Source organism: Charadrius vociferus, unplaced genomic scaffold, assembly GCF_000708025.1.
Source record: "Charadrius vociferus isolate BGI_N301 unplaced genomic scaffold, ASM70802v2 scaffold228, whole genome shotgun sequence".
NCBI classification, from domain to species: Eukaryota; Metazoa; Chordata; class Aves; order Charadriiformes; family Charadriidae; genus Charadrius; species Charadrius vociferus.
In genome coordinates this window covers 2,395,284-2,467,372 of record NW_009649864.1, presented here as the reverse complement: position 1 = coordinate 2,467,372, position 72,089 = coordinate 2,395,284, and positions in this window count along the sequence as shown.

Genomic DNA, 72,089 nt, shown 5'->3' with positions numbered 1-72,089 from the left:
TTTTTTTTTCCTGCAAAGTTAACATCCTGTATGTGGAATTGCTGCTTCTCATCAACAAAAAATCTGTACTTTTTCTGAAACCAGGCCTCTATTTTTTTCCCCTCCATGCAGCAGCACTAAAGCTCTCACAGGACATATCTGTTCTTGTTCAAGGGCTTTCACGTGCACCAGTGTATCGTCTAGGTACAATCCAAATGCCAACAGAGACTTGCAGAAAGTACCCTTTCCATTAACCTTTTAAACGTGACAGTCACATTGTGCAAATTGAGATCCATCACTAAATTGCCGCAGGATTGTTTCTAACTGAGACAAAAGTCTCTTCTCTATTCTTTGGCTCCACTTCTGACAATGTGCCCTTTAAGATCCCCTCTGGAAACCAGCTATATTTACAACTACCTTGACCTTATTCCTTCCTCTTATTTTCTGTAGTTTACACCAAAGCTGGTGCTGCTATTATTCTCAGCTCACACTTAGGTCATCTCCAATCTTATATATGACTTATGGAGTTTTTATCCATGGCCCTTTCCTCTCCACTCCTGCTAACAGGGGAGATGGCGTCGAAGGGGTAGGTTCCTCATGCTGTTAAATTTGGTACACCAGTATGATGCAAACAGCATTGTGGATAAGTGGGCAATAAAATTTTCTATTTTCTACCCCATTTCTAATCTGAAGAGGTCCAAGGAAGAGAGAATGGTTTGTCTCAGATAATCTATTACCTCTGAAAATAATATTTTATTGGGTTTACATGATTCAATTCAATAGCATAATTTTACTGATTGGCAGGGATGACAACGTCAAACGTGAGTTTGTTACTGCTATCTTAGGTGGTCAAGACAATAATGCTGCAGAATCTAACTCAGTAATTAAATCAGAAATGATACAGAACTGACTGATGCTGGATAAGGACCAAAATAACATGGTTTGGAGCCTGTCATCATTGTGTTTTGGCTAGCTAAAAGCTGGAAGGTGGAAAAAAAAAAGTGGCTACACAAGCTGGCAGAGGACCTCTGAAGATTTGTACATTGCTGAGAACTTCAGGATGGAAGTGGCCAATGAGACAGTTTATAGGTTCTTTGTTTGACCTGAGCTTGTAGATATGGATGTATTGATGGAAGTCAAAGACAGTCAAATTTCTGTGGAAGAGGCTGAAGAAACTGAGACTTGCAATTGCATGTCAGTCCTGAAGTACACACAGATGGAGGGCTTGGGGAAATGCGTGACATTCCTGAGTGGCACTACTCAGGTCAGAAAAGGAATTGGGAATGGCAGAAAGGATTGGCAGGATAAACACAAGCTCTCCAGAAATAGAAGACTCTATGGAAATCCTGACCACATCAGAACGTGTAAGAACAAGCCGTAACTGAACCGCTAAAATGAGTCACAGCTCTACTTCCACACAAAAGTAGCACCTTTGCTGCGGTGGGACATGGAGTCTCTTTTCCTGTGCAGAATGTCCCCAGTGAGCTCTGGCAGAACAGAATGACCCAGAGGACCAGGAAAAAGCTGCTCTTATAGCAGGAGAAGGCCTCTGGCAAGCTGAAGAACTGCTTTCCAGTTGATACAATGCACTACTGAGTTTCTACAAAGGCTGGCCGAGTCTTGTGTACCAGTCAGATGGCTCGATGTCTCCAGAGAAGACCCAAGTACATGGTGAAGCCTTTCAACAAGAATTCAGTTTTATAGGCAGCCCTCATAATAAGTTCACAATCCTCGCCCAAATAAATGTGATTTTTTTTTTCTTTTTTCCAGAAGAAAGACAATTTTACCTTGAGGACGTGACCTGGGATGGAGAGAACAGCTGATGACCCCCATGCAGTCTCCCTTTCCTCAAATGAAGTTGAGCCAGAAGAACTGGCTACAAAAAACCAGTGGTGAGGTCTTGACTCTCTTGTGGAATAACTAATTTTGAAACCACTGTCACCGGTTGCGTAAGCAGCGCAAAAATCCTCACAGCCTTTCTGGAGTACACAATAACTGAATCCTTTCAGGGCTGAGAAGAAGCCTGAAGTACCGCTTCTGAATTTCTTCCCTTTCACATTAAGAACCAGGGCCAATGCTTTGTGGTTTGGAAGCAATGGAAAGCCTGAGGGTGGTGATAGCTTGTGACAGCAACAGCTTCGGTTCTTCAGAAAAAAAAAAAAACAATAAAAATTCTCTGCCCAAAAGGAAGTGTTACATCGCTATACTTTGAAACAGGCAGTGATTAACCCTCTGAAACTTGTTTGCTGGTTTTTGTATGAGAGCAGGGTGCTTTTGGGTGGTGATGCGTAAAGTCCTTTAACACAGATGCTATCTGTATAGCTGCTTAGCTGAGCTTCACCAGTTGTATTTGTTATGCTATTTTATTTGGGATGTGTTGTTCAGAGTGTTACTATTTTAATCTCTATCAGGATATTGAGCGGTACTGTGGTACAGTCAGTTGAGTAATTCTTCTTGACACGGGTGGGTGGGTACTGCTACTTCTGAGGTTGGCAAAGATATGAAACAGTTAAAAATTAACAGTGAATTATCTGTAGAATCTGAACACTACTTTGTTTTCCTAAGGGGTATGTGCAAGAAATTAAACAAGGAACACCCAAAGAGAGATGAAAAGCAAGTTGTCAAGGGAAGAGCAAGGAACACAGTCCTTAGAAAAGCCTTGTACAAATGGTGGGGCAGGCGAGGGACACTTTCCTATATGAACCCTCCTCTGCTTAGGAAAAAGGTATACATAAACATAATTGAACTGAAGATGACCAGCAAACCATATATGGATTCATTATAATTGCAAGCAAGTTAATTTCTCTTTGATGGGTAAATAATTCCAGTTGCTAGTGACATAAAGCACAGATTCATGTGATACTGAGTTGCACTACACAGTCCTTATGTATAAGTAACCAAAACCATCACAACCCTGGCAAGCACAAGTCGACTTTACCCATTAGATTAATGTGTGAGGTCTCAAGAACTGAGTATGGACAGAGAAACTCAAGTTGTTTTCATATCCTTGCTATTCACAAGAGGGCACATCCTGCAATGACAGGCACCACCTCCCGGCATCTGGGGGTATGTCTGAAAAGACTCAAACTCAGCAAATGGTCCCAGGTGAACGAAATATTTAAGATCAACTTTAAACATGTTCCTTAAGCACTTTTCTAAGTGTGGGTAGACTTAACATTGGTGCTAGGTATTTTTCTGAATCCAGCTAAGGTGTCTGACTCTTTTATGTCTATGAGCCTACTTGATCCTGGGAGCTCTGGGTATTTCAGCTTTCTCTGAATGCAATGAGGAAAGTGGCTCCACATGTCTAACTGATTATTACCAAGAGAGCAATTCAAAAATTGGATCTTACACTATAATACTTACTCTTTTTCGTACTGTAGCAGAATTAATGTACTGCATGTGCAAAATTGAACTGCCACCCCAGTTAGCATTTTCAATCTCTGATCCTGTTCCACATTCATGATTTAGCCCTGTGCAGGGAGCAAAATTCTTGTTTCAAGGAGAGCCTGAAGATTTCTGAAATCTATTTTGAGGCAGAAATCAAAGTCCGCATTCCAAAATTCTCTGAAGAAGACATGACTGAAGGTACTTTTGTTTTGAGTTGATCTGAAATGTTTCAGTTAAGTTGTGCTTTTAATTTTATTTTTAACATTGTAAAATCACATCTTAAAAAGCAGCAATACTGAACACAATAAAAGGAAAAATAAACATTTTAACATTTTTTTCTTGCACTCTTCAAAATACCTTTTTTTATTTACCTGAACTACGCCCTGAGATTGCTTTGGGTTTTGTTTTGTTTATTTTTTTTCAAAACAATATCTAATTGAATGTGATACACTAAGCAGATTTGGATAGAAACATTTATTAGCCAGCTCTGTTTCTGTGAATAATCACAGAAACTTATGACAGGATTAAAAATAAGGATATTAAATGACTTCAAATCTGTAACAATAGAATAAATGCCAGAACAGTCTTTCATTTAATCTAATAATATCAAATCTACCTCATTTGTATTTTAGGTCAGACAGCAGGAGCTGTTTTAAAGAATTTCTTTTAGAAACTGTGTTCCTATGTAGTGGGTGACCCTTTGTTTCACAGGCATCGCTCAGTTGTCATAAGTGACAGAGACGCTCCCATGCAATGAGATCACTGGGATGGCAATTTTCCAAGCGTTGTTCTCACCAGGTGAGGGCAGTCATATTCCTTAATGAAAAGCAAGCAGCTGTCACCTTGGGAGAAAACCAGATTGGCCGCCCACACATATAGCTAGAGGGATCCTGCTTGGCCTGAGCATTGTGTATAGCTGAGGAAAAGAAAAATCAGAAACAAGGAAAGGGAAGAGAATATTTCATGAGCATAATTTATTTGTGGTTTTTGTCTTGTATAGCCTGTCCTATTTGAACATCAATTGCTATCGTTGTGGCGGAAGCGGGGGCACTGGGATAATATACATATTTATGTGCAAAACAGACATAGAAACGCAGTCATTTTTGTCCCGATGCAGTGAAAGACTGTAACATCTGCATATCAATAGCCACAAATTTGATGCAGTTCTCAGTCCTGGCATTTCAGAGAAACTCAAGGCGGGCTGGGGGGGGGGGGGGAGTTCTTAAGGTTTTTTCCTGTGGCAAGGGCTTGCTTTTTTCCTATGTGCAATCAAAGGGCCAAATTCAGCAGAGCAGATGAGGATGGTGCAGAGCATACCCACCTGGACCAGTAAACCTCATAGTGCTCTGAATGAGGGAGCAGAAACTCACCTCTGCCTCTGCTCCTCTGCTGGAGGAGACAATGACCTGTCATCGTACCTCCATGGAAATTTAAGGGCAGCTGCTGCAGTCTGGTAGCTAAGCTAGCTTCTCTGGAGACAGCACTGAGCCCCTGTGAATCCCTGGCGAACGGGAGGAATGAGATCAATGAGTGCAATAGCTGCTTGCTGCAACCTGTGCATGGCGACCCATGAGATCTCCTCCAGCTCTGCAATCCCTGCAATTGCTTGGGCTGCTGAAGAAAACGGGCAACTGTTGAATAACCCTGTCCTCACCTTCATCAGAATGAATTTGGCATTAATTTTGAAAGAAACCCAGTATTCAATAGTTATATATTTTGCACTTCTCTAAACACTAGCTACTGGTAACCATCAGAGACATAGAAGAGGGCCCAACGGACGATGGTAGCTCTTTCTTCCGTCAGGTTTCTTCAGGAAACCTGCAAAGGGAAAGCGTGCCAGGAAACTGGTACCAAGATGACAAAGGCACTGTGGCCTTGCGTGATATAATAAAACATCTGTTTCCAGGGCTGCTAGTAAAATACCTACTATGAACGCACAGGAAAGAAAACAAGTACCACAGGTGCTGCAATGCTCAAAAGCATTAAAAATAGTTTTATTGGGTGGGAAATGGGTCAACAGAACTGACAGGTTTTGTCATCACTCTCACGCTTCCCTTGTAGGAATACTTTTAAAAGTCTACTGAGCCAAAAATTAAGCTTCTACAAAAATATCAGGCCCATTTACTCAGTCAGATGTTCAAAGGATTTTCTCCCCCAGTCTTATTAATATTTCCTTCAGTCCTCAAATTACAGGAAATTATCTGATACGAGCCCAGTGCATGCATGAGAATGAGAAATTCATCCTGCAATAGAGAGGAGGTTACTGTTAGTCATTTATAATAGAATTAACAACTATTTATCATTGCAAGTAACTATGTTTCACCTAATAGGATAAGTTCAAAATTCAATATACCTTCCACAGAATAACGATTACTCACGTTGATGAAACAAACAACAACAAAATAGTTGGAAAAGGGAGTTCCAGACAAGTCAACAACATAATCCTTTCACAGCTTTGTGTTTCAGTCTAAAATAAAGAACTAACTACATAAACCCCTTTTGAAAGATGAGTCAAACAAATGGCATGAGCCGCTTTTAAATGGGGGAAAAAAAAGTTAAGAGGAGTTGTTCTGAGCTGCTTTGCTTGCACAATTTGTTTCTCAGTGGGATAACTGAAAAGACATCTCCTCTTCCTGTGTATGTGTCTGCATTCCTCAGGATATTGCATAGTACAGTCACGTGTGATTCTTGTTTGTGTGGTTTTGGGTTTTTTTAGGTCTTATAATAAGCAGATTCCTATGAAATAGCCACAGGCATGATGCACCTATATCAAGGGCAAGCAAACATTATCCTCAATATATTTCATTTCCAACTCCTTTAAATAGGATTGTGTGATGACATTTTAACTGTTCAGATAAATCAGACATGTTTTTTTCAACTTCCCTTTTATTTGACAGGAAACATATAACAGACTTATTACTTGATTTTTAAAGTTCTGCATTGCGTGGCGGCTGCACATTACAAATCTTATTGAGCGGTAGCATCTAAAAATATTTGCATTTAAGAGACAATTTTTCTTGTTCTTATAAAGAATGTATTCTCTTTTGCTTGATTTTATTGCTGAATAGGGGAGTTCTGGTGAAACTTTTTCTATGTTTGAGCTTTAAAAGAATGAGATCCACAAAGTTAACTGTTGTGTTCCCATTCCCACATGCTCTAAATTGTTTTGGAAGCTGTTACAGCTTTAATTTTTATCTTCTACAATGTTTGCCCCATCTCAGAGGGCAGAGGGAACCTGCCCGTTTGCGTTCATTTCAAAGCAGATCAGAGCAGCAAAAAGACAGACACAAATCCCTTGTTATCTTGCACAAAGACTCCTCGCTTTCTCATGTCGATCTAGAGGTAAAATGTCTTTGACTGAAATACACATCTTCCCCTTCCATATGATGTGATACCCTATGGTCTGTGTTGTAACAGGTAGATGTGTTTATAAGAATAGCCAAAGATCTTTTATGAAGGGCAGAGCTTGAGCTCCAGCTGCCAGAAATGCTACATCTCAGGGAGGAATTTGAGGGAGATGTGACCTGCTATGGGTGCTTATTCTTCTCCCGGTGACATAACATGCCATCTGTAGCCATACGATCACCTTTACAGTAACCAAATGCTGCAAAAAGAGGACTCAGTTTGGGTGAGGAATAAACAACGTGAACAAGCCACTTCTGAGCAATAAAACTCATAGTATCTTGCAAGTGTGCCTAGTGATAAAGAATAAGGAAGCAACTTCAGTTTTTATAGCAGGTTTTAACAGAAAGTCTTTTCAGACTTTTCCATAAGATGTTGGAAGGTCTTTAATAACCACTGTTGAACTTCTTTTTGAAATAATTTGTACACATTAGAAACAGTGCTATTGTAGTAGACGTCTTGAAAGATCATCCTCTATAGAACAGTGGAGGGTATGAGTAACCTTATATTTTCCTGCGGAGGCTGTCTCAATTGCTACAATTTCAATTGCTACAATTTCAATTGTGATTGTACATCAGGAGGTACTGTGACTCAGAGGCATTCCTTACTGCCCAGTTCCTACTTTCCTTTCTTGCACCTGAATTGTTAGCAGTAAGTCAGGACAGTCAGGTGCTAGCTTCACTATACTGGCTTGGAGGGAAGAAAGCAGAAGGGGTACAAGAGCTAACTCGCTACTGTTAGAGGTCTGAAATCCATCAATGCTTTGCTTTACATCTCTGGGAAGAGAAAGGACATGTGCAGATGCTGCTGCTAACACAAGTATGGAGTGGGAAGCCTGAAAGAGAAGGCTTCTTTGCTATTGCTACTTTGCATTAGTATCTACTTCATGATATGACCAAGCACCTTTAGTCATGATCATATCTTCTGAGTAGCAGATGCGAGCAGAACCTCAGTAACTCCAGACACCGCAGTCCCCTTCCCTCAGGTTGAGAAAACTGTTTTTCCATGTTCTTACTCTGTGCTTCAGGGAGATTCTGCAATTTCACTGCCTGGAGCCAAAGTCCTACTGCACAGCTGAGAAGCTTTCAGCACCTTGTTACTCATTCCAGAGAAACAGGCTGGATTTGCTGATGGTTTCATCACATCATGGTAAATATTTCATTACCACTTTTCCTGTCCCTTTCAGCCTGATCACCTTCAGGCCTCATTTGACTAGACCAAGGTACTAGTTTTTGCAGTGCCAGCTGCAATATAACCTCATTGCTACATGGCTTGTAATGAAATGCACCTCTTTTTGCCCAACATAGCCTGGTACCCCCATAGAAACCAAATTAGACCCCCTACCTCCTGTCAACTCCTGCAGCGTTAACCTTCTCTCTCCCTCTCTGACTGGATTTTCTTCAGATGTTTTCAGGTGTCTAAAATTCAATTAATGGCCAGGGAAATGCAAAGACTTGGTGAAAAGGGGTGGGAGCTGTGGTTTCCAAACAGGACTGGAAGGCATCAATCTTTACCAGAGCATAACTATACCTTTTCTACCGTGGGTTCACACTTCAGTTCCCTCTACATTTAAGTCACAAAAAGTGATTACATCCCTCATCAGACTAGTTGCTGAGTACACGTAGGGGCGACACTTGTCACTGTGGAGTTAATCAGGTGTACAGGGGAGTCCCGCTCAGCATCTGGATGAAGAAAGTATCATCTGGCATTTTCTCTCCGTAAGATCTGAGCAACTCATGCACCAGTTGTTTATATAATCCCTGCTCTTTCTAACTTCATCTCTATACTTAGCCACTACACCTCCAAATTACGGCTTCACTGCAGTAATGCATTTCATGATGACAGAAGGAATTCTGGCCTTGATGCTAAAAAGCAGAAACTCTCTTTGACCAGACCTGCAGACAGAGCAACAGATTTCTGGAAATGGCATTTTCTGCATCCAGAAAGTTTTATCATCCATCCAAAACCAAGGAAACAGGACATGCACTTTAACAGGGACGTAAGTGTTTTTCAGACATTTCCGATTTCTTCTGCCATGTACAATATATTGATGCCATCTCACTCATCATTGGAGAGCAGCACAGAGGAACAGCGTATATAACACACAGGTAAACTTCCTTCCTTTCTGTTTTGACCGTAAAGGTTGAAATTCAGATGAGTGCAGGCAAGTGGCTCCCAAAGAGCTGTTTCAACACAAAGCCACAGAGAAGTGACATGCACTTTGCATGTTCACGCCTGGGAACAGACACCAGGCTGGAAAGCAGAAACTGTGAATCCTCCCCAAGGACAGACTTTTCAGTGACCTTTCAAAAGCAACATGCTGTTTTTCAGAAACATTCTTATATTTTGTTCTCTTCAGTACTTCCAGACTGAAAACACATTGGCCAAACAGAGGAAAGCTGCAGAGCAACAGAGACTGCTCTTTAAAGTCCCCACAGGGCTGCTGTTTGTCTCCAAACCAGCCTGCAAGGAAGGTCCATGTGCCTTATTGAGTGCTTAAGTTTGGGTTTTTTTCTAAGAACAAACTCATATTGGTAATAGCAAGACGTAATCCCCTGTATAGTTTCCCATCAACAGTTTGATTCTGTCAGAAATCTGCCGGCTTGCAGAAGTCCTCAATAACAACTTTGATGGCAGTTCTGACAGCTAGTCTGTCTCCCTCAGTTCTCCCACACACCTGTATACATCTATATATACACACAGAGCAGGAGGGAGAGAAAATAAAATATCTTCTAGAATTGCTTGTCCACATCCCTTTACCACTGGAAAAATAGCTTTTTCCCACACAGTCCTTTACATATTACCTCATTCTCATCAAGCTTACAGAGCGATGCTAGAGAAAAATGAAATATTGAAGGGCTAATCCTTTATTTAAAAAGCCACCAGATATAAATGGTTGGCTCTGACAATTTATTACCAATTCTGGGAAGATTGGGAAAATAAATCTTTCATATATCTTTGCAAGTGACAGATGAAAGGAATAAAATACTCGTCAGCTCTGGAGAGCTGCAACTTTTCACTTTCTGAAAGAAAATTCAAAAAATATCAGAAACTCAGGTATTTCCTTGCTTAAAGATCACTGCTGATACTTTTCCAGGAGAACTTTAATCTAGTCTTTCAGTGTTACACCCACAACAGAGCGTTAGGATCTTAAATTATCTGTTAAGTGAAAAGGTCAATGCAATTACAGGTTTGTAGTCTCAGGTCAAGAGACAGTCTTCTGAAGGCATATAACACCTCATTTTTTCCTCTGTTTGCTCGAGTTCTTAAAAAAAATTTTGGGGCCTTGAACTACTCTTTAGCCTGCTTTCCAGAACAGCTGGCTAAGTGGTGGCAGCTTTTCTATAGTTATATTTCTACCACTTTATCAGATATTTTCCCTCATTGCAGCTACTCTTCCCCTCTCTCCCCTTTCTTTTTTTTTCAAACAAAACTACTAGTCATGCTTAGAGAAACAAATAATAAAACACTGTACTTTGCATCTGGAGGACAGTGTTCTAGCTGAACCCCTGAAAAGGCATAAAAGACCACCAAAGGAGTAAATTACACTCCTGAAAGACAGCATGATGAACTGCCACTGCTGTATCCAAGACCAGACCTGTAGCCATACTCTTTACATTAGAATCAGGCTAAGAGAAATAATTACCTGGTAGGGGGTATTTGGAGAAATTATTGCTGAGTGCCTGCTCTGTAAAGCTGTCCCACACTTCCTCGCTGCAGATGGGCATCTGAAGAATGGTTGAGAAAAGCCATAATTTCAGTGTCAGTCAATTGCCCTGCTTGCATGGTTCTGAGTGGCTCAGCATGCGATGGGCAAGGCAGAAGGTCCCCTCACAAGAGCTACACAGCAGGTCTGAATACAAATAATACGTTGCTTCACATATAAACTCCTTCATTGTCATTTCTAAGGAATACCTGATATAGGACCCTATATTTCATCAGAGACAAGAAATTAACCGTGATACCACGAATAGCATTTTGCAAAAATTATTTGGTTATCATGTTCATGGTTAAGATCATGTGGCTACTTCCATTTTCTCTGCCTACCTGCATAAATCCATAAAAGACAATGATTTCCTAAAATCTATTATCCCTTCAGCAATGGGTTTTAATTTTAAGATAACTGTTGGCTTTTATGCCATCGTTGGTATGCGTCAGTTTGAACACAACCAACTGTCATGATCCTGCCTTGTGGGTTATGGTGCCTACTTACAGTAAATAACATCCTTGTTCTATTTTTATACTGCTTCCTTGTTCTGAGCCTCCTCCGGTGTTCAAATGCACATTCAAACCTGCTCAGATCTCATTATCTTTCTTTGGCAATAATACTGATTTTCATAGACAGTCAAGAAGGTGTGTATGGGTCCACAGATACCACTTTTCTGCACCTGCTCTCCTTGTGTTATCCCAGAAATAAAGCAATTTGGATTTGAATGATAAGAAAAAACCACAGTTCTGTTAAGGAGAGCCTATACACTGGTTCCGGCATCCTTGAGAATGGGAACCTTGAACAGACTGGCATTATGATGCCAGTGAAGTCCCACAGAAGATTATTAACCTTTCCCTCAAACCCCATGGGCTTTATAAGAGATGGGGAGGGTTTTGGACTTCTATATGAATACTAAGCTAATTTCAAGGCCAGGAAGACCAGCCAGCCTTCACAAGTAGACTATTCTCAGCAACACTCTTTTCACCATCCTCTTAGCAGCCTGAAAACCTCATTGGTAGGTTATATTTTAGGCAGAAATCAGTAGGTGTTTGTGAAAGTAAATGAGCAATAAGGTGCCCTGGTCCTCAGTAAAGATAAGGCAAAAAAGAACTAGATCTCTTGTCGCAAAGGTATAACCCCCTTCACTCCCCGAAGCAAGAGAAGGCTTTTCCCTCAGTAACTCTGCTTGAGACACGTTTATGAAGCTTGAAGATGGAAGCCATTGTCCTTCACATGGAGGTGGTTACATTAGGCAGACTGACCTGTACTGACACTGTTATACCTCAGATAGTCCCTAGATGTCCTACTAAACAAAGCTGTCATCTAATTAAATAGACGCCTGTATCCAGACAACACACAGTTGTTACAATGGCCCCTGGAGAGATGGCAGGTGCCACAGCATGAGGACTCCATGGATTCTCTGGTTTCCTCCTTTCGTCTCGCAGTTCTAAAGGCTGTGAGAGTCTGACATGGAGGTTTGCAGAAGACACCTACTTAATTAAATGGAAGTTGTTCCTGTAGGGCAACAATAGATTATTTAATTCTTTCTAGCTATAGCTCAAAGGAGGTACCACAGCCAAGAAAAAAGATAGGACATCAAGCTGAAGTTTTTGGATCATGATTATTTGTGCACTCGATATAGCAAACAGTAAAAAACCCCATGGTTCTAGTCAAGTTACACCTAAATTGAATTCTCACTGCAACTGAACTAAGGTGAAGGGTGTTGGACTGATAATCCTGAAGTAAGAAGATGAAAGCTAGGAGCATCCTCTTTGTACACACATATGCATTACAATTCCAACACAGATTTCTTGCTGTTCTGATCAAGCAAAAAAAAATTAGTTGCCTTAAAAAGATTTACAGTGTTGCTATGCTCTGAGTCCATCACAAATCGCTTTGCCCAGTCTGATAGATGCTTCTTTCAGTTCTCAGCATCAGTATCTGGAGTCAGTCTCTTCTCCATTGAATAATACTAGCAGGTTTTTAATTCGAAAATTCATTTCCAGTCAGCACTTGCTGGGTTGGTTGGTTTTTTTTGTGGCTCACCAGCAGTCAAACCCAGGGGCTCAAATTGTGATAGAAAACTGAATACATAAAGTGTTGTGAAAGCTGCCAAAAGAAAATTCAATCTCAGGTGAGTATTGGCAGAATTATAGCCTTTGTCATTATAAAGAGGTACTGTGAAAGCTGGTTTTGCCATAAAAGTTTTCCAATGTAACAAAAATAAAACTCACAGCAAAGGCCCTTTAATTCATCCAGCCAGTGACATGCGACATGTTACACAGACACCAACCAAAGGTAAAAACCAGAACAAATTTCCAGATATATGTTAAAGTCCCTATTTTATTCAAAACCGAGAAAAGAGTCAGATAATCCAGGTAGAAAGGCTGCTCTGAACTACAGACATTATGTGAAAAGAATTAATATTCTCTGTAGATAAGCAAAGGTATAATTTATTAATTTTTACAAATATTAATTTTATAGACCTTTATTGGTTTCATGGTTGTTAAAATAAACAGAAACAGGCTTATTGGAAAGCACTTACTAAAAACATGGAAAGGATGAAAAAGAACTTTGTTTTTCTGCACAAATCTGGGTGTATTATGTGTACTTTGTGCCATCAACCTGCTCAGAGTAGAGAGCAGAGGTTAAATTTCAGGAAAACATTGGCAGCCTCCCCTCACCAACACTTTCAGTGCCAGTAAAGCAATGGAAAGAACACTGGAAAGGGAATTCAAGTATGCAGGAGACCTCATAGACCTGAGATATTAATTATGTTTTCTTCTTCAACACCATGTGCCACATGAAATCAAATGTTTATTTTGAAGAAATGGACTTTGGTTTGCATTGCTTCCTCTTTAGCTCTGTTTGCAGAGATGAACTTGTGGCTCATCTGTTTTGAAGGGGGAGCACCAAAATTTAAATTTTGAGCAATTTGTGAGTGAACTCAACTTCTTGTTTCTACCTATTTGCTTTAGTTTCTTGAGAACTAGAGTATAACAAACTTCAGTGCCAGCACACCAGCGATAAAATCTCAATATAAGCTTGCAACAGCAGCAGGAAACTAGTCTAAATATCTAAGCATTTTTCTGCTCAATCCTGTGCATTTATGGCTAAGATATGAAGAAGAGAACAAATACAAAATAAAGGTGAGGAGGGAAGAAAAGGAGAGGATGATACCTGTAGGCTGTATTAAAAATCCTATGAATTGTTTTGAGGTACTGATAACCCTGATGTGTAGAAACTGGAGTACACATAAATCACTACTGAATCAAATCTGATAACACAGTAAGCTGGTCCTTAAGCCCATATTTGTGTATGTGGAAAGAAATGAAATTGTATTAGCAAAGACTCTGACTATAGAAGCTGACACAGGGAGCACTCTGCCGCCACACAGTAAAATATTGAAGTCTGTAGGGCAGTCTATCATTTCTTAACTCAAGAGTAATTTCACTTCACAAGATAACTCCTGATGAATTAATCACTGGACTGATGTTGAAGGGTGCATTGGAAGCAATGTTAATAACTCATTGATGTTGATTGAAGTAAGTAGGATAATCTCAAAATAGTTTGTTGCACACACAAGCACAGTTTATCCAGAAGGGTAATTTTGCCAAGGCTCAAGAAAGTTCATAAAAATTAGTGCGAGTAATATTAAAAGAAATTGGGATTTCCTAATGAACAAATTTTATCAGAGACTCTTAAAAAGGTACAACTCAGTGGATGAATGAAGGCAGCAATTACCATTGATGGAAAATGACAGAAAGGGAAAGGGGAGAAATAGATGTTAGTGTAAATTAGAATTTATAAAATATAGAAAAATGATGAGAAAATCTAAGGACACAAGGGAAAATTAACATCTGGCAAGACAAATAATGTTATGAATATTTATGGAACATAGCTTCCACATTTTTGTATACATGTATAAGATATATGATTTGATAGCAATAAAACACATCCATTACTTGATAGACATGATAAAATTTTAAGTGATACTGAAAAGGCAACACTATTTGAAAATATTTACAATCTATACTTGGGAAAAAGCAGATTATATATATCCAGAGGGAACACTTTGTAGTACATTAGCAGATAAAGGGGCTGTTGAATATCCCACATTAGTGCTTAACTTTTATTTTAAAGCAAGTAGTTCTGGAGAATTTGCACCCACGAATCCTACAAATTCTCCATGGTAAGCCCTGGGCACTAACTTCCCATCTTAGAAAAAAATTGTGGAATAAGTAGGACATACAACAGACAAAAATAATCTTAATACTTGAGAGTACTTCACAAAGATAAGCAAGATGACCTATGCAACTGTAGGATAGTGATTCTAATGTCAGTCTTGGCTGAAATACTGAAACATTCCTTTAGTTGATAAATTACCAGAATATAATTGTGCCAATCAACACTTTTTAATAGAAAGTAGTATTTGTAGAACAAGTCTGATTCCATTTTTTTAGGAGAAAAGCCTGATGTACATAAGCACCTGAAAATACACCTGACCTGTTAAGCTGTCTTTCTACATTACTGGGTTTCTACAGATTCTACATTCTCTTGTTAAAAAAAAAAAAAAAAAAAAAAAAAAAACTTTCACACATTCTCCCCAAATATTTTTTTGTCAACTTCCCATCTTAGAAAAAAATTGTGGAATAAGTAGGACATACAACAGACAAAAATAATCTTAATACTTGAGAGTACTTCACAAAGATAAGCAAGATGACCTATGCAACTGTAGGATAGTGATTCTAATGTCAGTCTTGGCTGAAATACTGAAACATTCCTTTAGTTGATAAATTACCAGAATATAATTGTGCCAATCAACACTTTTTAATAGAAAGTAGTATTTGTAGAACAAGTCTGATTCCATTTTTTTAGGAGAAAAGCCTGATGTACATAAGCACCTGAAAATACACCTGACCTGTTAAGCTGTCTTTCTACATTACTGGGTTTCTACAGATTCTACATTCTCTTGTTAAAAAAAAAAAAAAAAAAAAAAAAAAAAAGCTCTCCACAGTCTCTCCACAGTATTGCTAAAGTGAACAATGGAAGTGGCAAGCCTCAAAAAGTAGCTCTCAAAGAACAATGAAATGGAAAATAGTGCCTGAAAAATCTGGAGGCCTTCTACAATGGGGTTGCATGGTTGGTGGATAAAGGGAGAGCAACTGACATCATCTGCCTGGACTTATGCAAGGCATTTGACACTGTCCTGCACGACATCCTGGTCCCTAAATTGGAGAGACATGAATTTGATGGAGGGACCACTCCGTGGATAAGGAACTGGCTGGATGGCTGCACTCAAAGAGTTGTGGTCAAGGGCTCCATGTCCAAGTGAAGACCAGTGACAAGTGACATTCCTCAGGCATCAGTACTAGGATCAGCGCTGTTTAGCATCTTTGTCGGCAACATGGACAGTGGGATTGAGTGGAACCTCAGCAAGTGTGCCGACAACACTAAGCTGCGTGGACCAGTTGACATGTTGGAGGGAAGGGATGCCATCCAGAGGGACCTGGACAGGTTTGAGAAGTGGGCCTGTGCAAATGAAGGCCAAGTTCATGAAGTTCAACAAGGCCAAGTGCAAGGTCCTGCACATGGGTCGGAAAGCAATGTGGATGACCTTAACTACATTTAAATACTACTCATTAAAACAAACCCCAAAAATGTTTCCTCCAAATGAAAAGTTCTCCGACAATGAAGGAAAAGGCAGATCCTGTGTGCAGAAGGGAACCTGAGGCTGAACGCTGTGGCTGAAATGGGTAACAAGGCACACAGCATGTGGATGACATGGCTGAATACTCCATCTGGAGACACACAAAAAATCAGCTTTGCAAGGATAGAGCACATAATTAATCTGGATGGGGAAGGGAGGGGGTAGTTTTTCATTTCAATTTGTAGAAGTGGGGAAATGGGACTGCTTCCATATTTTAGTGGACAATCACAAACTCATGGAAGCACTGCAAAAGTTCTTGAGTATCAGAGGTCACAGTGACCATATAACTCCCAAGCCATGCTGGGGTAAAAACTACTGGGGAGTCTGACGTGTTTCAGGAAAAAGCATGTGGCTTCTCCCTCCATGAAGAGCTGGCAAGACATCTTTAGCCCTGATACAGTGTTCATGCTTGTTTAAGAGACCCAACAAAAAAAAGATTTAAACTAGAAAATGCTGTATCATAGGAAGATACAGAAGATACAGAAAGATAACTTGATTACAGTGTATGAAGTTCTCCACCAGGGAGAAAGTATCACGTATTAAAAGGCTATTCTGTCTTCCCCCACCTCCAACCCACCCCCCCAAAAAGGCAGGGGGAAAGCTACACAACTTTTTATTTTGTTTTTTTTTTATCAGTCAAACAATGAGTTGAGCTTAGTGCAGGGATAACTGAGTGAAAGGTAATTGCCTGTGTTATAAAGGAAACAAGTGATATGGTCTAATGATGTCTTTGGTCTCTAGACTTGGGGACTATGAGTCTGCTTGCTGTTTTCTATTCCTGCCAGTTACAATCCGCCCTGGAGAGGTAAGTCTTCCTCTCACAATTGCTCTTCTCAGTATTGTTTTGTAAAATCTTGAAGAATTTCCCAAGGAATATGTTCCTTGTTCTCAGTGAAAAGTGGGTTTATACTGTGAATGCGACTTCAAAACCAAAAGTAGTAGGGAGTCAAGTTCATTAAGCTGTTTTGCCTTCTTGTTAGTACGTTAAGCAACAGGCATCCCTATAAACTAGAAAATAGCCATTGAAATGGACAAAGCTGAGGTTACAAATAGAAGGGTTGGTTGGAGGCAAGGAGGCCAAGCAGAATAAAGACCACTTCACCAAAATATTATAAGTTTGAATTTCCAATCTCATTGGATCCAGGACAAGAAATCCCATTCTGTGCATGAACTGGTAATCTATGCCACCACCGCAGTGAGCATTACTTCTTTCTTCTACATTTTTAATGTTATTTTTTGCAAATCAGAGTGTGACACAAGTAGACAGCACATCTGAAATGCACATTGCATGTTGTACAGGGCCAAGAGCTGGATTTTCAGTAATGGCAGTATATAAATATAAATTGTCCCATTGTGAATAGACATGGAGGGTGGGTATTAGCAAGTGCCTAAGAGCTGCTGAACATAGAGCCAGTAATACATGCAAACATATGAGAGGCACATTAATTCCTGAAGCCTGAATTCAATTATGCACTACTATTTTGACACTAAGACGTCAGTACAAAATATCAATGCTATTATTTGCACTGATGCCTTTGTTACAGAAATATTTCTGACTAATGAATCCTGCTTTATTCCGGCCTTACTTCTCTTACGCCTAGATGGAGGTACGGTGCAGATCTAACTCCTCTGTACTTGACTGTTTACCCCTGTTACTAGTCAAAGCACTCCATTATGCACGGTATCAAACTATCATATGAGTCATCTGCTTGAAATAAGAGAGGCTTGATAGGCCTGAGCCTACCGCAGAATGCTGCAATCGTATCCTTTCTTTGCAAGCTTTCTCAGGAGCACAGAAATTGCCATCTTTATTAGAGACCAGCAAACATGTTTGGATAAAACAAGAGTCAATGCACGCTGTCACTTGAACCATAAACCAAACTGAACACAAGCCTTTATACTGATTATAAAAAAATCAAGGCATTGTTCCTTCTAAACAAGAACATTTACATATCTGCAGTTCTTGTCTGGGAATAAACAGTGTTTAAAAACTTTTCCCAAATTAGACAGCACTGGCAAGTTCCTAAACTAAGCTTGGATAATTTACAAGCATCTCAAATCCAGTGAGACTTCTGATGTCTAAACAAATGGAAACAAATCTCTATATGCTTTGCTGTGAATATTTCACCCGAAAGGATCCCACGTTTGCAGAGCAAAGCTGTCTTCCTTGTTCCCTTTAACATTACTTCTTAGATAAATAAGGATGTGGAGGGAAGGAAGAAGCACAGAACCTGTGCACATATACTGCAGATGTAAATGATGATCAAGAGCCCTAGAGAACACACATACCTTGGAATTAATAAGAACTAAAATAGGGAATGTGAGATCAAGCATCTTATCTAGACGCAGAGTGACCAAAAGAAATCCATCAATATGAACCCACGCTATACTCTCTTGCGGCCAAATATTAGATGCCTAAAAAATGCCAGTTGAGCTGGCAACTCTGAACGATCCCAAACAGGAACAGTCATAGATCCACAGCGCTGCCCCAGTGCAGAGCCTATTTCACAACAGAGACCTGATCATGTTCAATGCTGGAATTTCCACAGGCAAATACCATTGTTCCTGCAATAAACTGAAATGTTATCAAAATGTGGCAGATACCTGTCTGTCAGGCACCCAAGAAAAGCAATAGAAAGGCACAGGCAGGCTTCCTGCACAATTATTGGATGAACTGGACAATGAACTGCACATTAACTTTGTTTTTTCATAGCTCTAATAAGCCCAGTTACACCAGGCCCTCTCTTTTTCTCTCTGTATTTCAACATATCAGTCTTTTCCGTTCGGCTTCACAACCTTTTTCACCCCTTTGGAAAATAAGTTTTACGCTTATTCTTTCATTACAGAAGGAGACAGCTTCCCAGGCACCACTATGCTCTTTAATGTGAAAGTCACATCCTGGAAACATCAGTCAATATCGGCCTTTTCAAGAGCACCCAAATCTGCTGCTGTCAAACATGTGGGATGCTCACAGTCAGCTCTTCTGTCCTTATCACCCACTCGTTCCAGTCCAGTGACCTTTCCGGCACAATAAAAGCTGCCAACATACTGCAGACATGGTAAAAGTATGCAAATGCCAAGTGCTATTAAATGTGCCCATTGTCTGTTGAAAGACAAGCTATTGCTTTCTCTCCGTCTCAAGAAATCTCTTAGATCCTTGTGCAAATAAAGACAACTTGAGGTTATATTGATTTACATTCCTTAAATTCAAACAAGCCTTAGGAATATGTTTAAAGGTGGTATGACTTCTTTAGAAGCTTGCAGAAGATATTTGAAGTGAGTACATGCTTTGGAGATCACGTGGATACCCTAGTCATTTCAAAATATTAAGGCAAGGGCTTCCAAAGGGAACTAGCTGTCCTACTCACTGCAACTTCTGATGACAGCTGGACACCTACTCCCCTTCAGGTCTCAGAAAATCACAAAGTCCCAGCAAAGAGGCAATCAAAGTCTTTTAATGTGAAATTATAGTTTATTGCCTTCTTACCATACAGCTGACATGAAAGAGTTTTAGAAAGAGAACAATGACAACCTTTCATGCAGCCAAAACTTGATCTCAGTTGTATCAGAGTGCTGGACAGCCTTTTAACAGGAGGAGATGTGAAATTAAACAAGTGATTAATACCCACTGGTTTCACAGGCAGTCTGGCACAACGTAATTTGCTAGCAGGTCGGTCAAGAAGCAAGATTAGTTTCAGCCCAAGGTTCTCTGACTCTCCTTTTATGATAAGATTTATGATTTAATTAGGGTAAATGAAAGTGCAGAGAAATAGATATTTCTAGTGTAAACTTCTCGTAAACTTCTACAAACATTGCCAGCTGATTCTGAAGCCAATTTCAGTTTCTTCCTTACCCACATAAGTTTCCAGAGTTTGAATAATGGCAAGCACCAAGAACAAACACAATGATGAATTAAAAAATAAAATACATATAAAACAGTCTTAGACAGAAAACTGTAAGACTGTTGTGAAGAGTATTGAACCCAAAGATTAATGCATAAAATCCAACATTTAGAGCATCTAAAAAGTATGTTCCTGTCAAAGTCACACAGCAACAAGGATGAAACGAATCTTGGCTAAGCTGCAATAACATAATAGCTGTAGAAATTGTACTTTCACTTACACATGAGGCTAACTAAGTTACAACTACCATGTTTGGCCTAATAAATATGTAGCCACAACTCAGTGCTGAGACCTATACAGAACACAGTTTTTGCGATATTTTAACTCCTCGGATCTCCAACCAGGCCCATTCTGAGTGAAGAGAACTGTGTGAAGGACCACAGATGTCAATGAGAAAAGGGTTTGATTTTCTTTACACCACTTTTACTTTAGGCAGTGTTAACGGAGCCTAAACAGGAGTATGACTTTTTCTGAGGGAGTGAAAGTCGCCACAAGGACACGTGTAGAGAACGAAGGCTAGAACTCGTTAATTAATACCCTTCATGAGAGGACAGGAGATAGCTTTAGATAGATACCTTCTGGTAAAGATTTATTTACTTCATTTTACCGCCTTCATTGTGTTAACAGAAGAGAGTAGCAATGTTAATTTATAAAACAAATTCACATTTTCTGCTTTTTGCAATCATCATTTGGTATTCATCATATTTTGCATCATATTGGTATTCATTATCTAAGCTGAATGCAACTCCCCCATGGGCAACTAAGCTTAATTTAGGACCTTAGCACACAAAAATAAAAATAAAGGAAAAAGTGCACAAAATAGTACAACTTAGTTTTCTGTGCTAGTCAGAAGGAAGTTGAGCACATAAACACACAGGTATGTCTGCAGCAGGATTTTCAAAATTCACATGAATTCAGGACTGAAAATTTGGCTAGAAAACACCGAGAAGTAAAACATTCATTGTGTTTATGTAATCCAAGAAGGCCAAGTTGCTTTTCTGTGAAAGGGAAAAAAGATACTCCAAAGCCTGAACTCTCTAGGGAAACTACCTCTGGAATTATTACCACATCAATTAAAAATCAAGCCTTAGATATTCCCTTTTAACCAGTGCTGCATATTTAATTTTTGTTTAACTTTTGTGAAGAGCTATATAAGAGCAGAAATATCTTCTCATCTTACCTTTTCTGCCACATCAAGTGATTTCTTTTCTAAGCAATCTTTTCTTCTTTGGGTTTCATAAGGTAACAGAGCTGTACACACAGCAAATATCTACAAATAATAATTATAACAACAACAACAACAGTAACAATAATGAACTCAAGTAATCTTCTTTCCTGTTCGTTACATTTCAGAATTAGGCCTCAAAAGTTGTAGCTCATGCTAATGAGAATCATTATTGCTCAAATTTTTTCCTGATTGTAAAAATAATGTCCTACTTTAATTATGGCTGTATATTTTAATGAAATTGTCATTTTCTGATTTTGCTCAGTAATAAAAGGTAAGGTAACAATGCCTTGCCAACAATCAGCAACATCTTAGCTCAGTTAATTGTAGCAAATTTAGACAAATGTTGTACTAAAGTAATCTATGGTGCATTGGGTTTTGTAGTTGAAAATAAAAAATATCTGCCTATATTTGTTTCAGAATGTATTTCCTCCCATAAGCTTTAGATATAATCAAATTATTGAGCTATATGAAACTGTTTGTCTAATAAAAAGATTGTAACTGTAAATACTAATCATAACATTCTTAGGAAATACATAAGGTAATTAATATTAGAATGATATCAGTCTTGAAAAACTCTAGAGGACAAAAGGCAGTAGAAGAAACCTTTAACGTTATGCTGGTGCACACTGTCGGTTTTTCTTATTAAAATTTAAATTCATTCTCCTTTTTATAGTAAGCAAGACTGTTTAAACATTGTACATAGAAAAAAATGATAGAAATGCTCCTGCCAAAAAGACATTTAGTAAGGAAAATGCAAATCTGAAATCTGAAGCAAGTTGCTATCCCCCTCACAGAGCTTCATGGCAGTAGAAAGAAAAATCAAGAGTCTTCAGTACAGGTGGAGATGATCGTGTGGAGCACACAGCACATGGAGCATATCAAGATGTGGAGCACATCTGAATCTGATGTGAACCCAAGTATCTTATCATAAGGATTTTTGCGAAGTTTTCTTTGACAGTTTCTCATACTGCTACTATCTGTCATAGTCTGGTATTTAGCAGAAGGATTAACATCTGGCTCAGAAGTGTCTTTTCTTTGTCCCCTGGATTCTATTCAGGTTTGGCAGACATATAAAGTTAAAAATTGTTACTTCCTAAAGAGGAAAAGGCATAAGGACATCATGAAAACAGTTTGCAGATAAATTCCTTCCCAGAAATTTTTACTTGAAAGTACAAAACATTTGAAGTTCTGTGGCCAATTTCATAGCTGAGTATGCAACACATATCATATATACACTTTCATTCACATTTTAAAGTGGATTATCTTTGGCAGCATTCAAATTTTTCTGAATTCACTTTTCTAAATATTTCCAGTGATGGGAATATTTGGCAAAACAGTGAATGTTGCAGAATAATTTATAGAAAACTTATTTGAAATATTGGATTGGAAAGTTCATTTTGAAAGTAATTTTCCTCTCTTTAAGGAAAAAAAAAAAAACACCTTATTTTTTGTTCACTGAAAACAGCAGTGATGAAGACTTACAATAATTCTCCACTCTCGTTGCTTTCAAAGTGCTGTTTCTGAACAAGAAGCCAGTAACCATTGTCTAACTGCAAAACCGGTTAGCAGAGACAGAATGTCTTGAACAAGGTCACAAATTAGTATCTGAAATGGGAACAGAATTCAGATCAATTGGCCAACTGTTCTCTCACATCTCTGCTCATGACTGCATAACAGCTTGCTAGTCAGTAGACTAGAAATCATCATCTAGTCATTGGTATTCATTATTGCATCTGTATGATTACATATGGTGATTTCTGCATTCCAGTACACTCTTCAAGCACTGTCACAAAGAAGGTGCCATACTCATTGGCTAAATACCCTCTGAAAGTGTCCAAAACCTTCTGCTTCCTAGACCAGTTCTTCTGACAGTTGAACTCAATATGAAAAAAAAACACTTGGGAATTCTGAACTAGGCTTTAAATAGTGAATTAACAAAATACTGTTTAGTACAGATGTGTCTTAAACTGTGATGGAATCAATTAAGAAATCCTACAAGTGTTCTTTATGTTCACAGGCTGTTTTGGATAAAAAAAAATAATATTCCCATTTATTTATTTTTTGAACTAGAAAGACTTGGACTGCAGAACAGCCGGATCCTAGTCAGAGGGCTAGAGGAGAAGCTGCATACCCATATGTTTAAGTGATGTTTCCATGGATACAACTGGCTTGATTTGTAGTTTGCAAATTTACCTTCAGTAAGTGGCAAAACACATTCCACCTTCCCAGAGATCTGAGCGTCAGGATATAGACATCATCTGCCCATGCAATGAATGTGAAGCCAAAGACTGGAGTGCAGAACCAGGGAGAAATGCACTTAATTTGCATCGCTAATCTGACACTCTGCTGCAGTGTGTGCTTAGGGAATCTTCATCAGGGTGGGTCATTTTGTTGGTGTAAGAAACATTTAGGCAGGAATAGTCAACCACACAAATAAAGACCAGGAAAAACTGGGTTGCAAAGGAGTCCTGAAAAAAAGTATCACATGGATGCTGTGGGCCATCAACCGAATGTGAGTCAACAATGCCGTTCTGTTTCAATGACAAGCGAATGCTGCATTAGGCTCTATTAATAGGAATAGCTCACCAGACATGTGATGCAATCCTCCTGTCCAAGCCCTGGCTGGAATGCCGACTTGTGTTCAGACTCCCACACAGAGATGTCTAGAGCCATTTCAGATGTCCATGGTGGGAAGAACAAGAAGCAACGGGCATGTATTGCTGCAAGGAATATCCAAGTTTACTATTAGGAGAACTTTTTAGCAGTAAGTATAGTGCAGGCATGTAATATGCTGTCAGGGGAAAGTCTGAAATCTCCACAACTCTGAGCCATCAAGAGTAAGAGGCACACGTCTGTCGGGAATGACAAAAGCAAAGATCATCATGACCTGTGCCTGGGACAAGGCCAAAATGGCCTCTTGAGATCCCTCAGCTTTTTGTTCTATGTTTCACTAAAATAAATTGCGCTAAAACACTAAGAATCACTAAATACTATAGGCATTCTGGAATTTCATCAGACTTACAGACTATTGCTGCACATCAAGTCCCAGAGTAAATTAAAATTAATAGTTTAAACAAGGAGATATTCTAAAGGTGGCCCTTTTTCTAAATACTTTTTTTATTCATACTAGAACTGCTTCAGTCTTTTTGACATACAGTTGACAATTTAGGCAAAGCCATCTGAATCCAGGAAATTGTTCAGGAAATTACTTTTTGACATGAAGGATATAGAGAGATGTACACTAAAGGCTTCATTCTGCCCTCGCTTCTTTCTATGCAGTCTATGCAATATCAGCTATGAAGTTCGTTTGGATATGCAATGGTAAGGATGAGAAACAAAGCCCAAGGAAGCCCTGATGATGGTGGTTTTAACAATAGAGGCAGATTTACCTGTAAAGTTCCTGTAACCAGAGATAAAAAAAAACTTTACCCAATATTCAACACTTCCATTCATTACTCAGGTTTTTTTGGAGGTGAGCCAGGGATACAATGAGTTACATCACAAGATACAACAAGGAGCATCAGTGGGAACAAGAACATACGTTTTTTTTCTTGAAGAGGAGGACCTCAAGCAGAGCATCAATCGTCTGAAATTATATTCACACTGTAGGTTGCAAAGTGTGGACTTCAGTTCAATTAAGCCTTATTACAAAACAGGGGCATGTTGCTGGGGGACTACCTGATAGGACTGGGCAGCAATGTGGGGCAGAAGCCAGAGAGGAGCTGAGGATTCTGCACGGTGCTTCAAGTTCTCTCCTTTGTCCCAACTAAGTTCATCAAATATGGGGAACTCAAGGAAAATTTGCAGCAGGTAGTGGAAGCTTACAAGCTCCCGCTCCCATGGCAGAGGAGCAGAAGTCAGTAACTGGTGGCAGGGTTTGTATTCTTTCCATTCTTCCCCAGTAAATCTGCATCTGAGTGGGTTTCATCTAAAGGGCTCACTGTAAATCGAGTAAACTTCCTTGCATTCACTAAGATGTTAAGTTAGCTCTTTCCACCAAAAAAGATTTAAAATCGAAGTAGGTGGTCTAGTGACAGCAGCGGCAAGTTTCTGACAGCGTTATAAAGAGATAATTTGCTGAGACAAGGTTTCAGTGGTTGATGTGGTAGGTAGTATTTGCCAGGTCACTTGAACAAAAGCAATGGTTTCTCCTTATGCTGGCAGGAGCTATTGTACATGTTAGACTGAATGATGAATTTCGTCCTGAAGATTTAGAGATTATTTCTTTACTGTAATTGTCATACTGCACTGACAATCTGAGTGCCATTAGCACAGTAATAACTGAAATTAAAAAGTGGAATAGTGTCATTTGATGATGAATACAAAGAACGTAGAGAGTTGCATGTTCACTCACTTGAACTATTCTTCACTCTACCTGTTGTTCTGTTTATTCATAGTTTTTCAGGGGAGTATATTCCAATAAGAGCAGTATTTCTTAATTCAAATATTTCCTAATGGATTTTATATCTCTGGACCAAATGCATCTCTGATACAGCATTCGAGCAATTAAAGGACTCTATTACAACAGATTTGACTCAGACAGCAAACCTGAATTATTTAAAGGAAAAAATTCTTACTAACGTAGGATGTAAAGACATCCTCAACTGAACTAGCAATTGGAAGTGGGAACAGCTGGGAAATGGGCTTTAAAAGCACACAAGTGCTCCGAACTAAAACGCTACTATGGACTCTGAAATTATCAGAAATCATTATATTTCTCTCTGCTCAGGGAGGGTGCTCAGGCCATCAGGAATGGGTACCTGAATTAGCAGGCTATTGTCCCTCATTTGGAGCCTCTTAGAAGCAGTTCAGGTCGCCTAAATATTTAAACATTTGAATATTTAAAGGTGTTTAATGGGAGTTGAGAGCGTTTTTTTTTAAATTCCACTTCAATGCTGAGAGCAGACCAAGCTAATTCAGGCACTTGAATGTGCTACTTGTGACATAGACAGGCCAACTTAGTGTTTGCTTTCTGTGCACAGGGACAGTCCCATCAGTCTCCTGCAGCTCCAGGCCTGGCCATGTGCTTCTGACTCCTCCCTGGGATTTGTCTAATTGTGTGCCAAGTTGGTTTATGGTGTTTAGCCAGCAGAGAACCAACCCTAAAGGGGGAAAAAAAAAAAAAAAAGGAAAAAGTGACTACCTTTCTTCTGCTTTAGTGTTCTTAACATCCTTCTTCTGGGATCAGATGATCACCAATGCCAGCAGAAAGGACAGGATTGAAAATCCTATTGGAAAGACGTGGACAATGGTAAGATCACACTTCTTGTTAGCAGCTAGCTATAAGATGGCTTCAGTTGTACTGTAAAGCCACAAACAAAAGTAGATGAGATGATGCAATCACTTCCCACGGTGTGCAAAAGTCACTTCCCACAGAAGCAGACACAAGTGCCATCACCAGAGAAGGATGATTATGAAGACTTTGGCCAGCTTTCTGCCAGTGAAAGGCAATTGTCCCAGTAAAAGGCTTTTATTAATATGGATGGGAAGCAGGAAAGAGGAAAGAGGGGAAGTAAATTTAGAAAGGTTGCTGTCTGCATCTCTGACCTGCCTTATGTGTCATAAGTGATGGGTACAAGATGGTTACAACTGCACTCAAGATCAGAAATGACAAGGGTAAATAAAAAATTAATTTACAAATACATTTCACAGTTCACGCACAGTTAGGTGCAACTTATTTTTTAAAATTCCCTTCTCTATTCAGGATTCACTTTACTTGATGTAATATGTGTTGTTTTATACTTATGGGAGTTGGCTTATGAATAATACAATTAGAGAGTTTGGGCTTGCAGGAAAGGTCTACACTTACTGGAATTTATTCCACTTAAGCAAGAGGTACTTTGCTCATTGCATACTCTGTGAGGTAACTATGATGGAAGCATAACTCTATTGAAATAAGTGTTTGCCTCTCCTTACAGTAAGACTGAATTAGACTCACCTTATTTAAATTCATGTTAATGCCCGAGTAATAATAGTGCAATAGCGTGAGAATCCTAGCCTAGGGTTTCTATGGCTCAAGCAAATACAGTGCATAGGCTGATGTGATAAGGTCTGTTTCTCTCACACCACAGTTCGGACAGACACAGGGAGAACACCAGGCAGACTCTCCCTCTGTGCGCTGCTCCTTAAAGACCATCAGAGTTTTCCCATACATCTGGGCTGAAACACACGAAAACAGAACAGGCAATTGCGAAAGTTGTTCTGAGAGAATGAAAAGTTAATCTTACATGTGACCAATACAATGTTCAGCTTTTAAACTTGTGTCAGATGCCTTACTAGTGTAAATCGGCACGTCTACCAAAATCAAAGGGTCAGCATGCAAATGTATTTTGCAGATGTTGTCACAAATCCAATGTCAGCCCATTGAAAGACTGAAATTACTAAGGTGATCTTGCTTAGAGTATTATTTAGCCTTTATAGCATCACTGCAAATGTTAGGTCCCTTTTAATATTCACTGTTCTCCTCACTGTAGTTTCCTTAAAGCAATGCCAGTACCCACAAGCTAGTGATCTGCTGTGCTTGATTAACGACTAAACACCACTGTTAGCTCCAAACCAAGATGTTGGAGCTGACCACACATTTTGTGGGTTATATGAAACATTTTTAAATTTGCAGTTGATCTGCAGTGAGCTCAGTGTCTGATTTATATTACCAAAGAGGTTTTTTCTAGATCTGATCAGGAGACTAACAGACTGCAAGTTGTACAAGAAGCAGAAGCAAAAGGGATTTTTTTCAGCAAGTTTTTTTACAATGCTCTCTGAGTGAAAATAAAGCACAAGTGACAAGTGAATATCTGTCATTTCTGAGTCAGATTAGAAGTGGCAAGAGGCCAGGACTCTTGGTCATCCCTAGATTTTTTTTTAAATTAGTCTTGGCAGAGGTTGAGGCCATATTTATGAAAGGATGGTAATCTTATAGCCCTTTCTTTTTCAGCTATCTTCTCAGCCCATTAGAAGCTATAGATTCCTAATAGTTAAAAACTTCTGTGCCTAATACACATATTCTGGCATGGCAAAACATAAAGGAAAGATTGCCACCACTGCATGTGTAAGTGAAGGACAGAGTTCTGCTGTACCAGTCAGACATCTGAAAAGAGTTGATTTTACTGTGGAGTTAAAGGACTCCCGAGTCATTATGACAAATTATCACCAACATAAGCTGCCAAAGCAGAAGCCTAAATCTCTCCTTGCAAAGAGAAGGCTGCAGCAAACATAACAAATTTGCTAATACATAAGTTTGTATGCTACCAGCTGCAACAATCCCAAAGAGAATGTAGCTTCAAATAAAGGCTAAGAATACTATACATGTGAGTGTGGCTGGTTTGGTTTTGAGGCTCTGGAACTGAAGGTCAGAATGTTTTCAGAGAAATGCTGAAGATCTGCTCACAAAAAAGTCAGTTATGTTAGAGCCATCAATCTCAAGGCTAGAGGTGTTTGACCATGTTAGTTATTTCAGGCAATTTAGGAGAGACAGCATAAATTTTTGTTTAAAATATTTTTTTTTTTATTTTACCATAGCCATCCAAATATACTAGTAATTATTTCTGAAGATCAACTACTCTCTTGATTTAGAGACAAAACAGGACAAGAACCTTTGTAGGAGGGGCAGCTTGTGGCTTCAGGAGCAGAATCAGAGTCTGAAATCAGATAAGGAAAGAGTTAAAAATAGATGATCTCCGTTCTTTGACCTGCTCCTGCACTTTGTGCGCACATGAGCAGATGTGTTCATTTGTCAAGTGGTGGTTGTTGACAACGTTGTTGCACTGGCACAGAGGGATAGCTTGCCCTAGAAAAGATGTCAGTTCAAAGTAGAGTTCATCGGTTAGCCTCAGTGAGTGGTTAGAAACATCTCCCCATATGTCAGCAGACATTATACACCTCTGGCCTGAGAGCGAATAGGGCAGAACGAGCTGGTCCCCACATCAGCTCAGCAAAGCCTCCTGCCCTTGGCATTGCCCCCAGCTCTGCTCTCAGGGCTTCCTGAGCAGCAAGCTACAGACTGACCTTTGGAAACAAACAAAAGCACAACCTCTCGGGCCCCATCGTACTCCTCCTCACAATTTTCCCTGGTAAAAGAGAGGAGAAAACTGTGTAACATTGCAGAAAATCACAATGACAGGGATGGTTGAAAGTTGTTACCTGTCAGATCCACTGCCTGAGCAAATCCATCGAACCTAAATATCCTTTTAATTTTAATAGAGAAACAGAAGGAGGTATTATAACAAAGGAAGTCTGCAGTGCTACGTAAGCTATATAGAACTTCCTAACTTAAAAATGGTACAAAACTGAATTAGTTAATTACTTTACTCACATGTCAGTAAGGCCCCTTGATCATGCCAACAAAAAAAATAACCAAAATAAAAAAAATCCCCTGCCATTTTTTTTCTTTTTTTTTTTTTTCTCATTGGTTTAGGCTTCCTAGACTCTTTACATTGCTTTAAACTCTTTTGCAACACTTCCAGCAAGTCTTCTGTCTAGTATCCCAGTATTGCATGTATAACGTCTCATAATACAGCCATGCTCTTGCTTGGCTTTTCACTATATTTATTGTTGTACTGGCTAATCACATTAAAAACTGGACACGTTATGCACTTATGCATCTCTTATTTCTATGATCCTAGTATTAATAACTCTAGGCAATTCTTTTTCTGTCATATAGCCATCAGGGGTAGAACAGGTCAGCATTGTTACTTTGTGCTACAGTCTATGGGACTCAGACATCCAAAATCTAAAGAAATTTAAAGGAAACACAGGGCAAATCTTTGCCATATTTGAAATGACACCAAATAAATAATTTGCTTAGAAGGTACCTTAGCTGAAAAGTCATTCCTTCAACTTTGGTGCCGGAATACAGATTTTCTGACTATTCTACAAAGAAATTGGTAACTAAGTGTTCTGTGTATACTCTAGGCTGACAATTTTTCCTCCCCTTTTCTCCATGTAGATTTTAAGGGCTATAGAAGCTAGGAGGCTTAAAATATGGATTTCCATTTTCAATTAAAACAAAAAGAGAGAGCAAATGATTGTGAAACTTTTCAGTTGCTTTATGGGAAATACACGAGCATCCTAATACAGAGAACTGTCTGAAGCCAATGCTGTTTATCTCATGCCCAAAGGGCAGACAGCAGAGAATTCATAGCAGGCACAGAGAATGCAAATCTTTGGCAAAATGCACCTCATAGGTCCCTTGATGCATCATTAAGATGTTGGCCCAAATCTAGCCACACTGACAGATTACATCTTCTCCCTCAGAACAAAAAAACACAAAAACCAGCCTTTGCAAAAATCCAAAATTCATATTTTTAGTTTTAATCAACCCATTTCTGATCATAAAAACAATTTTAACTTCACAATCACTGCATAATCTCTAAAATTGGAGTGAAAAGGGGGAAAAGATTCTTATCTCTGACTAATTTTGGTGGTTTGTGCAACCAGTAGGGATGTGGTCTAAGCTGCTGTGTAAAATGATTTTGAAAACCTTATATGATCTCCCTGTGTCCCAGGCAAGTGTTCTTACTCTCTTACAGAGGGATACCGAAGAGAGAAAAAGCAGAACAGGGAGGAGAACAGCAGTACTGAGTCCTAGATCAGCCATTGCAAAGGGCTGGGCATGGTGAGAGGGGAGACAGATGGATTCCTCTGAAGTCTACTGTTCTGTCCCTACTGCAGGTACAGTGGTCAAGGAGCATTTCTGGCTTTGAACGCTCCTCGCAGCAGCAGTGTATCCATCTCAGGTGTGTGAGGAAGCAGTGGGTGCTCAGACCACTCTTGTTAGTAACAACGTTAGCAACAACTGCACATGTTCTTTGTCCAATACATCTAGCAGGGATCTTAAAAATGAAAGCTTTAACTTCTCCATGGAGGGAACATGCTTTAGAAAGACCTTTGCCATTGATGTAGGATGAGCACGTGTGCTTGGGCCAATATGGGCTGTCACTCCCACTCAGTCAGCCTCTGCATCACGAAGGTAGCCATGTGTCCTGGTTTGAGTGACACAGGACTAGCTTCTCTTCTAATGCTTGGGAAGACTGCACTTTTAGAAGACTCTAGTGTCTGAACTTGTGAAAATATTTACTTTATAGCCAGCTATGGTATGTGGGTTTCAAGGTCTCAGTGTTTTCGAGCTTACCAGGTGAGGGGATAAGGAGGAGCAAGACTTGGGTGCTTGACCCAAGCTGGCCAATAGAACTATTTCATACCATGAACATCACATTCAATATAAATTAAAAAGCGTGCTGGGGATTTCTCACTTTCCCTTGGTGGCTGTGATCCTGAGAATCCCTGAGCTTCTCCCTTCCTCCCGAAGCCGTAGTGTTTACAGTGTCCCACATTTGCTGTCCACTGCTGGGAATGCACAGCTTCCAACTGATAGAATTGGCTGAGTATATTTTATCCTCGTATTTATTATTTTCCTCGTATATTTTATGTTGATATCAGTATCAATATTGGTTATTTAGTACTATTAATGTTAATTATTTAATCTTATTCTATTAAATCTCTTTATGTTTCAACTCTCGGCTTTCCTTGTTTTTCCCAATTCCCCTTCACGGATGGGGAGGGGTCAGCAGGTGAGAGAATAGTTGTCTAAATGACAATAAACTGTTGTGGGTTCCTCAAACCATAACACCATGGACTGCCACTAGTCTTTCTGTTCTTCACCTTGTATTTGTGTAATTTATCTGACATTTTAAAAAATGGTAAATCTAATAGTGCAACTACAAATCAGTACCTCTGAATAATGACAGGTACAATGCAAACAGCACTTAGCCCTAGCTCCACGTCTGTAAATACTCAGGAAGGTATACTTTACCATACTGAGGCTAATCTTTGTCCTCTGGTCAAGGAAGACAGAAAAGTGTCCTGGATTCACCCTCTTCAGGCTCACAGATGAAGCTCCTGCTCTGCATTAGTTCCTCAAAGAACATCTCTCTTCGGTGTCTACAGAAGTCACCTAGGAAGCTTTCTCAATAGCTATAAAACAGAAATGTGATTTCTTATTTACAAAAAAACCCAACCAACCAACCAAACAGAAAAAAAAAAAAAAAACAAACAACCCTTTAAGCAAAACTGGAACAAAGGAAAACTGAGGGAAGAATCTGTCCCCTGCCCCCAAAATCCTTGCCTGTGTCTAAAACATTTATTATGAGGAAATGAATAAAATAAAGGCTGAGGAAATAAACAGGAAGAAAAGGCTGAGGAAATGAACAAAACATGTGTTGTCCCTTCTATACACCCTTTCTCCATGCTACTTCTACTCATAAATAAGCTAAAATTTCCCCAGGACCAATTAGGGCTTTTATTGGCAGAACTACAGAGCAGTACCCTTGGTAGAGCTTTCCATTTAAAATCTCTAATCTGCATGTTATCTGATTCTAAGCAACCTTCTTCTAAGTAGAATTTACGCACTCACTCTCCCTTTGAATGCCCCTTGGGACCTGAGACTATGTATAGCACTAATTCACTTAAACTTCTCATTTATTTAAAAAAAAAAAAAAAGCTCGTGAGTTCTTCCAAGCTGGTTTCTTTATAATTATTTTAATTGACTGCTTCAGAGCAGAATAGGAATGCAGTGATCAAGAGTGGCAAGAACAGCATGCTTATACATGACACATTAGGAAAAAATACTATATTTACTTGTTTGAATAACCAATAAAATGACCAGAGGTGGAAAAAGCCCCCAAGAAATCACAATTGTATGATGTTCAAAATGGAAATCAATCAGCTGGAAAAGAAAGACTCACATTCCCTGCATAACAGAAGCTTCTTGCCACGTTTTTTTGCAACTCAGAGAACAAGTATTTGCCTGCTTGAGTCATTTTCAGATCATCTGGCTGGCAAACACATTTTTAGATCTCTTTCTAAAAATAATTAAAAAAAGGGGGGTTTAAGGATATAGTTATTATTTTAAGAAAAGACAGAAACTAATAAATAAAAAAGCTTTTGAGAAATGCAACCACGAATATTTCAGCTGGAAGCCAGGGGATGCTGAGCATACTACATCTGGCCACAGCTTTGAGTGCCGAGCACTGGAAATCTGAACCTGTACCATTTTGGAGCCCTGGCTTTAATGGAATTGAGCCTAGAACTGTTTCTGGGAATAGTCTACATTGGATGACCTTCACAGCTCATCTTTCTTCGCCTGTCATCCACATCTGAAGCATCTGGCAGAAAGAGGAAAGATGGGAAAAACTGCTTGAATGAGTAGATAGGGAATTAGTGACCGGTCAACTTTTACAGCCGTATACAGATTTTATCATGTTAAGGGCAACTAAAGTTATTGGAGAAGAACCTTTTACATGCTGTATATCCCATCATCTCTTTGGCTTTCTATCACCTTTTCATAAATTCCAGACGCAATCCATAATTTGTGCTGAATACGGAAACCAGTACAGTGCCTCCACCTCACAATTTTCATCACTGAACACTATGAAAAAGATAACTGAATGTGTGATCAGATTCCTGGTGCTTTTTGAAAAAAGCAAGAAACTCCACACTGCTTTTGAGAACAAAGTTGATATGCAGTGTTGTATTTCCATAAGGTGCTAGAAGTTGTCAAAACCTTGAATTTCTCAAATTCCATTGTGGAACAGATCTTGTGCAAAGCTTAGAAACTTAGAAACAAAACTTAGAAAACAACAATTTAGTGATTGAAAATAAGGTCTCTTTAAATTTAGTGAGAGCCATCACAAAGCCTGACTATGGGAAAATAATTTTTCTGCTGCAGCTTCAATCTTGCAGACTGAGTTTAGGTCTTCTGAAGTTGGCTTGCACTCAGATCTCATGTAAGGCTGAATTTCTGCGTGTGCACCTTCCACTCGAGTTGGAAATCACACCGTTTACCAATGCCAGTGCCAAACTACCATTAGCCTGAGTGAGTGAGCACTGTTTGACCATTTTATCAATTTCTTTCAGAAGATGACTCAAAATAAGAAGTCTTGAACATCTGTTGAAAGGATCTTTCACCCCAGTAAACAGGGCTGTACATGTGAACATGTGTACATAAACCTGAAGATTGTGACTGAAAACAGGGACTGAAAAGTTTAAAATTCTTTAAAATCCATTTATAAATGTTTCTCTGTGCTTGATCTAGCAAGGAACATGTCTCTCATGCTGATGTTAGAGCATGCATTTCCAAACACAAGGTGACCAAATTTTTTTGACACTGCTCAGCCATCCAGCATGGCCATTGCCCCCTAGGTAGGATCAAGCCCAAAGCAGTTCCCTTAATGAACTGCCCCATGGGATAAAGAATCACCTTTCTACAGGTTTCTACAGGAGAAAGGGGTTAAATGAAGACTCATAAAGAAAAAGAAACCCTGTCTGGTCATAATCACGTTTGGGTTAGTGATAACTTGAGCAACCGCAACATCCAGCAGGATCTCCAAACACTACAAGAGACTCATTGTCCCTTTGAAAAATGTACATCTTTGTTTGTGATTTGACTCCATCAAATTCCGAAATAGTCCTAAATTAGGACTAAAGTAATAAGACCTCCAGCTGACCACTGTCACTTCATCTTCATGCTGCCTCATTCCATCCTTTCTCATAGCACAGTACCTGCCCGTACTGCTGAGAAACTGCAGTGTGATTGTCCGTATCTCCTTATAGATGGGCTACAAAGGATGCTTATTTAGCACATCCACATAACTGCTTTTGACCTCATGCCATACGAACTGTCCTTTCATGGGTTTTGATTCTATAGATCCCTGATTATCTTCGGGGGGGGGGACACGGAATTTAAATGCCTTCTTTGGTTCACAGCCAAATGCTTTTCATACAATCTAAAAAAACATCTTGCAGCTTCCTTCACAGCCCTGCCCCTTCCTCCTCCCCTCTTACATCTGCTGCTATAAAAACCAGCCTGTTCCATATTTCTAAAAATTGAAAACTAGATTTCTGAATCACTTCACCTTTGGTTGCCACTCAGATTATTAATCTTTATATCATAAATAGAGGCTCAGTTGGCTCTAAGCAACTGTTATTTTAGTGTCTGACAGGCATAGGCTTCCTTCTCAGTCTAGGGACTTATTTACATTCCTGTATCCTGGCCCACTATTGAAGCTTTCCACAGCTCTCATTCAGACAAAATTCCCACTGAGATTTTAAAGGCCCCCCTCCAACGAATCCTTAGCATGTCTCTTGTGTGTGGTACTCAGGATAATGGAACCTGAATCCAAGCTGTTTGTGCTGGTCCCTTGCTTGTGGCATTTTGCTACGGCTCCAATCAAGTGAAAATTTACCCTGATTGTAATAAGAAGGAAAGAATGCTGCCAAAGTATTCTCAACACACTGCCTTTTTTTTTGCAATGCTCTGCATTTCCTTAGTCCAAAATAACCCAGATTTTCCTCCTGGCATACTCCAAACCAGAGGCTTTCCAGGTGTCACTGGGACAAGAATTCAATTTGACATGAGGGGTTGGACTCTCCTGCCCCTAATCAATGCCCTTCTTTATCTAATGAGATGAAAATGACAGCAATGGCCAGCAAATGAGTCACAGAGGGTGCCTAGCTCCTTAGTGCACAAGGCCAGTGCCTCTCTGCCTCTCCGATGGCACAGAGAGAAGGTGACTGGCCTCGCAGAGCCACGATCTGTGACCCTCAGCTCGGCAGACTGCTTAACCTGGTGAGCTGCTCTGGCACACAGCACAGCTGTGGCCACAGCCAAAGCCTGGTAGCCACAAGATCTCCTCTGACAGCAATTGGTCTTGAGGGCAGTTTAGTGCAAATCAGCGATGAAAGGTGCAACAAAGGGACTGATTGCCCCTGTCAAGCAGTACCTGAGGGAAAGGCGGGGCACAGACACATCACATAAAGGCACCTTATTGTCCTTCTGAAGCACTGGTCCCTGCACTTTGTGGCACTGGGTAACAGGTCCATCTTGATGGCAGGAACAGTCTTGCTTCATCTCTCTGAGAGAGACAAGCTCTCCTTTCCTATCAGCAAGGGACTTGCTCTGGCAACCTGTTGCCAGAATGATTTTGCTGACTTGATTTCCATGTAGAGGACCAACAGGTCTAACAAAAAATTTTGACTTGCAGCTATAGGGAAGACAACAAGGGAGACACCTTTTATTCCTCCACAACCAAAACCAAGTTAGAGTTCCTCACATCTTGGAGCACTAGCTTGAAAGTCCTTAACTATCCCACAGATATAAACATTTAAATGTTATTTTGCGCTAGGCACTGGAGCTAATTTTCCTATTCAGTGATTCTGTCATTTTGTAAAATGTGTACAATATGTAACATCATTTATTATAAAAAACAGAGGGTGCAAGAAGATTAAAATTCTGACAGAGGCGTATTAGCTTTGCTTGGCAAAAGAAAAAACTTCATATGTTTGTGAATCATTCCTGAGATAATCATACTCCTTTAAATACCATAAAGAAAACAATTTTCACATTTGTTCTGGAAAGCATCATGAATATTAATACAAGACAAATACAATTTGGCCATTTTGGGGAGCAACAATCTTTTTTCCTTCACAAGATTTTGTAATTACAGCATATAGATTTTGAAAGGCTAAAGACACTACTAATCTGAGACAGATTTGTGTGTGAACATTTGTACCAAAAATCTGGTAGATATCACACTCAGTTTTAAAAATAAAGCCCAACTGGTAGCTGATTGACTCAGTTTGTACTCACCCCTCCTATGTGAGAAAGGTGTGCAATTTTGGAGACATTTAAACTCATAGCAGCATACTGCCAATGAATACTTCGAGGAACTCTAAAGGTTTAGAAACTTATTTTCAAGGAGGAAAGAAGGAAGGGTAGAAGGAGCATCTTAATTTGTATTTAAAGTTTCTTTTTTAACAGCAAGTAGGAGTCTGAGTCACATATATGCAATGGATACTGTTTGAATAAAGACAGAACCTTTAAGCTTACGGCATTCTCCATCAGCTACCTACGGCACTGCTGAAGCTTAACGTAAACTCCCAGCACCTTTCCCACTTCACCTTTCATGATCCTCCTTACTTGTAGCTAATGCACAGGATGGTGGAAATCAATGCCCGATTCTCAATTCCTCAGCAAAGCCTTATATAACTAGAGAATGTGTCTTTTAATTTGCGTTGCAGTTTTCTGACATCAACAGCAAGTATGTATTTACTGACTTCACAAATGTACTGAGAGACAAAGTGTTTTTAAGGATGGAAGAAAGTAGCTCTCTATATTTACAACCATCTTTAACAGTTATATAACAGGACAAAAGAATGCAAAGGTAATTCAGAGATCAGGAATTACTCCTATCACTCACCAGAGCAGATTTTTCAGAAAACTGCAGGGAACGGTTGCAGGGAAATGGTCAGAGAGAGGTAGTCAAGGCCCTAGTCAAGATGCAAGAGCATCACAGTTATATATGACAAAAAAAGATTGATGCTTAAGACATGGTTTATATACTTAACACCTACAAAAATGTCAGACTTGATCTGGGAAGAGTTGGAAACAAAGTTATGGATGCCTCCCTAGTGATACCAGAACATAGGTTTCTTCCTGTGTCAGCCAGCTTTGATACAAAAATAAGTGATGTATCTTGCCGGTGGGAATCACTGCTCCTGTTGTTAGCGTAGAAAAAGCAAAATGAAAGTCACAAGTACTAACATAGGTTAGTTTATTGAGTTAGTTTATTGAGATAGTTGACAGAAAAACTCCACCCAAAACAAAACCTCCAAACCCTAAACTCTTTGTTTCCTTCTTACCTTATATTATATGCATAGGCATTTCTGAGAAAAAAAAAAAAAAAATGTAAGGGAAAAAAATGTCATTCTGTCTGTTTCTAAACCACTCTATTCTGGTGACTACATAAAAAAGGAGAAAAGAACGAACACAGCTGATTTTCTGACAACTGGAATCAAATACCACAACAAAGAGCGGGAGTGTTTTTTGATAAACTCTAATAAAGCAAAATTGAAATCATGGGCTAGAATTAATTATACAGCCCAAAATGCAAATGAAGAGGTTGAAATAAAACTCTCTCTCTCTTTTTTGTTGTTGTTGTTGTTCTTTAAATCATAGAATGGTTTGGGTTGGAAGGGATCTTTGAAGGTTATTTAGTTCCAACCCCCCTTCCATGGGCAGGGACACCTCCCACTAGACCAGGTCACTCAAAGCCCCATCCAACCTGGCCTTGAACACCTCCAGGGATGGGGCATCCACAACTTCTCTGGGCAACCCGGGCCAGTGTCTCAACACCCTCACAGTAAAAAATTTCTTTGTAATAGCTAATCTAAATCTACCCTCTTCCAGTCTAAAACTGTTACTCCTTGTCCTATTGCTACATTCCCTGATAAAGTGTCCTTCCCCATCTTTCCTGTAGGCCCCCTATAAGTACTGGAAGGCCCCTATAAGGTCTCCCCAGAGCATTCTCTTCTCCAGGCTGAACAACAAGAACTCTCAGCCTGTCCTCATAGGAGAGGTGCTCCAGACCTCTGATCATCTTTGTGGCCTTGCTCTGGACCCAGCCCAACAAGTCCATGTCCTCATTTTGTGGGTCCTGCTGGATGCAGTACTCCAGGTGGAGTCTCACCAGAGTGGAATAGAGGGGAACTTAGTAACTTCATCTACCAGTTCCCTCAGGACCTGTGGATGCATCTCATCAGGTTCCATGGATTTGTGCACCTTCGGGTTCCTCAGATGGTCTCAAACCCGATCTTCTCCTACAGTGGGTGTTTATTCATCCTCCCAGTCCCTGCCTTTGCCTTCTGTGACTTTGGGAGGTGCGGCTAAATCACTTGCCAGTGAAGACTGAGGCAAAAAAGTCTTTGAGTACCTCAACCTTCTCCATATCCTGGGTAACCAGGTCTCCTGTTTCCTTCCAGAGAAAGCCCACATTTTCCCTAGTCTTCTTCTCATGACTGCTGTACCTGTAGAAGCTTTTCTTGTTGCCCTTCATGTCCCTGGCTAGCTTTAATTCCATCTGGACTTTAGCTTTCCTAACCTAATCCCTGGCTGCTCAGCCAATTTCTCTGTATTCCTCCTAGGCTACCTTCCTTTTTGAGTTTGAGTTTGTCCAAGAACTCCGTGGCCAAAAGGCCTCCTGCCATTTTTGCCCAACTTCCTCTTTGTTGGGATGCATCGCTCCTGAGCTCAGAGGAGGCAATCCTTGAATATTAACCAGCTTTCATGGGCTCGTCTTCCCTCCAGGGCTTCATCCCATGGTACTCTACCAAGCAGATCTGACGCTATAACAATATAATCTAACACTATGTCGAAAACACATTGAGCAAGCCTGAACCATTTTGAACGCGTTCAGCATAGGATATATTGATCAGCAGAGCCCAGAATAGAGGAATAAAGCTCAGACACAAACAACTGAATTTAATCAATTGAAGGTGCCCAACAGCTAGCGAAAAAGAATGCAGATAATTTTGACAACAATATAGTTTTATGAAAGTCACGTGGATTGTTCCTCAGGGCAGCGTAGGGAAGGAGAAGAACTGAGACAAACCCAGCCATTTTTTCTGCTGCACTAACTATAATGTTTAACTTGCTCACTGGGATTTTACAAATCCAAATGATAATGCTGGAGAAAATATTGGGCAAAGAATCAGGACTTCCTTTAATTATAGGAGTTTCAAAATGATAAGAGAAAGCTTGGAAAAAAGCTGCAGGTTAAAAAAAATCAGTTTAATGTGACCCAGAAGTGTCAATGAGAAATCTGAGATACTGAGAAAGAAACAACTAATGTTCCAGAGGATAAATGTGGTTAAAGCCTTTAGTGATTGTTAGCTTCTGGAACTATGATGTTGTACTGTTCTCAGGGAAAAATAAAAATCTTATCTCTAAGAGTCTAGATAAAAAAAAAAAAAATTATTGCAAACCAAGTGGTTCAAGTGCCCTTTGGAAACGTTAAAGATTGAAGTTACAGACATGGAGAACTGCTACACAGGAGTAATAAGCTGTTGTCTTTATCTCGGATCAAATAATGAAAAACTATTCAAGGAGTTATGCTGCTAGAACAGGAGGTTGTGACAATATAATCCATTTAGCTTCACAGGACCCCAGCTTTGTTTTGATTTAAGCTCAAGGACTGGAATAAGCCTGTTTCAAAAATAGAAACACTAGCATCAAGGCTTGATTAGAGAAAGTCTCTTATCTCCTCCTCGGTGCCTGTGAGAGGCTGTCAGGTATGCCTCACCTTTGCTCAGGCAGAGGGAAAAAGAGTCCCTTCTTGCTGGAGATTTGAGGTCTCTTGTCCTGCAACTCCTGTGCATACCAGGATGCAATTGTGTATTTAAAGGAAGAGCCTGGTGCCTTCTGTAGATATTATTGCAGAGGAGAGGGAGGCTTCCCCAAGAGGCAGCTTGTGACAGGAGACCCAGAATTTACCTCTTTGGCTATGTATTGTGGATATAGTCCTTTCCTACACATCTAGCAGGAAACACAGAGGTGCTCATGCTGTAGCGGAGATCATAAGGTGACCAAGTAAATAGGTGAGGTTAATTCAAGCACAGCCCAGGAGCAGTCACCATTATAATAATTTATATTCACAGTGCAGCTATATTACAAGGCAGATTAACTTAACCACACTAGTTGTTAAAAGGTTCTGATGCAAAAAATAGACACATTTGTACATGCCTATGTGAACACCAAAACCACAAAGTCCAGCAGAAAGTGTCAGAAATTGCCTGTACTGTCAGAATGATGTTCCCTGGTATAAATATATGTGATTATATCATTAAAGCCCGTGTCATGAAACAGTTCTTTCATAGAATCTCTGCCCCACTACATGCCTCATTTTCTGAGTATCCAGCTGGACACCATAGGATTGGATTTACAGGTGTATTTGAGTGCTTGCAGATGTGGCTGAAACCAATGAACTCTAAACCTAGAGGGTTATCTAATTCTAAACATTCTTCAAGTTCTGATATTTCAGATGGGACATGGTAGAATAAACAGACACATTTACTTTAAACTACGTTGGTCTTCTACTTAGACTTGCAAACTACTAGATATTCTTTCTTCAAGATTCTCTTCTCTACATTAGCCTTCCTTTGCAAGCAGTTATACCACTCCCCACTAGCTCCATATGTAAACTACACTTCTTTAGCTATCCTTAGCTATGGCCGTGTCCTTAATTCTTTGTCTCTATGCAATCAGTGCCTATCTGCTTCTTCATTTTAGGTTAATTTCTTTTCCACTTCAATTAACTCCCATTTCACTTAATTTCTTCATCATCCCACTTGCATCAGACTCCTTTTTCTGCATCTTTCCATTTTGCAGTGCAGCTTTTGTTCTCTCTTCTTTTGCATCAGGTATTCTTCCTCCTCCTCTTTCACCAGATGTGGGCACAGATGTCACAGAAGATGAGAAAAAGACAGACAGCTTCCCTGCTCTGTGCTTTAATGTCCATGCTTATCCTGGTCCAGAACAGCTATTACAGATCAAGTTTGCATTATTTCCGTAGCATGAGCCTGACTATGTTCAATCATGATGGAATATTTGGACATATTAGCCAATAAAACTGAAGTCTCTCTTGAGCTTGTGCAAACTTCAATAACTTTAAGACTTGTACCTTGGCTAAATTTCTGCAGGATTTCAGGCACTGAAAAACACACATTCTGACACAAAAGGCACTGCTACCAAATGTAAAATCACAGTTCAAGAGCTTAGAGGCACTATCGATATTCTGCAAATTTACCAGAATTATTTTTTAATTAAAGTTTGTTCTTAGGAGTGTTTTCTTTTCCAAGATTGACTCTAATAACTAGCATTTAACATTTAGCCAAACTTTAATCTTATCTTCTCATTACAAACAGCTGAAAGCTTGATTAACTTTCAGAAGAGCCAGTGAACCAGCTCGGCCCATGAAGATTTCCAGCCAAGAATTCTAGTTTTTAAGCAGATATTGTTTAGGCTACAATACATCCGATTAAAACCTATATCTGGCCATCACCATTTTTCAAGCTTAAAATTATATATAAATAAACAGAATATTTCTTCAAAATAAGTGCCTGTATAAAACATCTTCTGTTTTTCATAATGCCTCTGCCACAGCACTGCAATTACAGTCAAGTTAATTCAGCTCAAAGATTCCAGACTATTAGGACTGTGGAAAGTACAATGCAATTTTTTCTCTAATGATATTGTGTAAAGGCAAACCTATCACTTGCTGCAAGTGCTGAAATACATGGCCTTAAATGAATAAGAAAATATACCTTAATTAAACACTGGAGTGTCAAGGTTTTAATGACCTCCTCTACTGGGGAGCAATGAATAACAGAAACCTTTAAATAGCTGATTAGAACAACACTCATATACCAGTGATACTGTTTTAATTTAGGAGTTGAAGAAATGCTATGTTGGAAACATAAGAATTCAGAGCAATGGCTCTTTTACTTTGCTAGCCAGCAAATAATACATTGCGCATAGAGGTTTTATAATTGATTGTGTATACATTCATATTTGCAGAAACTTCCACGGATCCAGTGGGGTTACAGCACCAGCTGCCTCCTCCCAGTTCTGAGCCAAGGGAAAGCAGCAGTGGGTTAGCCAGCACGGAGCGCGCCAGCTGCAAACAGTGAAACACAGATTCCCTGTCCAGTCTGTGAGGAAGACTGGCAGCTCTTCTCCCCAGCCAGCTAAAATGGTTACACATCCAAGAACCCCTGGCTGGAATAGTTAGCTCATCCTGATTACAGCTGCTTCTTGCAGCCTGACCCACATGCCGCATCTCCATCGTCCATTCTGTCAGCCCTCTTCCCTCTTTACTGAGGGTGGGATAAAGAGCAGGCATTCTTCTCCTCCCAGCATCCAATTCACTGGTACAGCTCCCTCGTTGCCTAGATAAACAAACAAGACTCTTCATGTCAAACACGCACTCTCCAGGGCGAGTTGATAGCACTAGGGATAACACTGTGTGCAGTCTGAGGCACTTAATGTATTTGTTTATGGAAAACAGCGTAATCAACTAACAATGCTGTTACCCTGGAAATATTCTAATTTGGTTTAAATTAGACACATCAGTTCTACTAGGAGGGCCAGCATCCCTAGAGGAAGTAAAAGCAACTGTCCCCTTCCTTTGTATTTCAGGTGGGGCACGGGGGGGACAGTCTCCTTTTGCGATAAGGGGAGATGACCCCACATCTCCTAACTACCAGCTCTCTTTAAGTATCAGCAGTTATTTGGGGGTATGTCTGCAATCCCTCTTTTTGGTCTTTTTCCACTTCTAAAAAAAATGTTGGCTTGCTTTTGTAATCAGCAACAGAAACCAAAATCTTTTGTTCCCCTGGTGAAAGTTCAAATCACCAGGCTAGAGATGCATTCTTATTTTCTTAAGAAAATCTCAGCACTACGCTTTGCAACAGTAGAGCTGTAGATCCACCTCAGAACTGTGACGCTGTTAACCATCAGCCTACGTACCGCAAAAGGTGGGATTCATCCTCAACTAACAAGAACAGCATTAACAGGAAGGACCAAGGGCAACCGAATTCTAAAGCTCTGCTAATATGGTTGTTAGGGCACTTCTCTGAGAGAAGCCTGGACACCTTAGGTAAGAAGAAAGATATCCTCAAGCTCCCTCAAGCCTTAAAACCTAATTGCTAGGACAGTTAATAGGGAAAAGGATTGATAGAGCACTTCCTCTTTCAGCATTCCTATAAATCTATTCTTCCCTTTCCATTCCTGTGTGCCTATAAACAAAACATTTCAATAAAACACTTGTGTTAAATAAAATAACACTGTTTTACTTTTCATTTTGTAAGTCTTTTGACTCAGCCTAAGAGGTCTTAGTGTTTTGAATTGGTTGTTATGCCAACCTACCAGCAAGCTGCAGATCCACTAGTGGCTGATTAGGATAAACATGGGCAGCTGTAACTCTTCTGACAAGTCTGGACTAGCAGCAACAAAGGCCAGGCTCAGATTTAAAGGGCTGCACTAAAACTTTGTCCTCAGCCTCTCAATCAATCTAAGAAAGTTAAACCTGGTGTTTAATGAGCTCATATTCATCATTTGCAAACATGAATCAGTTGCCCTCACAATATCTTATTAAAGGAAGACAACAAAGCACCAGCACAGTAGATAATTAAGGGAGCACTACTAAATTCTCCAGTGTAATCTACGCTATTTTACAGTCTTTACCGCTGCTGAGACCAGCTGGGTGCTTTTAATCTTGGGCAATGTCTGCTTCACGGTTGAGGGCTGTCAGGTCTTGCCTGTCAGCAAAGCTTAACTGATCTTGTGGTGAGCTGCCTTCATGCTGCTGGCCGCCCAGTACCATCTCAAGTGCTTCTCCCTTCTGCAGTACCAGTTCTCCAGGGGATGATCCTCCTCACTTTAGCTGATAGCTGGCTTTCACTGCTTTAGCTCTGAGGCAGGTGCAGAACATTGAAGACCAACAGTCCCCCAGCACAGAGATCTGAAGAGGTGTTTTTTGCAAGTCTCCTGGAGTCTGGGAATGCCTCCTACCTTCTTCTTTCCTATTGCAGGATGGAACATTTGCGTTTCAATAGCTTCTAATCTGCTTAAATTTAAGTTGGCCATTCAACCCAGGCACAAAAAGGCATTAATTAGTTACCCTAGACTTTACATGTTATTAGAATTACAAATTTTTCTCCACTTGAAATGCTTTCTTTCCTCTTTAAACAGAATGGCTTCCTGAAACTAATAGAACAACATATGTGTGATTCAGGCCTACACATTGATCCTTTTCATTTATACCCCCTTTCCCCCCTGTAATTTTTGAAAGAAGAAGTATGGGGCAAGGGAGGAAGCAGGAGTCTGCTTTTGCTGTAGGCTATAGCCCGTGGCTTTATCAATGGAAGGCCTTTCCCATGCAAGTTAGAGCTTGAAGCTGTCTGAAGCCTCAGACATATCACTGCATAAAACACTACCAGAAAGTATGGTTTAAATTTTATTAGCAAGAATAAGCAATCAAAATGTAGCCCTACAAGTTTAGCAGCTTTGATGATTGCATTTCAAGGAACTGGAGAGCAATGTCACAAAACCACACTACCTATGTCCAGTACTGCTAAGGTCCAGTTAAGTCAAAGAAATGTCTGTAAGAAGACCATTAAATATAAGGCATTCACAGTAGTGACAGCTCTACCTTCAGCACATCATTGTTATTTCTGCAAGGGTGTTTTTCCAGTGCCAGGATAGGTTATAATGGAAAAATTCCTTCCTAAACCTTCCGGCTTCCAGTAGTCGCTATAGCAAAGAGGTACTACAAATGCCATTCTGTGTCAATCCATGCAACGTAGAAATAGTTCCACCCTCGTGTGTACAGACTCAGTTTTTATGCTCAGGACAGAACACAGCTTCCTTTTTATCTCTGAGTCAACAATATGTTGCCCACAAGACAGAACCGCAAATATCTCCATTTCAACACTGAATTCGATATCTGAGCAGCCAGATCCACTCTTATGCTGTGTAAGGTACTACTTGTACCTTGTGATCTTAGGGGTTATGTAAAAGCTCAGATTCCCACTTATCTTCTTATTCTGTAAAAGCAAAGCATGACAATTTCTAGATGCAAGCAGAGAGCATGTTGAGCTGCTTTTGGCAAAATCTTGTAAAGAACTAGCAAAAACAGTCCCTGTCTAAATAATCTATTAAATTAGTTCCTACCCTGTTATAATTTAATATATACAATCCAAACATAACATTTCAGTTTAGGTTACTCTGATGTTTAAAATTAAGACCACAGCAAACAAGACCCTACTCTCAAATGCCTTCTGTACTAGTAAACCAGAAAACTCAATAAAATGTAGGGATAGCAAGTACAGAAAATTATCTTTTCCTTCCATGTCCATAGTTATTTCCTATACTTTAGTTCTGCTAGTCGTCTTAAAAAGAAAGACATACAGTAAAAAGACAAGCAATCTTGTCATACATGCATATAACATGTATGCAAAACTGTTTTCGATACTTTTTGATTTGTCAAGCTACAATCCAGGCACATATGGTTTTTAAATGCTGCCCTAATTACAACTTCCAGTTCAGAAGTCAACTTCACTATACCACAGTCTCTTATCTCCTGCTATTGCTGCGTAGACATCAGCACCATGTCAAATTCCCTGTCAAATTTTCTACAAGCAGCTCAGTAAGTATAAGAATTATCTATCTTTGAAGCTAGGTGTCAGTCATCTGTTTTTCAGTATATAGCCAGTCTTGCTCATCAGTGAATAATCATATTCCCAAATACACTGAAAATTTGTGCTGAGTAAATACTGGGAGAAAGACAAGTTTTGTCTTTGACAGTGATTTTAATTGTGGCAGACTCCTTTTTTTTTTTCTTCCAAAGTCGCAAAACAAAGGAGTTTTACCATATTGCTAGTATTTCACTGTCGTACAAGAAGCCATATATAGGCCTTTCATCCTGCACCTTTATTCTGTGTTGCATTTCAGAGAAAAACAACAGGATCATTCAATTCATAGGATACTCAAACTGTCTTACAGCAACTTGCTTGGAGATCTGACATTGATTATCATGTTATCACTGAATGCTATTTTGGAGCAACAGATTACAAGACACTCTGCAAAGATGAACCAGGGACTTTGTATCATCTGTAAAACGGAATTAGTAATGATCCCATGGACAGAAAGCTCACAGGCAAGGGGTTTTTTCTTAGCTTAATATGAATGAACAATCAAAATATCTCACATTTTAGAAGGAAAAATTCTTTGAGATTGAAGTAGTAGACTTCAACCAAAACCTGTGTCTTGCTCCATGAATAGTAACCTTTGATAAAATGCATGAGGGTATAATAATGTATTAGTGACTGAGTGTACATCTCAAACAGTAATTAAACTATTCATTATATTCAGTCAACATGCTTGAGAGTCACTGGAAGACACCACCTGATTGACAGAGGTGCTTTGGGGAATGAAGCCTGAGCATGTTTTAGTAATTATGCAGTGAAGTTTTCTCTGCTGCAGTTTGTTCTGAGAATGCATTTGCAGTCTTTCTACAGAATATATTATTAAGGCAGATACCATACTGCCCAGGTACAAGGCTGAATAAACAGCTAACTTAAAAACACTGTCATTTCTTCAAATGCTCTGGAACATTTCTTTCCAATCTGCCTTCTTCAATAAAAAAATTAAAAAACAGACAACTGAAAATGGGCTATTTCAGGTGATGGTTCATCATTTTCCTGATATTCCTGTTTTCTAATTTCTAAAAGAGAATCTGTTTGGGTGCATCTTACCAAGCAATTTGTGCAATGCAGTGGTGTAAAAACCTCAGCAGAGTATATACATGTGTTTGGGTTTCATCGCCCTCATATTGAACATCTCTCAGCATCATCCTAGTTGTCTGCTCTCAGTGTATCGTAACACTTCCACCTCATGTCACATGGGGTCTTACAGCTCCTCTTCTCTGTAGTTCCTGGGCATTCCGCTATCTGGCATGGGTTTGCCCTTGTGAGGTAATTACACATTTGTAAATGGACAACCGAAGTACTAAAGACTGACTAGTTCTCCCAAGCTCACACAGTAAGTGGAAGGCACGTACCCATTCTAAAGGCCACCTTATCTACCAGGCCACCTTTAATTTATGCAGTTATATCTTTTATTTCTTTCTCACTCTATCTTATCTCTTCCTTCTCTATTCTGCCTTCTAAGTTTGGAAGGACATCTCAACCACATGAGAAATGCCTTTCAAATCCCTTCAGTTCTTATCTCCTTGCCAAAAGCAACTCCACAACTGTGGGCTTCTTTAGGCCAATAATGATCCTTAATTTTTCGCAGAATCAGGAAAGATTTTCTGCAAGAACACTGGAAATAAAGTAACTACAAAGAGAGGTGCTATTTTGAGACGTCTTTGGTGGCAACAACAAAATGGGAGCTTTTGATCAGCTGTAATGCTTTTATTCACAGATCAGTTTGGTTTCATGTCAGCAATAATGGAAGCGATGTTATTTTCTGTTTTCCAATAACACTTTTATGGCATTATGTTATTTTTTTCATTTTCAGGTGATACTTGCAATGATAAGACATAAATCAAACCGTAGTGGGGAGAGGACTTGATTGAAAGACAATTTCCCTTGCAGTGAGTGAGTGACCTTTCTTAAAAGTTCAGAAGATGTGCTAGAAGACCATTCATTTATTTTATTAAATGACAAATAAGTACCTTCAACTTTGACTTGCTGCCAGCATCTCTGTTCCTCTCCTTCAATTTCAGTATAATGCATGAACTAACTATATTAATTGATTAGAACTGTTCTCTAAAAGTGGCCCAAAATCAAACCCCATACTTTGATGACGTCAGGTTCTGGATATGAAAAAATTCATGTCAAGTTACTACATTCTTTATCTGAAACCTGTCAACTTTCCTCTGCACCTTGGTTTATTGGTTACTAGCACTAACAATTTGGACTTTCCACAGTAAATGAAACTGCTCTTCCCCAGGTCAATACAGTAGATGCATGTAAACTCTACTGTTTCCTGTTCTCTACCAACTTCTTGAAGCCCATATAGATATACCTCTTTAAGGGAAGAAGGCAAAATAGGAAATACCAAGGAATCTGAGCTAAGCTAGGGCAACATTAGAAGCACAATAAGCAAAATTCTATTATTCCCTTCCCCTTCCTTTAGACTTTCTACTCATTTTACCATGCACAAGTGCATTGGTTCTCTCTTTCTTTAACAAAAGATAAGCTATACCTCAGGGATGGATACCATGGCTAATATTGTTCAACACTTTCATTAATGACCTGGATGATTGTAGCAAGTGCAGCCTTAGCAAGTCTGTAGACAATACAAACTGGGAGTGGTGTTGATACACCAAATGACTGTGCTGCCATTTAGGGAGACCTTGACAGACTGGAGAAATGAGCAGAGAGGAATGAAGTTCAAAAGAAGGAAATCAAAAGGAATTCCTTCACCTGTGGAGGAATAACCCATGGTCCGGTACAGGCTGGGTACCAAAAAGCTGGAAAGCAGATTTTTTGAGAAGGACCTGAGGTTCCTGATAGAAAAGAAGTTGAACATGAGCCAGCAATGTTCCTCTGTGACAAGGAAGGCCAACAGCATCCTCAGCTGCTTTAGGATGAGCCTTGCCAACAGGTTGAGGGAAGTGATTCTTCCCCTCTACTCAGCCCTGGTGAGACATACCTGGGATGCCACGTCCAGTTCTGGGCTCCCCTGTACAAGAGAAATTTAGTGCAGTGAGTTCCGTGAAGGGTAATGAGGATGATGAAAGGTTTGGAGCATTTGTCACATGAAGAGAGTGTGTGTCAGCTGGGTTTTTTTAGCCTGGAGAACAGGCTCAGGGTAGGGATCTTCTTTATATGTATAAAAATCTGGTGGAGGGGAGTTAGGAAGATGGAGCCAGACTCTTTTTAGTGGTACAATGACAGGATGAGAGGCAATGGGCAGATGCTGAAATAAAGGAAATTCCCTTTAAACATAAGGAAAAATCTTCTTATTGTTAGAGTGTCTAAACACTAGAACAACTTGTCCCTGACAAGGTGTCAGGACATGGCTTGAGCTGCTCATGGCTTGAGCTGCTCACAGGCATTGTACCATTTTAAGTATTTCAGGATTTTTAAAGAAATGTGAGGCTTCCCTTTGGAATACCTTATTCATTGATGGCAATGTTTCATCCTGCTGTGTCTAACGCACCCAGCTAACTTAGAGTATTTTCTACTGGCTCAACTATTTTAGTTTATACCCGTTAGTGCAAGAATTATTTTATTTTTTTTTAGTTTGCAAGCTTTAAACAGATTATGTCTTTCCTGACAATAACATCCCAAGACCCACAAAATTTTGCTTTTCTTGTAATGAACAAAAGTTCATTTTCCACTTTAAAAAATTATAAATATAACCCCAAATTTCTGAATAGAGAAAACTTAGAGCAATGACCACTGTATTCTTAAAAATAATAATTAAAAAAAATCCAACTATTTTCAGGTTACTTTTGTGAAATTAATCTAGGTATGGCAATATTTGAGGTTTCTAAGACATGATTGGATGGGGTGCTAGATAATATCATCTAGGCTCCCTTTCCCATGAAAGGTTTGGCCAGATGATCTTTTCAGGTCCCTTCCAACCTGGGCTGTTTGATTCTATGATACCCCTTCCCCCTTTGTCTTTCAAAAGCAGAAGCTGCTCTGTGAAACATTCTTTCAATTTCAACCCCCAAAATAATATTTTTGAAGTGAAAATGAGAAACTGAGAAGAACTTGAAATACAATGTTCACTGCTGCCAAAAGATTGTAACAAAGGCAGATTTCCAGCTGAAACCAGCTTTAATTACCATAGCTGATGTCATATTTTTGAGATGTCCAAAATTCTTGAATGACCAATGCAATGACTGTGAACACACACAGAGCACCGAACATGGTTCCCAGTATTCATAAGTCTCTATGCAATAAAAGGTATCATTTATGGGCTATCCACTTGGTTATGTAAGGACTTGCAAGGTTACTATCACAGAGTACAGTGTAGCTCACAGCATATGTTCTAGAGCTCCTTAACACTTAAACTACATTGTGTATAAAATAATACATTTTCCCAGTGAAGAAATCGAGAAAGAATTCCTGAAGATTTCATAAAAGATAGTTTGATAAACGTTATGGCACACTTTCTTTGGAAAAGTAGTTATTCAGACTAAGTTTTGGGGGGGGGTTACTTACCACTAGCAATGACAAACTTACGAATCCTAGCGCTAGCCTATTCCTAGGCATGGATTATATTTATATGTGGTGACACCATATTCAAGCTGAGGTATCTAAAGTTAGAATTTCTAATCCATGCACGAAGGAATAAAAGAAGAGCATGCTGATTTTAGACTGTACTTGTTCTATGCAATGAGCAGAATGGATAAGTATAAAAATGCAGGTGGGGAGGTGGGGGAAAGAGAAATAGAAATCATGAGAAATGAAATTAGTGCTATTCCTGGGAAATCAGCATCATAGAATTGATGAATACTGATTTAGTAAAAGAAGCAGCTACGCAGGAGGACTTTCTGCATAGAACTCAGGAAAACACTGAGTTGAACCATTATGTTGCATTGATGTTAAGTGAAACCAGCTAGGTAAAAATAAAATAAAAAGAGCCCCAACCCACAATTTGATTGTGACTCTTGAGTAGATAAGGAGCTCACTGGATTTTTCAAGACCCAGACATAATGAAAATAGGTGCAACAGCATAGTTCAGTGAAATAAAACAACATTAATACCAAGGCTGTTATCTTAGCTGAGTTTAGACAGCTGAACATCGGAGAAGAAATAGAAATGTGACAGAATGGAGCTCCTGTCGCTTTTTGATAAACAGTTGCAATGAACGACTTCCTGGTAGACCAGACCTATGGTAGTGAACTGTACAAAGAAACATTCCTAGGCAATGAAACACAATTGTCTATGCCATTATAATCACATTATAGCCTGGCACAGCTTTAACTCAAGATGACTAGCCCTTTCCTAAAAATTTCTAGGGCAAAGTCTAAGAATTAATAAGGACAGAGGAACATTCCGAGTAGGAAATTTGCAAATAACTTTCTTATTCTGGAGGCTAAGAGAGATCAATGGTATGGACAAAGTTATTTTGTGCCAGTTAGCCCCAATGCTAGAGATGTTAATTTACTAGTATATAGATAGAGGCAGTCTGATTTTCAAAAGTAGTGTCTGCAGACCCAATCCCAGAAGTAGTTTTGCCCATCACTTTTTGTGGGACTTGGACCCAAAAATTGATGAGCTGCAGTGATCCAGAAAAAATTCAAAAGAACGATTTTCTTTGGTTATGTATGAGTGATGTAAGTTATCTTACGTTAAGACTAAGTATAATGCACCTTTATTATGTACTGGAAAAGAAAAAAAGACGCTGTGATTTGTTAGGTGTTTCAAAACAGGGGAATTAATAACAAAAATGTGGTGATTAAACCATGTTTAACATGGGAGAGAAAAAACTTGGCCTCAAAAATGCTTCCCAAGGACCAGAACACTTTGGCTCATAAAGAGGCGTGACGAGCACAGAAGAGGAGGCTACATCGCACTGTAGCTGTCAGCCAAATGTTTTGTCTGAGAAGCTACTGGGTAACCCATCTTGAGCAGAGCAGTGGAAGAGCCGCAAATGGCAAAAGGCCAGTTGCTAACTCAAGCAAGTATTTCACAGTTAAAGTTATAGCTCCCCTGTCTTTAACACAAAGTGCATATTTGCACCATGCTGAGCACAGTGAGGGCATTCAAGTAATTAATGACAGTCCATGCCATTTTATAAACTGAAAAACACCTCTTATTTTACCCAGAGATCATTTCATCCATCACTGACTGTAGGCACCTCAGGAAAGTTCATGGGAACTGCTACATAACACAGTACTACATAAGCAGTTCTAGCAAAGCAGTAGACAAAAGTAATCTCTTTCTTAAATTGAAATTAAAGGAAAAGCGTTATGAAGGGAAAATGAAATTCCCCCAGTTTCAGTTGGACAGTAGATCTAGTCTAAACAGTTCTTGGTCAGAGTAAAACAGGAACCTGTCTTCCTGACTTCATATATTTCATGTATTAAACATAGTACATTGCTCTGATAAGTAGTACTTTAGCTTTTATAACTAGTGTATTTCTGTCAAAATCTAATGAGGACTTTTCACCTACATAAAAATGCATTAACTAGATATTCTCTACTTCTGACAAATTTTGACTCTGCTGGTTCTGCATTTACTTATCCTACATTAGACAGGTAACTGTAAATACATTATTACCACAATCCAATCATAGAAAGTATTATGCAGCATTTGGGAAAATATTTCACCTCCTCGTTTGCAGCAATTGACTTGATAAAGTACCTCATATGTAGCCCTTATACTTTATTGTAAGGTTATTAGCATGATAGGTTAGTAGGGTATAGGATCTGAATATTTGCAAATGAAGAAAATATGCTGCAGGGAAGAAGGTATTTCACTTTCCTTCTAAACAGCCTAATTTGATGTGGTATGTGATGTCATGTGAGATATATAATTCCATTCATGTGGGATATATAATTTTCCCAAAAGTTTCCTGTTGGGGCTGTGTCTTTGAGTTGCTTTTTGTGGACCTTCTAGAGTTGACTCTCTGCCATGCAGAGGCTCGTGGAGCGTAACTTAGACCTGTCAGACTTCAGGCGTTCAGCACATTTTCTGTTGTTTCTCCTCTCTGAACACATATCAAAACAGCAGTATTTTTCATATCTGGAAAAGATGGTAACAGATTTTACCAGAAAACTACTGGCCAAATTGGATATGCAAGTGAAGGAGTGAGATGAAAGAATCTGGGATGGTCACTGTGGCCCAGGAACTTTCTGATAAGCAACACCTCCTGGAAGGCCGAGAAGGCCAAGGCCAAAGACATTGCTAAAGCAAGGAGATTTACAGTCCCCTGAGAAAACTGTTGATGCCTCAGGGCAGCAAACACAACAAGGAGACAACTGTCATCTTGTTCTGTGTATTAGTGAGTCTCAAAAAAAAATTCAGTGCTGGATGCTTGGGTACTACCACATTTAAATATTAGGGATTTGATTGAATTTTCAATGGCAGTAGCATTGAGTGCTTCTGAAAATTATCTTCCTCTAATGTCATATAACTGTCTGAAATACTTACATTTACATTCAGATCAGCAAAGCATCCTCATCCAAATTGCCCTGAAAACATCAGGATTTCTGTATGGTAAGTATGCTATATTGGATGAGAATTTATTCATGCTCTTAATTCACTAGCTTCATGAATCCACCCTTCTTGCTCTCCTTCTTCTTTAATATAAAATTATATTCCACATGTGTTAATCTCTCTAAGCAATTCCTCCTACCTGCTAGATCGCTCTCTTAGCCTGTGGTCTACTATATCACTTAAGGCAAGTTTTGCAATTTTGAAGATAGTTCATTTACTACAAACAGCCATTTCTGTTAATTCTAGGATTTGATACAGTGTTAGTCTGCCTAGCTACTGTTTGCTACAAGGACTGCTAAGTCTCAAATAACATGCTTAGCCATTCCTGGAAGCCCTGAAATGGCTGCTCTGAACTTTGTAGACATGCTTCTATTCCTCAGATTCCTCCTTATCTCTCTTTTTCAAACTCAAGAATCACAAAACATTCTGCAGGAATAAAAGGCCCCAAAGGTACATATCCTACATTCCATGTAAAATAGTATTTTATCCAACATTGTAACAATAGTGATAGAAGATTCATTTTATTTTTCCTAGTAGGAATGCAAGTAGAAGTTATTAGCCTTCAAAATCCTGGAGCAACATACTGTATCAAAGTGCAAATCCAACTTCCCCCAGAAACAAATGTCCCCTCTCAGAGACACTCTGATTCGCAATTCTATTGAGCAAAGTAAACATGAATACTCCAATACAAGCCTTACAATTCACAAGAGGGAAGGTAAGAGAAAGCACCCCATACAGCAAAAAACACAGATAATGCAATAATGACAGTCGATATTTTGTTGGTCCACTACTTATCACCACAATCCATCATCAGTATCTGCATACTTTTGCAGAATGATGATGAATGTGTATTCTGTATCTTTTAATGCAGCCTACCTCATTATAATCCCCTTGACAGCACAGAAGTAAGAGATGGTCTTATTAGCTGCCACAAATAAAAGATATTTTAGCAGAAGAAAGCCTCTTTAAACAATATATTTCTTCAGGGAAATTCATTGAGGACGAGTGCAGTAGCAGAGTAATTTTTCAGGAGTTAAGACATAAAATATAGACTATTGTGTAAAGCACAGCTTTGCTAAAATCCATGTGGAAGACTGAAACACCACACTATGTGGCAGACTTCTGATAAGTCATCAGGGCTATCCGGCAGTGTTCTTATGTAACAAACCTAAATGGGATATCTGTCAGTTTAATCACAAATTCAGGCTAAATTTCTGAAGCTTCTTTAACTTTGGGGAAGATCTAAAATATAAAATTAATCCGAATATTACTATTTGGATGATGAAATTTCAAGTGTCCTCATTGCCACACACTTATTAAAGGCTTATTAAAAGTATCTCTTGTATGTATGCACCTACAGGGGATCACACAGAACTTGCAGTTTTTAATTTAATCATTACTGCAGCAGATACTATTATTTTTCCTCAGTAGAATCAAATATGTTCAAGAGTGATTGAGGTTAGTCTAGATCAGCACTTTCCAACACATTAGGTCTATTTGGAGCTGGATCATGTCTTTTGAAGGGTCACAACCACGCTGTTCACACTGTGTCCTGAAACATCTTTAAACTGAAAATTGCAATGTGAACAAACCATAATTTCCAGCTAATGAAAACCATATTTTTATGAGGCAGACATGATACAAAGTAATAACAGTTTAAAATAAATGTTGGGTCTTTGTTTTGGGGTATCTCACTTCTGTATCTTTGCAGATGCAACAATTACAAGTTATTCCTGTTAATGCACAGCTTCCCTTTTTCATGAATGAAATCCAAGAGTCATATGATTCCACGATCTGAAATTTAAATAAATTGTTGGGTATTTAAACTACAGTACATTTTATAAGACTGAAAGAAGAAGAAAATGGGCTGTTTTAAATAGCAGGTGGCATAAACAGTTAAAAAATTATTTTTCCCTAAAGAATGCTGATTCTGTGCTGTTGCCATTTAGCTGGTAAGTATGATGTTCTTTGTTGACAGAAACCATCCATCAGTCCCCAAAGGAGAGACACTACATTTCAGCAAAGAAAATATCCCCCGTTATTGCCAGCCTGCAACTGTCATGCTACCTGGTAGAATGGGATGTCATGTCCCATTAGCAGTATGTTGATGACACCTACCCTAAAACAGAATTTTCAATTTTCAGAGCTGATGGATATGCTTGGGTTCTGGACAAGGTTAGGGTTACATGGGGATCTTGGTGAGTTACAGCCCCTACAAATATCTGTTTGTCATATTACCTTCTAAGGGAAAATCAGGTTGTTCAAAGTAAGGCTCTAAAATAATAGATATATTATGTCCTGGGCTGAAATATGCACTCTAAAGCAATCAATATTTCCTGAGTCATTCAAGCAAGCAAACACTATTTTGGAACTAGTTGCTGATCAACATCTGCATACCAGGAAGTGAGAATATAGTGTCCTGTGATATTATGTCTAAATCACAAGTAATCTTTCCTACCTGTAATGCATTATAATACTCTCTACTATTTCATTTCTATTCCTAAAAAAAGAGAAGATTAGGAAAGACCAGTTAGAAAAATGGTAAAAAGGCCATTCTAAGAAGTAGCTTACATTCTCTGTCTTTAGAAACAGGACAGATGTTTATGGTTTGGAAGGCCTGTTTTCTTACATTAGGTAGCATGGTATAAGGCTGTAAATGTCCCTTTTCTACCTTGAAGCGTCTGAAAAAGAGACTCATTTTCAATTGAGTCAAATTTAACAATGCACAACAAGTATACTTAGCAAAAAGCTGGCTAAATAGAGCTTAACAGGCATATGCATTTCTGCAAATCAATTTGGCATCTGGAGTCTGATTTTTCTATTTTGCCTTCTCTACATCTTCTTGAAGCAATTTTAGGAGAAATAACCGGAGAAGCATCATTGGCAACATATTGGAAAAATGCTGGTTACAGATGGTATAAAGAACACTATCTTGTTGAAAATCCATAAAGACTCAAAGCAACAGATAAAAAGAATGGGATACAAAAATAGTTCATAAATTCTAAAAGCACTCCAGCTTAGTAGCTCTACTTCCAGAGTTATCCAAATACACTTGAAATTTAAAGGTAGAGATTACTAACAGGTCATGTTCTTAGCAGTGCTGACCCAAGGTTAAGTATTTTTTGCTCCAAGCTATACTGGAGTCAATAGCTACAACAGGGTGGTATTATATCCCCTACTTTTATAATGTTCTCAGCTTGACACCATCAAATTCCTATGTATTTCTTTTGACAAAAGTAAAGTTTATATTCCTGAAAAGTCATTGCATATGACATTTGCATGGGATTTTTTTTTTTTTAAATAAAAGAAGCAAGGTTTACTGGAACACAAAATCTAACCCACAAGTGTCCAGAATGACCATCTCCCATTAAAAGAGAGGTGTCCTCACAAACACACTTATTAACAACATTAATTTTCTGTGTATGCCATGGTTTCCATAGAGGTGTTTAGAGGCTGATACAAATGTGAAATGAATGAAGACTGTGGGAATCAGTGCGTAGGTGTGCAATAGCCAGGCTGCTGAAAATTGAGCGTGACTGATGTGCAGATAGCAGGCTATGTGTGGAGAATGATAAACATGGTGGGAGAAAAGATTAGTGCACACGTGAAAAGGAACTTACTATATATTGCTTGAATTTGCAGCACACCCCCTCTCTCAAGGTTATCTCCCCTCTCCTCTCCCCATATTTGATTACACTTGACAGAGTGATGAGTACTGCAGCCAGATGAGACACATTTATTTTGCTGAACAATCGCAGAGGACTTAGAAATACAGAATAATCCCCCAGCCAAGGTACAACTTAGGTCTTCAAGATACAAGCTGGGCATTTTTATTTTTTGTTTAGAAATGCAGGTTCAGAGCAGCTGAGGTTATTTCTAGACTGAGGTCAAAGTCAGCAAATAGCTTGAGCCAGGTCTTCAATTTTTAAGGGATGACTTTAAGTTTGTCCAGAAGTCCTACTGCACCAATGTAAACCATTTGCAGGGCTCGTCCTTCCTAAGACCTCTGCTCCTAACGAGTCCCTGCAGTCACCAAGGATGTATGACCTTCCTCAAGGCTGAACAAGAGATGTACAGAGGCACTACAGGGCAAACACAAGTCCCTGGCTGGTGATGCCCCTGCCCTGCCAGCCCCGGAGAAGCCCCTGTGGCTCCACAGCCTTGGGAGCCCCTGGCCCTGGCTGCACCCTGACAGTGTTCCTCTGTAGGTTATGAGTTGGTAAAGGAAAGTCAATGCCCCCTTTCTTTCTCTCTCCCTGTTAAAGACTGGGGACTGCCTGCCTTTGGACTGTCAGGGAAGGATTTTGAAGGCCATTGTCAAGCCCATTCTCTTATGTTGTGGTTTAGCAATAGAAAATACTCCCCATACACAAGGGCTGAGTAAGCTTCCATCTCTAGACTCCCTGCTTACATCACTCCATGAAGGAAGGATGAGCGAGACCAATTAAAGACATTAAATTCACGATAATGTTTGGTCACTTTAATGAAATAACCTGTATTCAAACAGAAGTGGCCGTTCCATATTACTGCATTCGTGACATTTTGCCTATAGCATAGCAAAGAAAGATTTTAAAAAGACACATTTCCAAGCCCTGCGCATGATAAAATGGGAGGCAAATAAAGTCCTTGAACACCTCAAAATGGGCTCCTTTTAAAACCAAAAGATACCGTTCAGACATGCTATCAGTACTCTTGCTGTGACCTTGCTCTTAGCAATAACTTGGTCTGAAGAAAGTAAATGTAAAAAAGAGAGTTTTTTATTTTTTCCCATGGAAGCATAAATTACTTTGCAAATCAAACTATGTGCATATGTATCTACGTTTGTATGTGTGTGTGTGCATACTTACAAATTTAGTAAAAATTCCAAATGCTCAAGAATTCATCACACTCCATAGTGGCTTGTTTGAGAGAAAACCACTGCCTTTGTTAAAGACTAATGCTTTATTTTGAATAGTTTTCTAGCTTCTAAATTTTGATTATTTTATATCCAGACTTGAGGTGATGAGGGTATTTATGACAACAGGGATTTAAAACATGAAGCTGAAAGAAGGTAACACTGAAAGAAAGTGGCACTTTCCAAAGCTTCTATTATCTTTCAAGTATCGTGACTGCTTTCACATGCATTACCAGAGATCGCTGGGAGATGTACTCTTTCTTCATAGACACTTAGAGAATACTTGAAGTTACCCAACAGTATTTCTGTCGCAATCCCTGTTATTCATTCAAGTTGAGCTGGAATGTACTGGAGGAGTTAATCTTTATGCTGTTTGGTGCAATAAAAATTGCATGATGTCCACATAAAGTTACCAACGAATTAAGTTATACAACCAATGACCAACTGAACAGTGGTATCAGTCTTGCCCTGAACTTTTGCTTTTACCTTTTGGAGCACCAACTTATAGAAATAACTGCTTCATTGCATTCGTTCTTTCACCCTTCTAAGCCCTGCTCCTCTTACTTTGAACAAGGTTTAAAATATTCAGTTCAAATCCCATAAAAGGGCAAGACCAAAGATTCCAGTCACATTACTGTTGAAATTCAAAGTTGAGCCTTGACTGTACTTTCTTTTCCTTCTGTTGCTGAGGTTATTGTTAGCAATTATTTTACTGAGAGAAGAGGGAGGTGGAGAAAAAAAAAATGAGAAAGAATGAGTGGTTAGATAGCAGTGATCTGCAAGATATACTTAGAATCAATCATATTACTGTTTTCTCAGCCATGCTAGTGATCATAAATTCTGTATCTTTCCCCAAGCTCAGTGACTGTGCCAACCATTCATTCTGAAATGCTTCAGGTTTCCCGTACAGGAATTCACAATAGGCTAATGGATTCAGGAGAAAGCTCTGCTCAAGGAGAGGCAGGGAGTGAAAGGCAGCTTCTTTGCTATAGCACTGCAGAGTGTGGAAAAGGGAAAGCAAGCCAAGAAGATGGAAAAATGGAAAAAGGTAGAAAGAAAAGGGAGTTTATTTTGTAATACAAGAAAGAAGTTTTGTTCAGTGAGGAGTTTCTCTGCCTTGCCTTACTTTCATTTAGAAACTGGAACTGGAATTTTGTTGGGAGAGTTTGTAATTGACCACTAACTCTGGGAAAAACATTTTTACGTCAGGAAGAGACAAAGGAAAAAAGGGTATGCACACAGAGCTGGGCAATATTTTGTCCTTCTAACCTCCCAACTCTAAGTATGGTGGTGGCTAAAGCAAAATCTGCAAACGAAGTAATGTTTCCTCTCCTCTTACTTCAGTTCACTTAAAAAAAAAAAAAAAAAGCCATTTCTCATAAGAAACGCAATGTTCTTCTTCCCTTCCCAGTACATGTCTTGGAGGTCCTGGGATATAATGACTGCCCATTTGCATTGGGCTTGAACTCACCATTCTGCTCCTAAGATTTAATGGAGCCTGAGCAGAAGAATTTGCTAATCAAAAGATCTTATAATGGAAAAACTAGTTAGAGAGCTATGCAGTAGCCTCACTGGTCTGAACAAGAACCCGGAATAAAGAGCAGCCAAATATTTTCCATGCCACCAGTGGTTAAAGCAAATGGGAACACAAGCAGGGATGTGGTTACAAGGTCCTATGGCAGGAGTCATGAGCTAGAAACCTCTGCTCTGTGTTTGCATCTTGTAGCTGTGAGAAGCAATGAGCACTGAATTTCAGCAGCTTCAGCTGAATTTTGAATTCAATGACAGTCCAGGGCCATTAATCATTGCCTTTTAAGGGGCAAGGTCTGGTTTTTCTGGCGAAAAGAAGGTGCTGCTGATAGAAGTTTGCTTCTAGGATGCTGGAAGTTCTGCCTCCTTGAACACTCAGGTCTTGCATGTTGTTCAATGTTCAAAACTCAGTGGGAGCAATAAACCCAAATCTCCTGACAGCTGATGAGGAGCAACTGTAAGGGGAAGCTCCTGAGCATCCCCACCCTGTTTGGAATGCATGTAGGAACTCAACAACAGCAGTGCAATAACTTAATGTAACCAGTTATCCTTCCCTTTCCTCCGACCCCCCTTTTTTTTTCCCCAGGTCAAGGCATGGATGTGTGGCCAACCATTGGCCATCTCCCCACCTCAGGCTCTCAAGCTAATGATGCAGAGCATGGGTGATAACAGCGTTCACCTCTGTCATCACATTAGAGATAAAAGGTCCCATCTTTTGGACAAACCAAACAAGGACAAGCCAAAACCTGTCTACTCAGAGTAATTTCCAATTGACAATACATCAGAGATCTCTTCCTATCCAAAAGCATCCTTAGGCAAAAGACAATTTAAAGGAGAATGTTTCAAAATGCAGGGCTGAATTCTAAGAATGGTTTCTTCTCTGCAGTGCAATGTTGCAGATATAATTGACTACTGGACCATGATGTACATATTTATGTTGGGCTTCACACAGGCAGAATTCTAACAAAAACATTTAAATACTTTAAATGGTGACATCGCTAAAACTCCAAAAGTGTGTATGGTTTTATATGTTAAATATATAGACACATGTGGATGATTTTATAACAATAATTACATGCCTTTATAATTGCAATGTTTTGTGTAGACTCAAAAATGCGATGCTTAAAATATCAAAGGCAAAACAGAACAGTTTTTCACATTTGTGTGATTCTTTTGGGTAGTTCCTACACTCCTTTCTCAGGGCAGGAGTTCTAGAAGTAGTATACAACCACCAGCGCGAAGGAGAGGAGCAGGTACTACAGTTTGATTGTAATCAGAGCCTTGTCCCCTCTTAAGGGAATTCAGTGGGTGTTTTAATTGAAACATTTTGGCTCTACCCAGTTTTCTACTTATATTCACAAACAATACTGCCTAGATCACTTTCAATCTCAAGTGTACATGACTAACTGGTAATTTCCTGCATTTGTGACATACCATGACACTCCTTGATGCTGTTAAAGTTTGTGACTACACAGAAAAGCACTGGCAAGTTGATAGGGAATGACCCTTGCTAAGTTGTTCTGCAATTGCTTGACTTTGCTGTGCAAGTTTATGCTCTCATAGCAACATGAACAGCATATCATTCTATGCTGGCTTCATTAAAAGAAAACGATCCTGTCTTTCAGTTGAAAAAAAAAAAAAAGAAAAGCTGTAACTGTTGAAGCAGCATACACCTAATAAGCTACTTCTAAATCTGGCTCCATCATTTCAGTCTGTGGACTAGCAGAACAGAGCTTGCAGAATCCTTCTCAAGTAAGTATTGCTTTCTCTTAACAGCATGTTTTTGTTTTCATTTAAAATGTATAACAGGTAGTAAAGAAGTCTTCAGCGTTGAATTCGTGGTGCTGCAATATGACAACTGAATGCCTGCTTTAAACATGAATTAACATGCTCTGTTGTTTCATTTGGCAGACATTACTGTCTTAAAAAGGAAATATTTAATACATTAAGGTACAAGACAGCAAATTATACGGATGAAACCTCCCAAAGCTGCAGTGCTAGAAAGCTAATGGAATGATTTGTAATTGAGTGTCATGATAGGTTTTTTAAAAAATTAGTTATGTATCTTTTATTTGCATAATACACATCATGGAACATGTCTATTTGATCTCATCAGAATTGGAATATGTATTCTGAATATACACTGGCCATTAATTATTTAATTTTGCAAAATCCTTTCTACCTTCAAGAAAGGAAAAAGTCAGATAGTGGTATTAATATTATTAACAAAGCTAATATGTACACATTAAACCTACTTCAGATTTATATTAAATGCTGAAGGAAAATATTTGTAATGGATGACTTTGTATAGTTATACAAAGTATTAGTCAATCATTGTTAAACCTAACAGAGTATAGATGCGAAACAAGATAAATGCATGCCATTTGCCAAAGCAAACAGCACATACTGTAGCATGCTTTCTGCAAGAGTGTTTAAACAGCTCTGATGAACATGTCTCTTTAATATAATGAAATGGGGTGGGACTATGGGAGTTGAAGGGAAAAAATAGCAATATTTTGCTTCCAGTTTAAATTGCAACCATTGTAGCAGAAAGGAGTTAGAAACAGGCAAACCTCAGGGCTACCTTTGCATTTGGTGTGCAAACACACACATATCCACATGCAAACAAACATTTATTTTCTCATTTAGTCCTAGCTGCTTAGCACAAATTCACATGACATGTAATTCTGACTGCAAACACGCAGGTTTGCAGCACTCAGCAAAACTATATTGTAGCTGCATCTGAGACATTACAGCTTTGGTACGAATATCCTGGAAACTTTTAACACAAACATGTCCTATACCTCCAATAATACTATTTATCATATTTTTTTTATGTAAGAAAAAATATGCTGAAAAAAAAATCAAATTGTTTAGTTGACTTCCACAGAAAACTATATAAATACTTCCATCCTGTTAAAGTTATCCATCCCACAACACCCCATGACAACAGAAGTCAAGAAATTGCCATTTATTTCTTTCAGTTATTTTCAAATTATTCATAACAAATCTAAAAGCAGAGTCCCAAGCCAACTCATTTATATGCAGGCAAGCTTTTTTAAGCAAACTTTTCCAGGACATATTGAAGCATGGAACTGGAACAACCATTTCCTTATTTACTGTGTAATAGAAATAGAAAGTCTTTGGCAGATTATGCATACAGAGAGATAAAGAATGAAAGCAGAGATAACAAAATTACTGTGTTACAGTTATGGTGAGCAATAATATATACTTCCTTTTGCAAGCAACACTAAGCTTCCTAGGGCCAGCTCTGAGCAGTCTAATAAATTAGAAGCCAATAAAGGAGACGTTTAGCCTGACACCTGACAGACCTTCCCAAAATCTCAGGAAAACGCAGCATAATTATAACAAGGCCAGTAAGTAGTAAAACTTATGGTACCATCCCCACAAGGCTAAAGGAGACATCAATGAGTAGTAGCACCACTAACAAGCTTTGATCATTTTCACAGCAATTACAATTCAGCAACAAGAGGAAGCAATCATTGGTACCTATTTCTGAGACAGACTAGGAGGGTGAGGAGGCAGAAGAGGGCTCCATTTGTGAGGCCTTCAGGGGGGTAATGGTGAATTCATGATAAAGGAGACAGCAATGCCTAGATGAAAAGGCCCGTTCCTTCCTTATCCTTTGTGATTTCCTAATCCTCCAAAAGAACAATTCAAATGACATCCCACAAATCTAGTACAGGTCAATTGTTCTTACAAAAGTCAAAGCACTCAGGGATCTGGCCCACTACAAAGAACTGTGAATTTTTATAATATCCTCTTGAACAACTCAGTCTAACACAGAATTTACTAATTTGAATAAGCTCACCGGATGGGGACTGGGGAGAGAGGGAAAGAGAATATCATAGCAACATCTTATTCCTTTGAGGTTTATGCATTTGACAAAGACTTTCCTCCCAGTCTTAAACTTTCCTCTGTTTAACATTTAATTAGTAGAATTACATATTCCTGCAGATGTAAAAAAGATGACAAGAAAAATCCTGCTGTACTGAAAGATCTCTTCAATACTCCTGGAAGCACCACTGGGATGGACTTTGGGTAGCCTTAATTCACCAGTAAGGTGGTATCACATCAAAAAGGAATGCTATATGGCTTCAGAGACAGCAAGGCCTTGCAGACTTTGGCACCCAACATCAAACTAGGAATAGATTTAAGTAAAAAAAAAATTAAATTGATATAGAAAATATCATTAATTTTAAAATAAAGCAGAATTCAGTGGGTGGGAAATATTTTCATTCCACATGAAGAAAAAAAGGAAATGTATTTTTATTCCAAGTATGATTTTTGCATTAGAACCTAATTCCATTCTTGCACTCACTTTTCCTCTCCACTGTCTTAAATTTTCTTACACCTTTTCCTCCTCTTTTGCCTAATAATAATAATAATAATAATAAGTAATAATGATGATTAAAGGATATAGGGGCTGGGAAGCAGGAAGAGAGAAAAGGGAGAGTAAAATGAGGAAAATTGTGTACCTCATTTGGACAGCCACATGGCACTGCCGTCCTACCTCAAAGAAAGACACGTTTAAGAATAGACTCAAAGTATTTGACACTTTCCTAAAAATGCACATGTTCAAGGAGCAGTGGAAGAAACTAAGACTCCTCACCTGTGTATTCTCAGAAAGATCAGTTATTTTGCTGTCTTTTCACCAAGTGTCTACAAAGCGTACTGGAGACAGAATCAAATGCTAGCATAAGGCAGATGACCTACAGCTCTATCCATCCTACAGCACGGCTACAAAGAAGGTACAGCATGTGAAGAAGAGCTCATGGAGCAGCTGGCTAAAGCAGAAGCTGAGCAAGAAAAAGAGGATGTTGGCAGAGGACAGAAAGCATTTTGAGAACTCATTCACAGTCAAGGTACGCACCTGCAGTTGGTTACTAAACACTAATCTGATAAAGAAACTGTTATTCACAGATGCTGTTATCTTCCGTTAGCTAGGAAACTCTATCTCCCTCGGATGAGGACAACAATCTCTCAGGCAGGTGTTATCACAAGCTTTTAGTGCTAAGAAGTTCCAACATAGAGATAATGCTGTAGTGTATATGCTCTGAAGCTTGGCCTAACTAGACCACAAATCTGTTCCCTATATTGTAGATGAGCCTCCATACCATTTTGTATTCCTCTCTTCAAAGCAGTCCATTGTCTGAACTGTGGATAAATAAAAAGATCACTTAAAACCCTTGAAAAAAGATCACAGTCAGCAGCTTCACTTCTCTGGCTTTTCTCAGCAAAAGTAAAATTTCTCTTCATGGGAGAATGAAAAGTAAAGATTCCCTTGGGAACTAAGGGTAACCAAATGTCATTATCTAATGCCGCAAGTGCCTGGTACATTTCTTTGAGTAGTTTTGAAAATATACACAGCAACATGTGTCCACAGTGCCATTTTCTACTGCTAGGGAGCAGACGACATGACAGCCAACAGCTTACAACTGATACTAATTTGGCTGCTTGCACAGTAATGGAAGGCACACTTACAGTGTGATACTGAATGCAGTAAGGATCTGTGTTGAACTGAAAGACTCTTTTCTTCTGTTGCACTGCCATAAAAATAATTTTAAAATTGGTGTATTAAAACATTTTGTGCTTACATTTTTCTCTTCCTTAATTTTTAATTTATTTTTAAAGCTATAAATATGGCTTGCACGTTAAATGGGTGGCTGGCTCTAGTTTTACTGCAGCTGTAGCATTTGTCAGAGAACAGTGACTCTGTTTTCAGCGTGGTGCAGGATTCATTCTAAAAAACATCTCTCTAATTCTCAACACTTCTTACAGGCTTAGCACAGCTTTGTCTAGTATACAGCTATAAATTAAATGAACCAGACTTGTGACTGTTGGCAAGAAAGATGGCACAGCAATTTGTTGCATTGTTTGGTCACTCTGTAGTTGTAAGACAGACAAACGTTTTCCTCATCATGGTGAAGAGGAAGATTAATGAGAATTTAGAGGAATTTAGATCCTTCAAATCTTTAGATTTAGATTCAAGGTTGGAGGCAGACACTGTCCACCATGCAGATTCCTGCATAGATGCATGAGTTTCTGAAATGTCTCTGGTCTGTAAGATACCACAGTGCATTTTCACATCCTTTTCATGACAATAAAACCTAACATTTGTTAAGAATCCAGGCTGATTTAATGGTGGCAGCACAGGTTCAATTTTCTATTTGTTGTTACACGATACGTAGCTACCAACAACTGATAGAGAAAGAAAAAACTCATTTTAAAATTTTTAACTCGTTCCCATTAACAGTCACTCATTAAAATAAAGGAACTCTACTTTCATTCTACTGGTCCTGAAGACCCAGTAATTTGGAAATATGATTCACTTTCTGAAGAATAGCTACATAAAACAATGCTGAGAAGACTTTAAGCCATCACTGTCTTGCTGAAGAAACTGGGCTATGCAAACTTGTATTAAAACCAAATTAGTATTTGGCAATCATTACAGAAAAAAAAAAAAAAAAAAAAAAAAAAAAGAGAAAAGAAATCACCTGCTAAAAGAAACCCAGAGAGGAACATCTGTATTATTTAAATGGATAAACTTAATTGTAAAACAGAAAGGTCCCATAAAACACTCCAAAATGAACTGCTTTAAGAGTAAAGAGCAGTGGTTAACATGCATAAAATTTTCATTTGATGCATGAGGGAAGAGTATATCTGAACAAGAATGGGCACTGGAAGAGTTGAGATATGGCTATTTTGAGGGCGGATTTTATGCTGAAGGACTTACACATCTGTAAGGCAAGCTGAGAACTTTGAAATTAATTACAATTCCTACCAACTCTGATGGATTTGGCTCTGGTGCTCAGGCAGTATTTCTGAGCAGTTGAAAGGCTGACTAAGAACTAGCAACAAAATTACTTATAGGAAAAACACTCCATTGTAATGGAAAAACTCACCCTTTGCTGCCACAAGAACAGCACAAAGAACAATGTAATTATTGATCCCAAATCCTGGAGTCTACCCACTGACTACAAAATGGTTTGGAATCAATCTTAATTGGAATTAAAATAGACCCCAATATTGTTTAAAATCAGATTTACACATTTTCGTTAATAACCTCTAATTTTCATACGACTCAAAAGGTGGAAAATCTTTAGACTTGTTTATTTTTTTAATGCAGATAATCTCCTGAATGTAATATAGTTAATGTATCAAAATGCATAATTTTAGATATGCAAGAACTTTGCACATTTCTTTAGTGCTAGAACTGTTGAATGTTGTCTGCTTTGACCCGAAAATGATCATATCTTCCAGAGCTCTACACAAAGAAACTTCCAGTTGTCATAACAACCTACTGCAGCTTTTTTGCTACATAGAAAGCTTGTATTTGCTTTTGATACTATTAGCAAAAATTAAATTCTCCTGAAGTTTAAAAAACACGGATACTATTTAAAAGGGAGGGGGGAATTAATTTTTTTTTTTTTTTTAATTCCCACAAAACTCAGCTTTCAATATTAAATCTTCAGACAGTGGACTGTATAGACATTTCATTGCATCAAGTCATGTTTGGAGGTAACTGTTATGCTCTGTTTTTATACAAAATATGCAGGTTTCTAATGATGCCTCTGTAAAATGACACTCAGAATATAAGCCTAAATTAACCTTTAGAAAAATCTTCATGTATTTTCCTAAGCAATAAGTTTACTAGACAAGTCCCTGAATGCTTCAGTCTTGTCAAATGAAATACTGAATAATTATGAAAGTCCCGTTTAAGATGTGATCTTAGCTATCATTCTGTTATAACTGTTTCAGATTCAGCAGTCAATTTAGCAGGAAAGGATCAGTATTGTTCCATTTATATTCTTATATTAATACTAAAATAGAATAGAGCTGCTTAGCCATTGCACTACACAAAATTACAAACTGGATCCACTTGAGTCCCTAGAAATGGTTCACTTATGAATTATCACTACGTGAGTCTTGACAGTACCTAGAGATGTCACCTTGATCAGGGTCTTATTATGCAAGATTGTGTGCCAATGCACAGAAAAAGACAGTCCTTTCCTAATTTTTAAGGGCAGTTAATAGTGGCTACAGAAGCAAGCGCAGGTGTCCACCAGAAGTCAACTAACAAGGAAACAGCACAGCTGCTAACAGAGGACATCTTACATTGAAGTCTGTCACTTAGGCCAGACAATTTTCAATTGATTTGCGCAGGCACACTGTGTTACTCCAAGAATTGTGCCCAACATTTCTAATACAGAGCAAAATTAATGCATAAGTTTTTATTTTGATGTTATTTTAATGTTAATATGAAAGTTTTAGAAGAACTTAGAAATCAGGCAAATATCCACCAAGCAGAGCCATGTTGTCAGCAAGAAATAACAGAAGAATTTTAGCTCTCTGAAGGTATTTGTTCCAAAAGTACAGCCCAGACTACTGCAGCAATGCATTGCTATTCACAGACATACCTGCTTGCACTGGAATGAGAAATTGTCTTTAACAGCAATGTCTTCAGAGAGATTTAAATATATAAGGAAAAATAATTTTAACACATTAAAAAGTAAGTCACTTAACATATGGAAAACAAATCATGAACATTAAATCATTATAAAAGAGTTCAAAGTCTCAAACATCCAGATTCTTAAGCATATTTTGGTTTAATATTCAGCTTCTCTATTTGTACATGTGACTAGTGGAAATAATTTCTGTGGTTCAGGTAGTCTCTAGAGAATATATTGACATAGAATTTATTTAAGACAGACCACTGAGCAGTTATTGTCACGATAAACTTTGATAACATCTATTCCAATCAAGATTTAGCGGGATTGATGTGAAAGACCCGTATCATTCAGGTAAGAAGACTCATGTGTCATTTTGCAGCTGTTTTTTTTTTTTCTTAATAATTTGATATGTTTATGTCATATGTTTAAAACCATTAGGCAGAAATCATCCAAAGAAAGAGAAGCAGCAATATAATCAGTATAAAACTCCCACAACTACTATATACCTTACCTAGGTTACCTATAACCTACAACCTGCTATTTTTGTTTTTAAAAAATATATATTTGACTGCTATACAGATGACATTTCAGAACAAATGGGATCATTCCTGACAATAGAAAAGAATTATATGAAGCATTTTTGTTGGCTGTACCACAGATTTCTGTCAGATTCACGTCTTAAAATTTGCACACATGCAACGGATAGCTGAATTTGTGCTTGTAGTTAACATATTTTTGTTCATGCCCAAATGAGCCCAATCCCTCATGAATAAAAAAGCTCTTCTCCAAATATGTACAAGCCATTACACACTCTGGCTCAACAATGAGGCTTGCTCTGTTTCTGAAACAGACATATTAATAAAGTCCATTAAAATTGCAGAACTCGCACTTTGCCAAGCTCTAATGGATCCTGGAAGGCAAAAGACCTGAGATGCATTAGCATAGACCCTGTCTCTTCAGGGAATCTGTTTGCTTCAATGAGTAGCCATAAGTTCGCAGAAGTCTGTATTAGGACATATTGAAAAAGCCCTAAATTCTGGCTTTACAAGAAGAGAGTAGTGCTATATTGTTCCTTGGCTGCATTGAAAAGGTCACAAAAATCTTTGTGTTGACAGTAGGAAGAATTTGCCAGCCCTTTAAACTGTCACCATTCACATTCAAGTGAGAGAGGAATAAATTCATCTAAAATAAGATAGTGTGAACAGGATTTATGCATTTTAACCCACATTATCTCTGTGATCAGGACAATGTTTGTAACATGCAACAGAATGGCACAGTCCCATAGAAAATATGGAAGCATTTCAGAAACTAATTCCAGTAAAAGCAATTGATTTCTGATGTGTTAAAAGGATCTTCTTTTCCCCTGTTATTTGCAAAATTAATGCACTTACTATGTTAATTTGAGAGATTTGCAACACTTCAACAGCTTTTATGAACTATGATTTAACTGAGTCCTGGAATTACCAATGTGGAGACAATAAATTCTGAGCAGTGGGCAAAGTGACTTGTAATGAGGGACCTAAATACAATGCCTGCTTCAAAAGCTCGTGGAACTAGATTTCAAACCAAGCTGCCACTGACCTGTCAGCTATGCATGATACTTTAATACATGCTCTTCACTGTCTTTTTTCCTTCCTTGCCATCTTCTCCTACTCCTCAGTCCCTTCCAGGGATCCTCCTCATGTCACCCTGCCCCAGTGTTTAATGGATGCCACTCAGGACCCTGCTTGTGATTCACTTCTCTTTTCCTTCTCCACCTGCTGCATTTCCTCAGTCAGAAAGGCATGGTGGTGGCAATGACAGTGATGTAACTAGAGTCTGATTCCCATCAGAAAAAAAAAGGGTTAAATGACTTGCTTTTGCCCTTCTGCTAAAGTAAGGAGTTGCAAAAAAAACTCTTTTGAGTTTATCAGCCAGTTCATTCTCTGGGCAGGGCCCTATGGCAGCATATCATCGGGGCACTCCAAACCTTCACGCTGATGATAAAGTCAGACTATAGCCCTTAACCTCACTTAAACTAACCTTTAGGTTCCTGCATATACAAAGCAAAAATAGAAATTCTGCACTTCACAGTTCAGACTTGCCTGACAGTAAAGAATGAGAAGAGCTTCACATGCAAGGTACTGGAAGAACCCCATCATTACTACTCCAGACTCATTCACAATGCTGAAATAGTGCACCTCGCTTTGGGTTCAAACCTCTAAAAATTATCTCAGAATGAAAATTATGGCAAGAACAAGCAGGTAGAAAGTGAGAATCACATTCTTTTTTTTTTGCCTTTCTTGGTCTAGCCTATCTGTCACTAAGCTTTCTAACAGAATAGCAAACACTAGTAGCATTAGGAGAATATAGCGTGACCTTCTCTACTATTGGATTTTAAAAAGCCCTGAAACAGAACCACTCCAGACTTTACTTAGTGAGAATTGATCTACATCATGGCAGTTTGGTTTCCAGTTCAACAGACAGGAATATATCATATGCTGCTTTGGATCAATGAAAGCCCATGCTCATCCACTAAGCATTCAATACCCTGGAAAATTTGCATGTCCTATAGATTCTGTTCATTAGTATGGCTAATTAAAATGATGAGAATGTGCTATTGATCTAATTATGAAACATACGCATAATTTGGGATGCATATGGGATAAAATGTGGTGGCTGCACTATTATGCCTTTCAAAGTCATGCCTGTTGTCTTACAAGATAGAGAAGGATTTATGGGAACGCCACTTTCACTGATGCCAGCTGACATACAGACACAAAAATAAATGGAGTCACTGACAAAGGGCTCCATTTCCCCTGTTAAGCCAGAGGGTGCTGTGCCTGGAAGACTGGCCAAGCAAGAGGGGGTTGGCACAATGACTGAAGAAAGAGCATGCAGTGCATCCACTGCTGCATGTGTACCAAAAGTAGGAACTGACGCGGAGAGGAAACTCTCTGGAGATTTGACAATGAACAGTTACTCAAAACGCTGTAGCTCCAGTGAGGACAGCTTTGAGTCACAGGGTAGCGCAAGGTCAGAAGCTAAAAGCTTTGTTAAAAGCAAAAATAAGGATGAAGGCTATCGACCCCATCGATCAAAGCACTGTCAGAAAAGGGGCGAAAAAACTCACGGACTGGAACACTCTTCTCTACATCCAGCAGAAGTCGGAAACGCAAGCCAAAAGCTCCAGAAGCAGAAGAAGACTCACAAGAAAAGCAGTTCCTCTGCGTCTGATTTGAGCTTGGTGAGTCAAGGATCATCAAGTTCACTGTCTGTTGTGGAAGAAAAAATAGAAGCTAAACTCAAATTCTC